Source organism: Phyllostomus hastatus, unplaced genomic scaffold (genome assembly GCF_019186645.2).
Source record: "Phyllostomus hastatus isolate PE091 unplaced genomic scaffold, TTU_PhHast_1.1 phas_contig_152, whole genome shotgun sequence".
NCBI classification, from domain to species: domain Eukaryota; kingdom Metazoa; phylum Chordata; class Mammalia; order Chiroptera; family Phyllostomidae; genus Phyllostomus; species Phyllostomus hastatus.
In genome coordinates this window covers 8,548,522-8,620,610 of record NW_025333622.1, presented here as the reverse complement: position 1 = coordinate 8,620,610, position 72,089 = coordinate 8,548,522, and the positions used below count along the sequence as shown (strand labels likewise).

The window sequence follows — 72,089 nt, the reverse complement described above, 5'->3', positions numbered from 1 at the left end:
GAAAACATGCAAATGGGTAGAAATATTGTAAACTCTTTAAAAAGCATCTGAACTCAACTGAGGAACACAGATTTTTTTTAAAAAACACTTTTAACCTGAACTTTCTGGGTGATCTAATGATAAATTAGAAAGGCCAGAAATTGAGAATAACTTGCTTTTTATGCAGAGTTCTCTCTCTTTCTCTGCTATATACTCACTGATATAATTTATGCCTGTTTCTAAAATTCTCAAAATTATTTAAAAGAAGCAATTAGTACAACGAATTAAAAATGTCATGAAAATGAAAACAGAGGCAACAATCAGATGAAACAATCCAATTAGTAAATATTTAAAAAATAACAACAATTTGTACTCAAAGCTAAAAGAATCACAATGGCAAAAGTAATATCAGAACAACTAAAGGTATTTCTTCAAGGGCAAGTAATTATAAATATGTATAGTAAATATCTGTCCATCTGTGTCTTAAACTCAAGAGTTTGTTAAGAAACTAAACAATGAACAGAGGTGAAATACAGTTTTTTTTTTCCCCTCATAGTCACCAGAAGTCCACTGGTTAAGAGGTATAAATACAGAGCATGTTGTAATGTGTGGAATTTCCTTAGCAAAGAGTTGTCAATTTAGGTTGTACGGGCAACCTTTTCTGTCTTGGAGTTACTGTTGAACTTGGTGAAGATGTTTAAGAATTACTCTACATTTTTTTGAAAATTCTGTTTATTTTTAGAAAGAGGCAGAGGGGACAAGGAAGAGGAAGAGAAACATCAATCAGTTGCCTCTCGAGGGCACTGGACCAGGGACCCACAACCCAGGAATGTGCCTTCACTGGCAACCTTTCACTTTGGGGAATGACACCCAACCGAGTCACATAGGTCAGGATGAATTACTTTATATTTTCTGTCCAGTGATAGAATATTTCTAAGACAAAAATTGAAGACACACATACACACAAAATCTAAGGCAAAATCTCTAACACTGTAAGACAAAATAACACCTATACATGTATGATAAAAATGTATCATTCCAAATATTAAAAACAAAACTATATCTTAGAGTTTAACTGTGCATCATCAGGTAACATTAGCCGTAAACTCTAGTTGGGGATGAAGTGTGCTGAGCTGGTGCTGCTGTGTTTGGCTCACTATTCACCTGAAGTAGAGATTGATAAGTACTGTCACCATTGGATGTAAACATCACATCAGATAGATTAATACTAGATTTTTCTATGAGGTATTTTCCAGAGGGGGGGAGAATAAATAAGAGCCCACAACATGAAATTGAGAAGACATCTGTCACAGTGGCCAGACCTCTAGTAGGCTGGATAATGATTATGAATCTATTACTGTTGATATATTACATAAAGCAGTGGGAATAGAAAGCTTTTCAAATTACACAGAGAGTAATCAACAGCCAAAACAATAGCCCCATGCTCTCACACCTGCTGTGTACTTCCCATGGGAATATGTGCATCTCCAAGCCTGGAACTATTGGCAAGACAAAGGCATTTTCTTTCACCTTTAGTTTGGCTTTCAAATTATAAAATGAACCATTGGTTAATCAATTCTGCGATAAGGATGATAGGAACCACACTGTTAATACAGGCATCCTCTGCCTCTGGTCCTCAACATCTCAAGGCCAATTATTAAAGCTTGCCCTTTTGTGATCTCTTTCTCTCTTTGGTCTCTAGTACATAAATCATATATTTTAAGAAAATTCAAAGAAATTCTAAAGTCTCACAATTTACCTCAAGGAAAGGGAGAGACAAAGGCAGAGAGAGAGAGGGAGAGAGGAAGGTGAAGAGAGAGAATGAAAGAAATGCGGAGGTTTCTTTAGAATTTCGAAAAAAATCTAATATATAAACTTTTTTTATTATGGGACTAGAAATTTAGCTTTTGTGAATCAGTCTGTAGGTTTAAAATCTACTTATCCTAAGTCATAAGCTACCAAGTGCTGGTTTCTATAGCCACACATATAAGTTGGTGGTCTGCATCAATTGTAGACAAAAGATGAAATGTCCAATTTCATGCCCACAGGTATATGGTTCATTCTGGAAAAAGTATAGTTATTAACATTGATTGGAGTTTAAGGTAATTGGTTTTCCTGTATCACCTTTAATCTCATTTGTATCCTACCTACACAAAAATGATATCTGGCATCACGTTAGCCTATAGAGCTACTTGATGTGAATTTTAAAAAGGCACCCCTTTCTCAAGATATGTCATTATTTGCTATAAATTTGTAATAAACATACAAATATATTCTAACTAACATATGAAGCAGCCCATAGACCTATCTGGTATACCACTTATAACATCAAATATAATTATTTTGATACATTCTGCATGATTACTTCCCCACAATTCCAATTGATTAGTTCTTGGCCATCCTACACTCTGCTGTATTCACCTGCATACTTCTTGACCTTGTGTTTTTGTCTGTCCTGAACATGTCTGACACACCAGTTTGCACATTACATGATGACAGCTTACATGCCAGCAGCGTAGGGGCAGACATCCTGGGCCCTACTTACTTGCACTTTGGTTCTGACCCCATCCACTTCCTGACTCTTGACTACATCTCTTATTTAATCCTCGTTTACAGCATGTTCTCCATAGCGATCAAGCTGCATTTCACGTCATACATACACACACCTCCTCCACAGACACACATACAAAAAAGGCAGTTTTTGATGTAAAACCAGAATGCAAAACTAAGAAGATCCCTCTGAAAAATTATATCTGTCAAGAGATGTTTGCAGATATTTTATTGAGAAGCCTAGGACATGCTTGAGTAAGATCACAATCTTATCCTTAAGTCTGAAATACAACCTAAGCGACTGCTACAGACAAAGCAGGCTGCACACAAAGGACAAGGATGTTCAGTTTTTATCCTATACTACCTGATGGGACTACTCCCCTGTCACAGAGGTCTGCCCTACTTATTTAGACAGAAATGTCCTTTCTTTAGAGAAAGGACAATGCATCTACCCATGATTATCTGATGTGATTGAGCCTGTTCTTATCAAGAAGCTGATAAGGTCTTTCACTCGGGATCAGTCCTGATTCCTGATTCAGGCCTGTTTGCACTGTTTTAAATTGGGGCTAAGAGGTTTTTGCTGCTTTTGTTGCTGCTGTTGTTTTTTTAGCTGTCTTCCATGTGTTAGTTTTAGGTTAGTTCTCTAGAAACTTTAGAAACAATCCCATTGTGTTGTTCAATTTGGAATTTTAATTAATAAAATGCTATCTCTTGAGTTACTTCTTATCTGTATTAATTATCCTTTGGCTTTAGAGGAAAAAACTCACAAAAAAGATGTGCTTTGAATATAATTCTATAGTATACAGCTAGGTGTCAATATTTGCTTAGTAAGTAAAAGGGATACAAAGATGAGTATATTTGAAGCATTATTACTCAGGTGGTTGGATTATTAAGGGGACTGACAGAATCCCAGTGGGGATGGTTACATAAGCCTTCACTTTCTGTTCCCTAAAAAGATGGTTCTTTGATGCCCACAGACATTTGTTGCAACTAATACCACTGAGTATTTGAAGCTTATTCAAAAAGTCACGTTTTGGGGCAAGACTTCAGTCATAAAGCCCAGATGGATGAAATACAAAGGATTGTAAATACTTCAAACTTTGAGTTCAGAAATTCAAGGATTTCTGGACTGATTTTCTTAAATGTTGCTTTAACTTTAGAAAGTTCCCATTTAGAGTTGGACTTGTCATAGATAACCCTCCAGAGGCGCTAAAGTGGACAGGAAGGCACTACCACCACCAACAACACACAGGAAAATCCTGACATAGACAAGTGTCAATGGAAAACTTTTTCCTGGACAGTTTAAAATGGTACTCCTACAAACTATTAAAAATACCACTGAAAAATACCACTTGCCTTCTTGGTTCACTAACAGAGCTGAGAAGGTCAAACTATTAAATCAAACCTGGGTATTACAATGTGATATCAGTGGATTTTATCCCTCATAAATTGCCATTATTGCACTTTTTTGGACATTTTTTAGTTTAGCAGTTTCTAAGATTTTAATCTTATGTTTTACTTACCCTAATGTCTTCTTCATTTCTTACCCATAGATCTCAGCTCTATTGGATAAAAAATGTTTGCATAACAAATATTTTGTAGTATACATTTTAATTTTCTAAAATGAAATTAATGTGACAAAACTACCAACCACGTAATTTTAAAAATCAATGTAATGTTCTAGCTTTAATAATTTTAAGAAATAAAAGGAAAATTATTTTATTAAAATAATATGTACAAGTAGCCCTGGACAAGTGGCTCAATTGTTTGGAGGATCATGCTATACACCAAAATTGTTACAGGTTTGATCCATGTAACAGTCAGGGCACATACCTAGGTTGTGGTTTCGATCCTTGGTAGACGCCAGTGTAGAAGGTAACCTATTATTGTTTCTCTCTCACATCAGTGTCTCTCTCCCTCTCTCTCTCTCTCTCTCTCTCTCTCTCTCTCTCTCTCTCTTTCCCCCCTTCCTTTTTCAAATTAATGAACATATCCTTGAGTGAGGATTAAAATAAATAAATAGATAAATAAATAAATAAAATGTAAAACTGAAATAGAAAATATATTATTTCATCTTATGTCTGAACTTGAATGTCTGGTAAGATATTTAAAGGTCAAATACCACAACTCTGCATTTGCAGAGCATTGTTCCCACTGACCAATGCCCTAGCATTCTCGTCATTAATATCACCAACAAATGCACTCAATAACATTCTAAAAATCCTCCTAGTTACCAGAACTAGGTAACTAGTTACCTAGTTACTACTTTTACTGCTAACCATTACCTTACCATTTCTAGAAGGAAATAAAACCACAATTCCCCAAAACAATTTAGTTCATAATAAAACAATTCATTTATCAAAATTTGCTATATGTATTTAATAGATTACTAATGTTGTATCACTATCTTTTAAAATTCTATTAATAATTCCCAGCTCTCCAAAATACACAGAAAATTGTTAGCTTTTTAAAATTATATTTTTGATTATACTATTCAGTTATTCCCATTTTTTCCCTTTGCCCTCATGGACCCAGCACCCCCTACTCCCTTGCAATCCCATCACCATTGTTTATGTCTATGGATCATGTGTGTAAGTTCTTGGCTACTCCATTTCCTATATGTACTTTACAGCCACATGGTACTTTTTAATTCCCTCTCTTATTTACCCATTCCTCTATACCCCCCTCCTATCTGGTAACCATCAAACATTCTTCATATCCATGATTCTATATCTGTTCTTCTTGTTTGCTTAGTTGGTTTTTAAGATTGATTTTTTGATAGAGATGTATTTATTGCCATTTTATTGTTCATAGTTTTTTTTTATTTCATTTATTTTTAGGGTTTTTTTATAGAGAGGGTAAGGGAAGGAGAGAGGGTGAAAAACATCAATGTGTGGCTGTGTCTCACACATCCCCTACTGGGGACCTGGCCCACAACCCGGGCATGTGCCCTGACTGGGAATTGAACCAGCAACCTTTTGGTTCGCAGGCCTGCGCTCAATCCACTGAGCTACACCAGCCAGGGCTATTGTTCATAATTTTGATCTTCTTCTTTTTCTTAAATAAGTTCCATTAACATTTCATAAAGCAGTGGTTTGATAATATAGAACCCCTTTAGGTTTTAGATAATATAGATAATATAGAAAATTTATAGATAATTTAGATAATATAGAAAACCTTTAGGTTTTTCTTGTCTGGGAAGCTCTTTATCTGCCCTTCAATTCTAAATGAGAGCTTGGCTGAGTAGAGCAATCTTGGCTGTAGGTCCCTGCTTTTCATGACTTCGAATATTTCTTGCCAGTCCCTTCTTGCCTGCAAAGTTTCTTTCGAGAAATCAGCTGACAGCCTTATGGGAACTCCTTTGTAGGTAACTAACTGCTTTTAAGATTCTCTCTTTATCTTTAACCTTTGGCATTTTAATTATGATGTGTCTTGGAGTGGGCCTGTTTGCATTCATCTTGTCTGGGACTCTGTGTGCTTCCTGGACTTGCATGTCTATTTCCTTCACCAAATTAGGGAAGTTTTCTTTCATCATTTTAATATAAACAGCAATGGTAGTGTAGAGTGGTGGTAACATTACTGATAAAGCATTGATTTTGGACCTAGATTCCCTACTTTCTAGCTGTGCTAATATGGGTAAACTATACATGTAGTTTGAGTTTCAGTTTCTTTTTGTAAAATGGTACAATAATACTATCTCCCTCATAAATGATATCAACCTGTAAGGAGATCACATGTAAAGTGCCTTAGAGAGTGCCTAAGACAAAATGAATGTTCAGTAAATATTAATTAAGTTCTGCCAATTTTTATTTTTAGAAAAAGTCTTGGAAGGAAAAAGGGATAAGATCTTAATGTGGTGCCCTTTAGGCCCATCTGGGACCACTCTGGTTAGGGTACCTACCATATGATTGTATAACCTATGGTTTTGTCTATTTAAGATTTTGCATCTACATGGCATGTGAGTGTAAAATAGGGTGAAGTGGGTGTGAAGGGTGGTCTCTCTGTTGGTACATCTCTTTTCAGAAAGATTCAGTGGTCCCTCTGCTAATTTGTGATAGGACTAAAGTCTGAAAGGGACTATTGCTGAGAAAGGGGCAGAGACCAAATCTCTGGTCTAATAGAGAATGCTAATCTTTGATATGATGTGGTAAAAATAGCTCTCCTATCCAAGATTTTTTCACCAAAAGGCTAGGTTTCATGATTCCTAATCTTATGTTTCATGTAGCTATTTAGAAAACAGCTGCCATCTGAAAAATCTGTGCCTTCAAATAAATTATTCTGAAACAAGACAAAGATCAATAGACCAGTTCACATAGGTTCACATAATAAAAGATGAACAACTTTTGGTTCCAGCTAAATTAAAGCATGCATTTTTAAAAATTTCTGCATACCTTAATGTGATAACTTTTATAGACTTTATTTGGAAAAATTAGTTATTTATCAGTGGACATGGAATTACTTGATGTTGATATAAAATAAGTAGCAAAAATATTTTACATTTAAACTTCAACCAAATGAGTTTAATTTGCATGCAACCAAAGTACCAAAGACTGTGCACTGAATGTACCAGCTTTGCCTGACATCAAAGACACTCTAGAGATCAAAACAGAATCAAGTTCTGAGGAAGCAATTCTCTTATTCTCCTTGTTAATATGCATGTTTTTGTTTTCTCTGTTGGTGTGGGTCAATTCAAGGCAATATCAAAGTCTGTGGACACCATCGACATTAGAATGACTCCATCTTAACCTCAGAGGTAAAAACAGTTAATGGAAATGTGGCAAGGCTGACATCTGAGGGAGAGTTTGCAACTGGATTCTGCAAACCTGAAGCTGTGCTGAGAATGAAAGACCTTTGTACTCTTTCAGGCTACCTCTTGCACATGAGTGCAATTGCTGCCACAAGTTTGGCTTTATGTTGCTACATTTCCTCTTTTCTTCCATTTTTGTCTGCGATCAACATGAAGATCATTGATTGTCCTTGTTAAGCCTGCCTATGCGAAAGGACGTTGGCTTTTTCCATGTTCTGTCATCTGTAGGGTTGCTTTGTCTTGGTGTTCTTTCTTTTTTTTTCCCATGGAATTAAAAATTGGAACCAATCAAACTGTAGGTCCTGATGGGTTAAATCAGGCCAGGGTCGGTTAAGCAGTGCTAACGCTTTTATAGATCACTTCTGTGACAAAGATTGAAAGGAGTATGGAAAATAGCACAACGGGGTTGAATTCACATGACAAAAGGAAATTGTACAAAGTTTAATCCATTCCCATTAGTCTCAAGATTGTAATCTCCTTGATGCAGAGCCTAGGAAAGGTTTTTTTCCCCCTACAATATGCATCATCAAGTTGCTTTAGAAGTGGTGCTGTGGGCTGGAGGGAGGCGGCACAAGTTATATAACATGCAATTTAAGATAATGGCCTTTGAAAAGGAGAAATTAATATAAACAGACAGGGCCAACAAAGCTTCAGTTGTCTAGAAGGTAGTTTCAATCACCACTGACATTAAACAATATTACCCCCACTGAGTCTACACTATGTTTATTATCATTTAATTTCTCACCCAAATCGGCTCTTTCTTATCATGATGTCTCAGAGACTGCAAGCTCTGTTATGACTACAAGTGGTAGAAAAATGCATTCATCTTAATGAGTTACAAGATAAAGAAATTGAGCTCTCTATCTTAACCTTTGTGGCTTTAAATATTCTACAAAAACATTAGCAAAAATGGAAGCTATAGCATTTCCATAATTATCACAGCTCTGTCTTTCTTCTTATAATGATAGAATCCATACTTTCAACTTGGAGTGCTTAATAATAGCAGCTGTCTTGTCTGTTCAACTGTGTGGTGTTAGGCCTTCCATAATTATTCATTTTTACTTGATAGTGAGTGTTTCCTTGAAATATCTCAGGCACATCAGAAGATAGAATTTTAAAATCCTTTTAAGTGTTCTGCTATACATAACAATATTGAATTATGCATTAATAAACCAAATTTAATTGACTTAGAGGTGCATAAGCCCTAATTAACACTAAGCCTCAATACTAAAAACTGATTGCCACAAATCATCAGACGCACACAAATGCAGGCATAATGACTGTGCCATTAATGTATGAAGGTCTGCCGTCTGTTGGTCCCTAAAACCACACACTTCGCTTTGTTCCCCTTGCTCTTTTTTCTCCTATTCCCTCTCTGGTTTTCCTTTTTCTTATCCCTTATTTTTTTAAAAACAATTTACTTTGGAATGATTTTATATTTACAGAAGTGTTGCGTGGGGAATACAGGGATTCTGCCTTTCACGTGGGCCTCTTATTTTTTTTTCCCTAAAGCTTATTAATGGGTAGCTGAAAGATATAGAGAAAACAGAAACCTATCCATAGAAAATGCAAATGGTACTCCATCTTTCTGGTACACATCAAGCTAATTACAATAATAAATAAAATATGAATATTGGGAATAAACAGGATAAATCATTTTCCATTATTAAGTCTGAATGAACAGGCTGTTTCATAGTGAGAGATTGTAATGTCTCTACAAAAATGTATGGCCAACATAGCAGTGAGCTTTTTTATGATGGGTGAAAATTATGTTTCTGAGTGTGTTTACGTGTGCCAAGAGAGTGGTTCAAGAGATGAGAAAGGTAGTTTTATAGGCAAGGGTTTGGAGATGCTAGAGAGGATAATTGAGAGAGGGAGGTTTTTACGATACAGCAGAGTGCAGACAGAAGGTGTGTGTGTGCATGTGTGTGTGTAGTGGGGGCAGGGACAGCATGAGTGAAGATGGGTAAGCAGTTATAGGATGCTTCAGAGTATTTATGCTAGAATTTGTAGACTTTTTAATGTTCTTTTATGTAAAAGGACATGTTCCAAGGATAATGCAGAGCTTAGGCCTCATATTGTACATTATATACTAAATTTAGTCTATAAAATTGATCCTAATTTTTTAAAAAAGTATTTTTTGTGAAATTATAAAAATAATGCACACTTTTATTTTATAATTGAAAAATAAAATAAAATTTATTAAATTGTATAAATGTTTGCCATTAGATAACTTTTTAAAGAATTTATTTATTTATTTTTAGAGACAGGAAAAGGGAAGGAGAAAGAAAGGGAGAGAAACATCAATGTGTGGTTGCCTTTCACACGCCCCTCATTGGGGACCTGGCTCACAACCCAGGCATGTGCCCTGACTGGGAATTAAACCGGTGACCCTTTGGTTCACAGGCCAGCACTCAATCCACCGAGCCACACCAGCCAGGGAGCCATTATATAACATTTAAAAAATTCATAATGGCAGCGAGAAGAAATAATCTATTCTAGAGGGCCATTGTGAATGATTTTATTGTCAATTTATTTTGTTCAGTTTTTTTCTAAATTATACTATAAAATTGTTCTGAATTCTGTTTGGCTGTTACTGTTTATTTTTCTTTTAAGTCAATTTTATTTTCACATAAAATTAGGGCTCCAGATAGCCCACACAGAATACCATATATTTCTCTAAACCATATAAAAATATTCTAGAAAATGTCTCTCACTATGCAGAGACAAACACCTGGACATAACCACTAGAAAGCATTAATGAGGCAGTTCCTAAGATATAAGGTTTCTACTGACTCCCAAATACATGTTCTTCTTTATCCTTCACTAAAGGACAGGAACTATTTTATAATTGCAATCTAAGAGCTCTCGATGCCAACTATAACTCTTTTCTCACCCTACCATTTTCACTCTTAGCCATAGCTTTTCTTTTTTTCACAATATCTATATCCATACTTCTTAGAAATTACCAACCTTAACTCTATAAGTGCAGCACCTCACACCATTATAGTCAAAATATTTATCGACTAAAAAATTAGTTTCTCTTGTCAGGAGGGTGTATTAGTCAGTGTTCTCCAGAGAAACAGAACCAATAGGTTGTAACAGGTATTTAGAAGAAGAAGATATTATGAGGGACTGGACCATGTGATTATTGAGGAGGGAAAATCCCATGATATGCCCCTGGCAAGCTGTAGGCCCAGGATAGCCAGCGGTACAGCCCCCTTCAAGCCCAAAGGTTTGTGAACCAGAGGAGCCAATGGTGTGAGCCCCAGTCTGAGTCTGAGGACCCAAACCAGAAGTGCCAGTGTCCAAGGACAGGAGCAGATGTTTTTCCCAGCTTAAGTAGAGAGAGCAAATTCACCTTTTCTCCACCTGCATATTCTATTCAGGCCCTCAACAGATAGGATGATGCCCACCTACCTTGGTCTGTGTGATCTTCTTTACTCAGTCTACCAAGTCAAATGCAAAACTATTCTGTAAACACCCTTACGGTCACATCCAGAAATAATGAGTTACCAGCATTCTGGCTATCTCTTAGCCCAGTCAAAGTGATATAAAATTAACCAGTGCCAGAACTTCAGTGTTAAGCATTGTCCAGAGAAACTGAACCATTATGACAGACTGTTCAAGGTTGCCAGAGTTGCCAAACTATTCCAAGAAGAAAGACTGGTTAGAACATCAGCCATGATCCCACTTGTAGCTATGTCTACAAAACACTTAAGAAATAGCAGTTACGTGCTTCTTACATCTAAGTCCTCAGAGAGACACCTAGGTAGGCTATAACAAAACCTACTTTTCTGGATTTTAGGAAGCAGCCTCAAGTCTACCAGATGCTTGGAAGGACACATCACAGTGGCCATCTCAGTAGTTTGGTAGTAGCTACAGTGCATAACATGTCCATGTAAACTCACTTATATGCATATGTGAAATAAATATTACATGGCATTTTTAGGGACAGAAGAGCATATCATGAAATCACATCAGCTAGAACAGAATATTGCAACTCCCAAAGTCTGGAAACCTCTGGCTTTAGCTGGTTAAACTATATTGTGACTTCAAGATAGGAACAGATTAAAATTAAATTAAATTAAATAAGATAAAGTAAAACAAAAAGATAAAAGTAAATAAAATGAAGCAAAATAAAATAAAATAAAATAAGGCAATTTATATGACCTAATGTAACTCAGGTCAAAAACACAACAATTTACTGAGAATCTGTGACTCTCTTAGTCTACAAGACCCAGAAACATTTTAGAAAAATATTCAACCAGCGATTCAAGATACTTATTTAAATTTAATAAATGTCTATTTAGTGCTTATGATGTGCCAAGGACCATATGAGATGCTGGAGCTAAAATATTGGGTAAGACAACAAATTTATGGAGCTTATCATCCCATAGGAAAGCAAGATCATTAAACATAAATTATAAAGAAAGGTGATTTTAGTTATGACAGAAATACTAGATTAGGTGGAAAAACATCACAGGTTTGTACATTTGGGGTGTTAGGGAAAATCTCCCAAGCAAAGTGAATGCTAAGCTGTGACCTAGACTATAGGTAAGGTCTAGTAAAGCTGTGACAGCAGTATGATAGAGGAGAGAGAAAAAATCTAGGTAAAAAAACAGCATGTGTAAAAACTGTAGAGGCTGAGAGATGTGTATCTTTGACCTACATTTTTAGATACATAATGGCAACAGATGAGACTGGAGAGCTTAATCGGGCCTTATTTTCCATGTATTCTGTGGGAACTTAATAGGTGGTATAAAAAATAGTCAAATAAATTTAGCAAATGTGGGTCATCCCTCAGGACTTCTCAGAGCCTTTGCTATGTTAGTGAAAAAATCAAATAGGATTTAGGGAGCAGTATATGATTTTTTGGTACATGTCCACTGAATTGCACCTATAGTGACCTTTTTTTTAAGTAAGTTATTGGTATGCATGTTCAACTCTGTGCAAAGTTCACAGTAGACAGGAACCATCTACCTTCCATAATGATTTTTATTTCATTTTTAAAGGAGTGTTTTCCTATATTGGATGCACATTTTAAAGGCTTTGATGTATTCTACTACTCCAGATGCTTATTTTATTTGGCAGCAAAAGCTACCCCACCACAAAATGAATGCATGAGTAAATAAATATATAAATAAATGAGAACAGAGGCAGCATAATCCAAGAGCTGTACATCATCTTGACAGAAAAATCAATTTACAGTGGGTCTGGAAATTTTTGTTTACTTCCAGATAATTCCAGTTTCTGTTGTCATCGGGATGGTGAAAAGAGAGCTGTGCCACTTTCTCATCTCAGAAAACCCTTATGGGTCATGACAAGCTATTTGCAATTACATTCATTCAAATTCTAATTCTGCCCAAATACAGTTGACAGGCTGCAGACAGGTAAGTGATAGGAAGTACAAATACATTCAATATATGATTATTTATTGATCTGCAAAGTGCATTCTATTTTGATCAGTAGCAGAACAAAAAGACATGCATGTGTTGTAAGCTCATAATAATCAGGAACAGTAAGTACAAGAACATCTCCCTAGCATGTGTCAGAGTTTAAATTTATTACTAGAGGAGTAATACATTGTTATTTTGATTTCTTTTAAAACATGGATGTTTAAAAGTTGTTGGTTTCTGTTTTATACTCATATACATATTCAAGAAGCTCCTTTAAAAATATTTATTACCACCTCAGCCACTGTACAGCTACTTTATTATTGGTGTTTAAAATGTATGAATTAAAACTGAAAACATGTGCTCACTTAAAAATTAGTGTTCTTAGTTTAAATTAGCAAAATGTCCATGACAATGAAAACCCCTTCAATTCTTCCATTCGTTTTGAAAGTGGAGACCTACATTTTGTTTTAAGCAAAGCTGTCCTTGGATGGTTGTTGAAATAGCACTGCCCATGACACATGGCTGAATGGTGGTGCCATTATGGTCTGGGTTGTTAAGCAGAACTCCAGCAGTGCCTCATAGTTCTCATAGGTAGGTACAGTACCCTACCCACTTACATCTACAAGAACAAATCAAAATAACCTATGTGTTCTTATTTACCATTAGATCAGTTCCAAACATGAAAGTGTTCAACAAGACTTACCTGACAAACTTACTCTGGGTCTCCATGCCTAAATATTCTCTTCTAGTAAGTCTGAATTACGTTGCAAGACTTTTTATTTCTAGGAACATTTTAGGTGGTTCTAAAACAAACGTTTCTTTAGCTTAGAGATTTTTTGTCTAAGTATTCCAGATACCCAACATAGTACCTGGTACATATTGGGTGCTTTTAAACCAAAAAGATTATTTTTTTGCTAAATGCAAAAACAAACAAACAAACAAAACTAAAATGTGATTGGGTATGGATATGGCTATGTTAGTCTAAACAGGCTAGATTACGTACCACGAAGAAACTCCACTGAAGTCTCAGTTGTTAACAGGGCTATTTATCATTTTTATGGTCCTGGCCTTTCTCCAAGGGCAGCTAGTGTCCATGAAGAACACTCCAGAATCCAGGCTGAAAAAAGCATTAGCATTATACAACTTCAGCTTGTAGCTGCATACTCCAGCTGTAGTATGACTTTCAAATTCACCACAAAGGGAAAGGGCATTTGGACAGTTTCCCCTATCAAGTGAAGGAAGGTTCTGCCTTGGAATTAATGCAGTCAGTTTATGCACAGTCCACTGGCCAGAACTAGCATGGTATCCACTGACTGAAAAGTGGTTGGAGTGTGTGACACGCTGGTGCCCTCAGAAGGAGGGGAGAATTGATTGTGATGAGCATCTGGGAATCTGCTATAAAAATCATTACTTTATGTATTTTTTGACTTTTTTAGTAATGCTCAAATACCATTCATGGACTCTTTACTTCAGCATATCTGACATTGTCCCCAAATGTAACACAACATATACATTGTATTTATTGAAGAGTCAATGAATGACAAGATCACAAAATGAGCATATCTTTATAGATGTCCCCACATGATATAAAATATTGAGGCCTGAGTTCTGTAGGGTTAAAAATGTATCCAGAAAATTAAACACATAGCAGAAAAGGTCTCCAAGAGCATGCCATTGGTAGTTAGATACTTATAAAACACTTATAGATTTAACCCAATGACTGTTAATTCTCCCATGGTTGAGGTTCCTACTATGGATTGGAAAACTATCTGATACATCTGCAATATATCCAAAGAAAAAGGAGAAAAGTGTTCCTGTGTAATCACTTCTACATAGGAGTAGAATAGAGATTCATCAGATGGTTAAAAAAATTGTCTTAAATACAAAACAGAAGCAGAATACATGGAGGTATACATAAAATGCTTTGCTTCCTTGCACAACCACAGAAAGAATTACAACTAGACCTCAAAATAAATAACACCCAGAATAGTCAGAAAATCAAGCTGTAACAGAGGTCTGATGACCAAGGATTTAAAGAAGACACATTCATCCAGATGGGTAGGAGGGACAGAGCCATAGAGTTGGGCAGAGATGCAGCGTGGTGCAGAGAGGGGGCAGCAGTGGTGGAATGGGTGGTCACACATTCATGTGTGGTGGATAAAAATAGGGAGGGATACCTTGGGAGTGAGCAATCCCAGCCTCAGGCAAGACTGCATAGCTCAGGGTTCCAACACAAGGAAGATAAATCCCCATAATATCTGGCTGTAAAAAACCAATGGGGGTTGGGGTGGAGAAAGAAATTGTTGGATTTTCAGAAGACTCTGCTTAAATGATCCACACAAACTTCAGACATATGCAGACCTACCACCTCTGGGATTCATCATGACAAAAAGAGCTGGAAGGGCATCATCACAGAGGGCAGGTGCCAGACAAATCTCCATAAGCCAGGCAGCAGCATTGTCCCCTCTCTGAGCCCACCCCTAACACAGAACCACAAAGCCATGAAGTGGGTGGCCCTGACTTGGTGATTACCTAAGGCTCTGCTCCACATAATTACAGGTGCCTTTTCTAGAACAGACCATGTTACTAAGACAGGGAGTCAAAGCAACTCTACATAATACCTAGAAACAAACACAGGGAGGCTGCCAAAATGTGGAGGCAAAGAAATATGGCCCAAGTGAAAGAACAGAACAAAGCTCCAGAAAAAGAGTTAAATGAAATGGAGATAAACAACTTATCAGATGCAGAGTTCGAAACACTGGTGACCAGGATGGTCAAAGAACTCATTGGTCATGGTAACAAAATAAAAAATACCCTGGAAGAAATGTAGGTTACACTAAATGAAATACAGAAAACTTTATAGGGAGACAGCACTGGAGAGAATGAAGCGAGGATTCAAATCAATTATGTGGAACATAAGGAAGAAATAAGCATTTGGTCAGAACAGAAAGAAGAAAAAAGAATTCCAAAAAATGAGGATAGAATAATGAGGCACTGGGACATCTCCAAATGTACCAACATCTGAATCATAAGGGTGCTAGAAGGAGAAGAAGAAGAGCAAAATTGAAACCTTGTTTGAGAAAAATAATGAATGGAAGCTTCCCTAATTTGGTGAAGGAAATAGATATACAAGTCCAGAAAGCACAGAGAATCCCAAATAAGATGGACACAGAGAAGATCACACTGACACACATCATAATCAAAGTGCCAAAGGTTAAAGATAAAGAAAGAATCTTTAAAGCAGCAAGAGGAAATCAGAAAGTTAACTACAAAGGAGTTCCCATAAGACTGTCAGCTGATTTCTCAAAAGAAACCTTGCTGGCAACAAGAGACTGGTAAGAAGTATTTAAAGTGATGAAAAGCAAGGACATACAACCTAGCTTACTCTCTCCATAAAAGCTATTATTTAGAATTGAAGGGCATATAAAGTGCTTCTTAGACAAGGTTAAGGTAAAGGAGTTCATCATCACCAAGCCATTATTATATGAAATGTTAAAAGGATTTATCCAAGAAAAAGAAAAAGATTAAAACTATGAACATTAAGATGGCAACCAATTCACAACTATCATCAACTGAATCTTAAATAACAAACTAAGCAAACAAGCAGAACAGGAGCAGAATCATAGATATGGAGATCATTTGGAGGGTATTCAGCTGGGTCGGGGAAGGGGGACAATGGGGGAAATGGTGCAGGGATTAAGAAGCATAATTGGTAGGTACAAAATAGACAGAGGGATGTTAAGAATAGTACAAGAAATGGAGAAACTGAAGACCTTACTTGCATAATTCATGGACATGAACTAAGTTGGGACAGATTACTGGAGTGAATGGGGGTACTGGGTAAAGGTGGGGCAAAGAGGGAAAAATTGGGACAACTGTAATAGCATAATCAATAAAATACATTAAAAATACAAATTAAAAAATGCAAACCAATAGTTAAACTGGCTGCTAAAGATCAGTCAAAAGATTGAATGTGGGAGGAGGGGGTGGGTAGGACAGGGGGAAATAATGGGGAAAAGTGGGGATACCTGTAATTGAACAACAATAAAAAATGAAAATAAATAGAAACCATTAAAAAATCTAGAAAGGAGATCCACGAGGGTGGCAAAGTAGGTGGATGTTATACTTACCTCATCCCAAGAACAAATAAAATTACAACTAAAATATAGAGCAAGCAACCTGAATAACCAAATGAAGACAAGCTAAAGGGAAGTCTTATAACCAAGGATATATAGAAGAAGCCCCATCAAGAAGGGTAGAGATGTGGAAAGGGCTGGCCCCACTCCCACAGCTGAGTGAGAGTGGGTGGCAGCTGAGATTCTGGAATGTTATCTCAACTGATGGGGTTCCCCCTTAGAAGTGGGGGGTATCAATCCTAAGCCAGACTCTTCAGGCCAAAGCACCAGACATGAGAAGAGGTGCTCAAATAACATTCTGCCAATCATGAGGAGACAGGAGTCTGCTAGAGACACAGATGCCTTCTGAAAGGGCCAGTACACAAATTCTCATTTGCAGCCACTCATCCTGGACTCTGGTAGCAGGAAGTCAGGGCTGACTAGAGTTGAGAAGAGAGATGGGGTTTGTAGCTCTGAGGATAGAGCTAAAGGGACAGCCACTGGGATCCCTTTGCTGAATCACTCTCCCACACTACAGATGCCTTCTTTCCTAGAAGACTCCCTTCCATATGGCATCAGCCTGCAGGAAAGTAATAGCCCCACCCTCAGTCTCCCTATTGACCTACTGTGCAGAACTTGGGTGCGGCTAAAGACTTATCTATCTGGGCTGGGATATAAAGGTCTGGGCAAACTCAGGGGGTATCAGTGACTGAGTTGTGTCACTTTGGGGCAGAAACTATTCCTCTCACTTTACCATGAATCTGAATAGTGACTTACCCTCACAGGGGATCCACTACACCTCTCTCCAGGCTCCCAGCAGCTCCACTCTACCAACTCCTGGTAGTGCCATCCTGATGAGGTCTGTGAAAAATCCAGAACAGATTGAGTTGTGCAGCTCTGGGGCAAATACCACTCCTCTCTCTTTCCCTCAAGCCTTTTGAGCATCTCCCCTTTATAGGAGACCCACTAGTCCCATCTTCCCAACTCCAAGTGTCCCTGCCTTGCTGAGATTGAGCTTCTGTCAGAATATGGGACTGAGATGGTTGGCTCCAGAGTTTAGACCAAGAGTCATTTTTTCATCACATACCTCACTGGTACAGAGCCCACATTTCACACAGTCAAATTTTGGTCTGTTTGGTCCTGATAAATCCTGCTGGCCTCACCCTGATGACTCCCTGCCCCACTACAAAGGTCTGCAAGCACCCAATGTGTGGCAGCTAAACTTGGTATACTCTGGTACTTCGGTAGAGTGGCCTAACACCCAGGACTGGCACTAGGTTTGAACCTGTATCAGTCTGGTGAACACCACTCACCCCTACCTGATCACTCACTGAAGACCTACCTCATACAACTTGTGTACTTCCAGAACCTCTTTCAGTGACTGAGCCTAACAGGCAGCTTGTAGCCTAACAGGCAGGCAGAGGAGGATCTTGGCTGCCTTGGGACTTGTGCTAACCTGCCCCCCAAACCTTATGCTGATAAGAGCTAACCCTGGCACACAACTTTGTCGTTAACAGATGAAACCAAGCTCAGAAAAGGTGGCCACAAAGTACAGGTCACTTTGTAGCTCCAAACAGGTTGTTCAGGGCCAGTCACAGGCAGCGTCTGACATTGGCTTATGACAGAATCCCTCCCAAGAGGCCATAGAACCAACATACCCAGCTACTAACTTCACACAACATTAGAGTAGGATCTGATTAGCTTTACAAGAAGCACATCCAAAGGGAGATCTTAGCAGGCACCAGACCCTGGCAAGGTGAATACCACTTCATGTGGTCAGCACCTGCTCAACAGCTCATGTTGAGGGTTAGTCCTTACAGTCAGCCAGCCTGAAGGCCAATTCCACACATGAGTGAGCTAGTAGAAATTTAAAAATATCAGTTACAACAAGAAGGCCCACGTAACCAACACAAAGTTCAGTCCTGGTGATGAAGGGGACTGCAACACTGGGTCCCACAGGATACCTACCTACATAAGACCACAGTACCAAGACTGGGAATTAGAGAATATTTATCTAATATACAGAAACAAACACAAAGAGGCAGTCAAAATGAGGAGACAAAGAAACATACCCAAATAAAACAATAGAAGGAATCCCCAGAAAAAGACCTAAGTAAAATGGAGACAATCAATTTATCAGATATAGGGTTAAAAAATGGTTATAAGAATGCTCAAGGAAGTTAATGAGAACCACAAAGCAGAAAAAATGGCATAAAAATCACGAAAAAGAACCAGTCAGGAATAAAGAATATAATATCTGAAATGAAGACAATACTAGAAGGAAGAAAGCACTAGTAGGTTAAATGAAAAGAGGATTAAATCGGCAATTGGGAAGACAAGGTAGCAAAAAACACCCAATCAAAGTAGCATAAAAATATTTTAAAAAATGAGGATAGTTTAAGGGACCTTTGGGAAATCATGAAGTTTTTTATTTAAGATTTTATTTATTTATTTTCAGAGAGAAGGGGAGAGAGGGACAGAAACATCAGTGTGTGGCTGCCTCTTGCACATCCCATACTGGGGACCTAGCCCACAAGTCAGGAATGTGCCCTGACTGGGATTTGAACCAGTGTCCTGACTGGGATTGAACTGGCGACCCTTTGGTTCACAGGCCTGCACCCAATCCACTGAGCCACACCAGCCATGGTGGAAAACTTGAAGTTTAACAGCATCTGCATCATAGTGGTATCAGGAGAAGAGAAAGAGCAACAGATTGAGAACCTATTTGAAGGAATAATGACTGAAAACTTCTCTAACCTGGTGAAGGAAAAAGACACACAAGTCCAAGAAGCACTGAGAGTCCCAACAAGATGAATCCAAAGAGGCCCACACTGAGGCATATTATAATTGAATGGCAAAAGTTAAAGACAGAAAAAATCTTCAAAGGACCAAAGAGAGACTGTCAGCTGATTTTTCAACAGAAACATTTCAGGCTAGAAGGGATTAGCATGAAATATTCAAAGTGAGGAAAAGCATGAACCTACAACCAAGACAGGTTTTACCAGCAAAGCTACCATTTAAGATTGAAGGAGAAATAAAGAGTTTTCCAAACAAGAAAACGCTAAAGGAGCTCATTACCTGAAAACCAATATTATACGAAATGTTAAAGTGTTTACTTGAAAAAGACAAGGGAGAAGAAGAAGAAGGAGAAGAAGAAGAAGAAGAAGAAGAAGAAGAAGAAGAAGAAGAAGAAGAAGAAGAAGAAGAAGAAGAAGAAGAACAACAACAACAACAACAACAACAACAACAACAACAACAACAGCAGCAGCAATGTTAAAAAAGTAAAATAACAAAAATACGTATCTATCAATAATCACTTTAAATGTAAATGCCTTATATACTCCAATCAAAAGAAATATGATAGAAAAATGGATAAGAAAACAAGAACCATATATATATGCTGTACAAGAGACCGGTCTCAGAAGAGAAGATACATACATGCTAAAACTAAGGAGATGGGGGGGAAAATTTCATGAAAACCAAATAAAAAAAGAGCTGGGGGATCAATAATTATTTCTGGCAAAATAGACATTAAAACATTCATTATAAGAGGAGACGAAGAAAGACACTACATAATGATAAAGGAAATAATCCAACAAGAAGATATAACTCTTATAAACATTTATGTACCCAACATAGGAGCAACTAATTATATAAGGCAAACCTTAATAGACATAAAGGGAGAGATGGCAGTAGTACAGTCATAGTAGAGGGTTTTAAAATCCCATTGACATCAATGGATATATCTTCCAGACATAAAATCAACAAGGATAAGATCAGATGAACTTAACTGATATCTCTAGAGTATTTCACCTTAAAGCAGCAGAATATACATTCTTTTGAAATGCATGTGAAACATTTTCTAAGATAGACCATATATTAGGACACAAAACAAGTATCGATAATTTTAAAAACATTGAAATCATGTCAAGCATCTTCTCTGACTATAATGGGATGAAACTAGAAATCAATCACAAGAAAAAAAGCCTAAAAATACACAAAGACATGAAGTCTAAATAATATATTACTAAACAACTAGTGAGTTAACTATAAGATCAGGAAAAAATCAAAAGATACTTTGAAACAAATACAAATGAGAATATAATAACCCAAAATCTATGGGACAGAGTGACAGTAGTTCTATGAGGGAAAGCCATAGCATTACACATTGCTATGGCTTTCCCTCTTATCTCAAGAAACAAGAACTCTCTCAAGAAAAAGGAGAAAAGGAGGAAATCTTACCCTCTGTGACAGCACAAATGGACCTGGAGAGTATTGTGCTGAGTGAAATAAGCCAGTCAGAGAAAGACAAATGCCATATGGTTTCACTTGTATATGGAATCTAATGAACAAAATAAACTAACAAACAAAATAGAAATAGACTCATAGATACAGAGAAGAAACTGATGGCTGTCAGAGGGGGTTGAGAGAGTGGGTGAAGAGGTGAAGGAATTAAAACAAAAAACCTCATAGACACAGACGACAGTATGGTAATTACCAGAGGAAAGGGAAGTAGGGGAGGTAAAAGAGGAGAGGGGAGTTAAATGGTGATGGAAGGAGACAGAACTTGGAGTGGTGAACACACAATACAATATATAGATGATATACTATAGAACTGTATACCTTAAACTTATAAAATACTATTAACCAATGTTACCCCAACAAATTGAATAAAAATTACAAAAATAAAAATTAAACAAATAAATATCTAAAAATCCACGAGTTTTTGCTTACTATATGAAGACTGTAACAACTAACTATTCACTCAGTTTAAAGCAATATGTTCCCCACCAACCAGAGTTTTAAGTAAATAATTAAAAATATTTAAGTATTACAAAGTCCACATATGTTCTTAAAATTCAAACAAATTAAAGAGGAGAGTTGAAAATCTCTTCTCATTTCCTCCTTTCCAAATCCCAGATATTGAAATCTTGTTTCTTCATTTATAACCTTCCAACCTTTTCATATATTTATGCAAATATACACCTACAAGCAAGCACCAGCACTTATATTGTTACCTACATATTATGTATAAACACATATTGATCACATCAAATAAAATGAAAATAGTGGAGGGTCAATATTTCCCTACTTTTATCGGTGGTACCAAAGTATCTAAAAACAACATAAACGCTGCCCTGGCTGGTGTGGCTCAGTGGATTGATCACCGGCCTACAAATCAAAGGTTTGCCTGTTTGATTCCCAGTCAGTGCACGTGCTTGGGTAACAGGCCAGGTCCCCAGCAGGGGATGAGCAAGAGGCAGTCACACATTGGTATTTCTCTCTCATTCTCCCTCCCTTTCCTTCTCTCTAGAAGTAAATAAATAAAACATTAACCCCCCTCCAAAAAACAACATAGATATTTATTTGATCACTAAATAAATATAAGCTCTTAAGTTAACAATACATCTTAGATAGTTCCCCATGTAAGTTTCGTTAGTTTTAATGGCAGTAGAGTATTCCATAATACAAATATGCAATAATATTTCAAATTATTTTCTATTGATGGATACTTGAATTTTTTCTATTACAAACAATTGAGAAATAAACATTCTCATACACGAAATTTGTTCACTCAGGTGAATATCTGTATAGGATAGATTCTTGAAAATGGGATGTTTAGCCCACAGCCATGAACATTTTAAATTTTGATAGACACAAGTAAAGTGATTCTTTACCTTTTTGGGAGAAATCACAGAACTATTTAACAATCTGATGAAAGTCAATGTATCAGCTCCCAGTAAATTATACAAATGTCTGAATAATTGCAGAAGTGTCTGGGCATAAGTCCTACATTAAGAACCCCGGCTTTCAAGTGTTACATTAACTACCAAGGTTGATTTTTTTTTGTCATAAATAATCTACAGTTTTAGTTGCAACGTGATCTGCCAACTTTCTTTCAGAAAAACAGATGGTTTTTGAAAGGAGAATTACATCTAATTTCTGTCATGCAAACTTTAAGCTCAGTTTATCCAATTTCAAAAGGAAATATTTCAGTTTCAATATAGTAGTATGACCATAAGAACTCCCACACTCTGTCATATTACAATCCCAAATTAAGCCATAATTTTCTTATTTCTGTCCTTGAATTTCCCTAACTGCTCCAGTCACAATGATATTAGCAATATTTTTAAGAAAAGGAGAAGATAGTCTGTTTTCAGTGAGATTGCATCAGGTTGGATTAAACACTGCCCAGCCCAAACATGAATGTTTCACTGAGTCATAAAGGAGAACTATAAGTGACGACAAGCAAGGAGGATGCCTGGTCAGCAGACAGGCAGAACCCAATCTCCCAGTGACCAGTGGGGAACTCAGAAATTACTGTTTTGTAATTCTGAGTCAAAACAAGAAACAGTGAGGTGCCTGGGACACCAACATCAGTCCATCCCCTCCATATGCAAACCCAGTTTCTTCCGTTCTCTAAGCTAGTTAATTTTTCTTAAAGGAAAAAAAATATAGTTTTATTAGTCCTTTCCCAATTTCAGAGAAAACAAGACTGAGTTAGAATAAGAGTTGTTAAGTTTCAGGGGCCTTTAGGAGGAAAGATGAATTTCATTAAAGGACTGTGACAGATTTACATAAGAAAAAAGTGCTCTTGATTTACTCAGTTATAAGTGACAGAAGCCTTTCTTCATTCACTTCTGAAAGAGGAACATTTGGATATTGCAGAGAACTGACACTGACATCTTTACATAGTGGAATCTCTTGGCTGGGCTCATTTCCTGGCTCCTGTGTTTGCATAGCACAGTTTCAAAGGCAGTGTGAAGCCAACACGCTTAAAAGTCTTGGTCTCTATCAAAACAAATCTGCCATTTCCTGCTTGTCTTTCAGTGAAGATCAATTACAGTCGTGAATTTGAACCTTATTAGAGAATAAAACCTACGCCTGCGTATAGATCATTCCTAAGAACTAATACTCTCTTATTTTATAGTAAATGCTATGGTATAAAACCTTGAAATCCATAATTAATATTATTGAATAAAAATTTTATGAGACTTGAGTTTTTACTAAAGAGAAAATGTGTGTAATTTCTCTCTTTGTTGCTTTTTAAGAAATCAAATTTAAGTTTAGCTCAGGAGAAAATGGGCTAATGCTAATAAAATGTTTAACCTAGACCCTTATGCAAAATATGTTTTTGGCAAAAATAGTAGCATCAGCATCTTGTGAGAGCTGACTAGAAATTCCGAATCTAGAGATCTATTTGAGATCTATCCATTGTTGATATACATTTTTAGAAGATTCCCAGGTAATGTGTACATACATTAAAGTTGAACAAACACTGATCTAGGCCACCATTGTGAAATTACCTAGAAACACATAATGGTTCATCCCTTATAATAAACCATTGTGTGGCTAATGCCAGCTACCAAGGGTATTTATAGCCCACAAAATTATAGCACTCCAAGTTAATTCTCTGAACAGGACAGGCATGGAAGAAATGTCCTTGAGGAAATCTAATCAAAATGTGAAATATACAACCAAGTTCTTCATAGCTGTGTTAAGATACGTGTGCAGAAAATGTTACTGCATAATGTCCAAATAAGGCCAAGAGTAGGATTCAACTAAAACCAGAAGTTTCAGTTGCCAAAAAAAATTAAGGGCTCAAAATAATAAATAAAAACAGGCTCACTTTGTTTTCTTTCAATATATATATGTTGCTAATTTGGTTTAATTACTATTAAAGTTATTAATCTTTGATGACTTTACAAATTTAGTCCCAAAATAATACAATGATTTTGTTGTTGTTTTTCTTTCTAAATAGAAGCTCTAAAGAGTAATAGTAAAACTTTTTTCATATATTAGGTAAATATTATTCAATATCAGTTCACTGCTTTAGGTGTTTGAGATATAAGCAGTGTAAAAAAAAGAAAGTTTACCTTTATGAATCTTACATTCTTGTGTGTAAATATGGCAATAAATATAAAAATAATAGTAAGTTATATAGCGGGTTGGAAGTGGTGAATGCCATAAAGAGCAGGTTTGTGAGTGAATGGAGTGCTGCAATTTTCAATAGGATGATCTGTCGTGAAGGTTCTAGTGGGGCAACGCTTGAAAGAAGAGAGAAAAGCAGGAGAGAGTAAAAAAGGCCCATTTTCTTAGCCAGTGGATGATAAATGCCAATTGCTTCCATGTATTTGCTATTTTTCTACACTTAAGGAAGAGCAGGGGAGGAAAGCATTCTTTTCACAACTTGTAATATGATCGATCATCCTCTGCTTTGGCAATAGAGAACCTTGTTTTATGATTTTATATATCATTCTTCCAGATGACTCATATATTCAGCTGGTGGTGAACTCAGATTTTATTTTACAGTTGCACCTAATACACAAAAGTAAGAATTTTATTTTAAATATAATTACATCTACAAATTGAAAGCATGACAATAACTTTATTATGTGCTTACAATGTATGAAACTTTTTTGATTTAGGAAGGAGATAAGAAGAAAGCTGGGTAGGAGGAGTCGATCCCCGTGGTTCGAGAGCTGTGCTGGTGATGCAGGCAAGAATCGAAGCCAAAGTCACAGCTTTCTACCAAGGTGCTCCCACAATTTGTGCTCAATGCATTATGTTAGATACCTGTCATCTCTAATTTCTGTACAAGTTTATTTATATAATGGACTGTGCTAATTTATTACTACAGACTTCATGTGGTAACAACAAACACAAAATAATATACCACATGGACAGCTAAGTAACCACTTCGTGACAGCTTAATACTTAAACCAAAATGAGACTTTAAGATACTAAAATAATTGTGTTTACAATAAATTTTTATCAGTTTTTTATTTACATCTGCTATCATGTCACATACATGTAATTATTTTCACTGATTGAATTCTTCCTTTGCATTAGAGACAGTACTGTGTATTCCAAATATATAATTGCATTTCATCTTCATTTTAGAGACGAAAACTTAAGCCTGCGGGGGTTAAGTAGGATCTGTGTCCTTAGGTTCCACAAAGAATGGTGTGTCTTAACCCCTTGTTGAGAGCCCTAGAAATTTCTAAGGAATTTCTAAACTCTTTAAGGGACGACTTATGTTACTCAGTGCAGGAAAGTTAAGAAATAGCCATCAGAACATTGTAAATCTAAGGGGTGGGGAAGGAGTGACTATCTTGGACTATGAGAGCTGGGAAGCCAGGACAACACCAATTCTGCCTCTGGAAAGAGGGTTCAGAAACCAGCACATCGTGTGTTAATACAGATCTGCCATTGCTGCTTGCCAAGTCTCCAGCAGAGGACCTGGACTGTCTAGGTGACATCTATATAAATCCATCCTTGCTGGGAGGTGGTGGCAAAAACTTCCTCTCTCAGGGTCTGAAATGAATCTTAATGCCCCTGGCAAACTGAGATGAAAAAGGAGACTAAAAAATCAAACAGTACTGTGTGTAGATCTAAGTACAATAAGCTATTGCTAACAGAGAACCTGAGTCATCAAGAATACATTTAAAGAACTAGAGATGTGTGCAGTGTATGAGAAAGCTTTTCATTTAAATTGTTACACTAAAAGGCTGGGCACTTGATCTGGCATGTTTTGTGAGCCCTTTTGGAGAATGCACTTTATGTGGAATTCTCATTTCCTGACAACCCTGGATAGATCAGGCTTAGCTGTGATAATGTTCATCTCTGTGCATTATAATGAGGCTGCCATGGTAACTCTAAAAGTCAATTTAAAAATGTGCAATTTTAAAAGTTCATTTCTTACAAAAAGATTAGCACAGCTGTAACACTCATGATAATCTAATGAGACTTGAAAAGAACATTGGGCAAAAAATAGAGAGAGACTGCTCGGATTTCACAACTGCCCAGTTCTTCTGAGAATGACGTGGTCTACCCATGACTTCCCTAATCGATGAAACAAGGGGGACATTAGGTCAGAAACTTAATTAAATTTTGATGTGTATAACACAGCAGTAGAACTCATTCAGCTCCTACTTAGCTCAGGATGCTTGCTAAGTAAATCACAGAAGCATAGAAAATTTTATGTACTTGTCATTTTCATAATTTAAAGAGCTAGGTATAATAAATGTCCTAGGATTAGTTTTTTAGGAAAGGTTGACTGTACCTTTTATGACTGGTCACAGAAATTCAGATCAAAAAGGAAACAAATGTGACACATGGGAATTGGGTATATTCCCAAAGTAAAACCCTCCATCCTCAGCCCCACCCACCTCCAGCTTTATGAGGGGAAAAAACATAAATCAATGCTCAAGGCCTCTGTACCTTGTTATGGAAAACATTTATCTTTTTTTTCTAAGGGACATTGTAACTTTGTAAAGTTAATTGTTTTCTGAAGACTAAGTCATGTGTGGCTGATATAGAGAGATGGCATGCTTAAGAAGCTCTTGCTATCGTGAGACCTCATGAGAACCAGAAGCATGCATTCCTGGAGGCATGATCTGATGAATTCTTAAAGTGGCAAGTTTAATTGGAATGTATTTTTCAGCATTTTCCTTGAAGGCTTACAGTTTAGGATCGAGACCCTGGCTACAAATTCAAATAAGTCAAATTTAATAAATCTTTATTAAAGAAGAGTTTTATGGCCATCTGCTAATAAAAAAAGGAAACTTAATCTATGTGTAGCATTTCACATTGCTCAGAAAACAGTCCTACAAAATTTAGGTAGTTATTAAACTCACAATTGATTTTTAAAAAACTAAGCTACATGGTCCAGGAGTCACAGAATTTCATTTCCCCACTTAGCCTTGCTTTGCAAAACACCCAACAGTGATTTGATCATCAGTTTTACCAATTTGGTTAAAGCAAAGGACAACGAAACTCTTAGACTGATATCACACACCATTCACACACACAATTCCTGCCGTAGTCAGTTGAATTAGTTGAACATTTTGTGGAGAAATCAGTAGAAATATTTTAAGTCATCTGTTTTGACTTCATGTCAAACCAGCCTTGCCATCAAAACATTATTTTGGCCCTCTCAACAATTTTGAGAAATGCTGGTAGCAGTGGGATCAATTTCCTTGAAGCTGATTTTGTAGCACATAGTGAAAGTGAACTTGAAAATCAAATTAGATCAGACAGTCTGATAGACTGACAGATATATTTGGTTGTCAAAGGACCAAGAATGCTAGCTCAGGCTTCCACCGTGAGAACATGGGAAAAATGGATTCTACCTCATACGTGTGTGATGAGTCTTTTGAGGGCGTCGTGCTAGTTTCTCGGTGTGCTTTCTGACTCCCACAATGTGAACGCTGACCCTATGGAAAGTTCTATTTAGCAAGTGGAAACAAGGACCAGTGAAGTCAAAGTCATTGCCATTTCTGTGCCTCATTTAATCCATAATTTGATAACGGTGGAGAAACTCCCTCCCAAGATTTTATAATTAATGACAATTATCTGGTTCTAGATTGTGGTTTAAGCACTGGGCCACAGGAGTGAAAGAGACAGACTTCCTACTTTGTGAGAGCTCACTGGTAAGTGTACAGATCACTATTAAAGTGGTAGAAACAGATGCTCTTTTTACTCAACTATTCACATTCATCCATCACCTAGCATCTTGCTGTCCATTAAATCTGAAGCTTTTCCAAATTTTATACTTATTTACCTTCAACAAAACCATTGCCTACTCAATTTTATCAAGAGATCTTAAGCCCTGGCTGGTGTAGCTCAGTGGATTGAGTGCGGGCTGGGAACCAAAGTGTCCCAGGTTCGATTCCCAGCCAGGGTACATGCCTGGGTTGCAGGCCATAACCCCTAGCAACCACACATTGATGTTTCTCTCTCTCTCTCTCTCTCTCCCTCCCTTCCCTCTCTAAAAATAAATAAATAAAATCTTAAAAAAAAAAGAGATCTTACAACTTACTTTATCTACTAAAAAAAATAGACATGCATATCATAGATTTTCTTAACTTCTGCCTCCTCTACCTCAAAATTTATATCTTGGACTAACTTCACTCAGTTCCTTTCCTTTGATGCTATCCTATCTCTTCAAGACTATTCCTCATTTTTAGTGTTCTCCCTCATACCTGTGATCTAGACGACTTGTAATCCATGGACACAGCTGGCTGTTCCATACCTCAGCGCTGCTCTGCACTCTCCCACTAGTCTAGAATAGTCTTTCACATTTCCCCTACAGGAACCCTATTAGTCAAATTTAGAAACCCATCTTCTGCTTCTTCTACATCCTTCCTCCTCTCTTACCTTTTCTTTCATGTATCTTTGATTTCTCTTTCTCCACTGAGTCTTAGCCTTCAAACTGGTGTAAGTCATCCTAATGACAAAAGTGGAAAAAAAAGTTCTTTAATGTCATTCAGTCATCAAATTAGTACAATCTTCTCTTCTCTTTATATCTTTGAAAGATGTATGCTCATTAGCTCCGCTTTCTTTAAAAATATATTACTTAAGTCTTTCAAATTATAAAATGAATTTAGAAATGTTGGGGAAATTCTTAAAAGTTGTAAGAAAAGAAATAAAACCCACTCAATCCAACCACACAGGGAAAAATGCTGAGATGATAGAAAGTGGTATATTATTAGCTTAAATGAGTAGCCACCAGAGTTAGACTCAAGGTTTAAATGCTAGGTTCATCACACATCAGGTGTGCCACATTAGCCAAGTAACTTTACCTCTTTGTGCCTTCATTTCTTTGGGGGCAAAATATACAACCGCACCTTCAGGGGATTGCTGTGAAAATTAATGCAAGTACATATAAGATACATAATAAGTTGCATTAGTAAATAAGCAATAAATGTTAGTATTTTTAATAGTTGATGTGTATATTGCTAGTCTTCTCTTTGCACATATCCTTAACTTGATTTTTATTCGGGAGCTTGCCATCCAAGTCATTTAACAACTTGGTTTTCTCACTGACAGTATTGTGTGTCTCAGCTTCCTAAGTCTTTATTTACCTCATAGGCACCGATGCTACAATTCAGATACTTGGTCAAAGGCAAACAATGATCTCTAACAATGCCATGAGCTTATTCCCAGTTTTCATCCTTGCTGAAGTTTTTAACACTACTTACCTTCCCTTATGGGAATTCCTTTCTTCCCTCCTCTGGCACTATTCTCTTTTTGTACACTTCCACATGTCTTCGTCTCCTATGAGATGTGTGCCTTCTGCTGTGAAACCGCCAAACACTGTCGGTCCTTCTCCAGGGCACCGAAGGCATGGTTCCTACTTCATGCTCTACTTCTTCCCTTACATATATCATATACCCTTCAAACCTGAGATTTTTAAAACTGATCTTGTTTTCTTAAAACAAAAATATTACTCTATTGTTTTTCTAATCAGTTAATGGTATTACAACCTACGCAGCCATCTAAGTCATTTTAAAACTTTTTCATTTCCCTTGAGGATATCCTCACTCAAAGTGCTTTACTTTGTATGAAACTTATCTACGTCCTCCACACTTCAGAACCCGAGTTTCAAATCTGTTCTTACTCACATAGTTCTTATCTCAGCTGATACTGAAATCTGCCTGGCTTCCCCAGCCACAAATATTAGAGTTGTCCTCAGTTCCTAACACTGCTTCTTCTTTCACACCTGCAACCATGACTTCCTGCCACTGTGACCTCCTTCCTGCTGGGTTTTGTCTCACACCCTCCACTCCCCTGCCTGTGTTATTGCAATGGCCTCTGGTCGTAGTTTGAATACTGTTTTACATGAATGCATGTTCACTTGGAACCTCAGGATTTGCCTTTATTTGGAAATAGGGTTTTGGAAAATGTACAAAAGTAAGAATTGACATGAGCTCATACTACTGGATTGGGGTGAAAGTGTCCAATAAGAGACAGAAAAAAGACACATAGAGATACAAACAAGGAAGAAGTCCATGTGAAATGGAGGCAGAGATGGGAGTGAGGCTGCCATGAGCAAAGAAATGCCAGGAGCCACTAGACTCTGAAAGAAGCAGGGAAGGACCCTGTCCTAGAGACTTCAGAGGGAATGTGGGCCCACTGACACCTTGATTCATTTTCTGAAGTGATAAAGCTGATGGTAATTTGTTATGGCACTACTGGGAAACTAATAGATCTCCCACACAGTATTCTTGTAATCCATCCTCTGTGCTTCTGCCGGAACGATCAGGCCCATACCATGTCTCTGATTAATGTTTTTCCATAAAATAAAAACAAGGTTCTTCCCAACCTGGCTTCTCTTCCTTGACTTATACTCTAGACCACCTGTGACCCTGGAATACAAGTTCTGTTCACGTCTGAGTGCCCTCCTAAATTCTGCTTCTCTGCTTGGAATTTCCTTACCAACCTCCCTTCCTCACACTATGGCTCATCCATCATGACCCAGACCATCCTCTGCATGGCCCTTCTTGACTCTCTTCTGTCAAGTTATGTCTTGCATTTTCTTTGGTTTCACTGCAACTGTTTGTTTATATCTTTTTATTCATCTTCATAGTCTCTATTTTTTGGCAGAGGACCAAACATCTAGTAGATCCCTATATATGTTTGTTGAATGAAAGAATTCCCTCTCCCTAATAAATTGTATATAATTAAATATATACCAATTTTAGTACAGAAAAATAAATTTTAGTTTTTCTTCCCACTTTGTTCCCCAATCTTGCTTTTCTGGGGGGGTTCAAAAGTTCAACCTTGTCTCCTGAATGTTCTTCCTGCCTCCATTGGCCTATATTTCTAGTTTATTTCTCCTTTTGCCATTAATGAAACTTGCTAAAGTGCATCAGTGATCATGTCATTTCTTCAGGGGGTTATGTCAACAACTTCCCATCAGCTTCGGGAAAGCCCAAGCATTATACTGGGACTTACAAAGTTGTTATCATTTCTCTCCATCATAAATGCAGTACCACAATTTCAGTAGATTTCCTACAAACCCTTAAACCCTTATCTATGTTTGTGTTTTCATATATTTGTTCTTCAGCTTTCTCCTCCTGGTGGAGTCCTCTTCTCTTCAATGGGACTTAAGCATTATGTCCCCTTTGAGATTCTCCTCAGCCCCTGGAAAGGGCATGAAGTAGAGCCTTAAGCTTTTTCTTGTCTTCTTTCATAACTCTACTCCAACCACATTAAAACTCAGCACAGCGCAGCATAGTTGATTATATATATTTCTATCTCTCTCTCCTGACCTATCTCCACCCAGATTATGAGAACATTGAACCTTGGTACCTTATTCATAGTGCCAATATCTAGCACACTGTCTCACAAGGAGCAACGTGCTCAGTAGTATTGCTTTACAGTTAGCTAACTATTTTTTCTCACTAAAGAGTTTTCTAATTTATTTTCAGCCATCCATATAAATATATAAACCTATAAATAGTATAGGTATAATGGTTAATTTTATGTGTCAATTGAGCAAGGCCACAATACCCAGATATCTGGTCAAAACTAAGATATCTGGTCAAAACTATTATAGATGCCTATGTGAAGGTATTTGCAAAATGAAATTAACATTTAAATTAGTAGACTTTGAGTAAACAGGTTATTCTTTATAATGTAGGTGAGCATCACTCAATCAGTTCAAAGGTTTAGTAGGAAAAAGATTGACTTCCCCTGAGGAAGAGGAGATTCTTCTAGAATAAAGCATTTGGGCATAGACTACAGCCCTTTCCTGAATCCCCAGTGTGCTGGCTTACTCTGAAGACTTTGGATGTGACAGCCTCCACAGACTCATGAACCAATGAATCTTTCTCTATATATGCAGTTCCTATTGGTTCTATTTCTCTGGAGAACCCTGACAAATATAGTAGTCAATATGTACATTTCACCTGAAACATTTCATTGGTTCTCCCCACACAAAAGTTTCTAAAATAGAATAACACAAAAAAAGTTATAGGTAACATGCAGGAGTTTATATCTGGGGATTTTTTTTTGTGTAGGTGTATGTGCGACCAAGCAGCGCTGGAATCGCCCTGACTCTGAGTTTGAATTCTGGCTCTAGCAGCTGGGAGACTATGGTCCAGTTACTCAGTGTTTGGCTTTCTGTGATGTCCTTTTAGAATGAGATTAACCTACCAATCGTGTAAGATTGGTTTTCTGAGGATGATATAAATGAAAACATGTAATGTGTGCAAAACACTGCCTAGTAAGTGCTTGAAGAATGTCAACTGTCATGGTATGAAGGCTTCTGTCAGCCTAGTTTCTTCAGTTCACTCACTTCCCCTTGTTAATTTGCTGCTGAGAAAAAATATGAATTATGTTTTTCTTCAGCTCTTGCAGCCCCCAAACTGATACACAATAATGTATTCACCACTATACAACTCAATTGTTAATTTTGGGGGATGGCTTATGTTACTTGATGTAGTGTTATGATTTATATATTTCCAAGGTAGTATTTATGGCTGCTAATTGTTTAAACAAAACTGTCTGCTTTGATTCTAAGATATAAGAAATGTGGAAATTTCAAAAATACTATTAGAAATAAAATACATTTTTATTTACTAAAGCTATAATCAAGACAGATGCATTAATTATTACTTAAGGGAATAAAAATGTTGTTTTGTGTTTGCTAACTATTCTCCCTGCCTGCCAAAAGAGGTGGTTAGAGTTCTGTGTTGAGGTGTAACATATGCAAATGCATATGCAATTAGAGCCAACTCTGGGTTTTCTTACTCATGAAAGAAAACATTCATTCAATAAAAATCTCAAGTAAATTTTCTTTGGTCTAGAATTGTACCACATGTTTTAGGAGGGATTTGGTGCTTATTTGTAAGTATGTATGTGTGTTTTAACCCTTCATCAAAAACAAGACTAAATTTAATCTTTATTTTTAGCACATTCCTATTTATTATTAAAGAAGGTATTTCAGAATTATGTTAATAAGATAATGTTGTCAATCAGGAAAAGGAATGTGTATGTGTTTCACACAGGAATCCCATAAGACATTGCTTTTGCCTTATTACTTTCTGTTTTCCACCCATCATATTGGATTCCACTTGCCATTTCTTGATAAAGCATCATGTCCCTAAGGCATATACTAGTGTTGAAAGAAAACATTCCTCTTCGCCCCCTTTGAATATGTGAAAGATTGATGATGGAGATACTTTCCATCTTCTGTCATGCAGTTCTCTCTTTAGATCATTACTAATAATCTGGCAATCAAATGCACTTGAAAGATGTAGATGAAACAATCTTCATTCTTTTCATCAGTGGCAAAAGAATTTCTGATTTAAAAGCAGATCAAGAAACATACACACACTTGATTTAAATGTATTAATAACTATATAAAGGACATATAAGTATAAATGATAAAATTAACATAAAGTAATATAAACTAGAAGAAACCATATTCCTGAAGTTATTTAAGTCATCTCCTGTCTTCCAATCAGGCTTCATTAAATCAATACAGATTGATGAGTGTTTATCTCTTTCTTGCAAATTTCCACGAAGGAAGAGGCCTCATTTAAGGGGTAATCATATGTGTGTGTGTATATATATATATATATATATATATATATATATATATATATACACTCATTATATACACACATATATGTATATATATATATATAAAAATTCAAATTAAGTTTTAACTTGATTTGGTCTTCTATTGAATATTTGCTTTTTTTTTATCTCTCATAGCACAACCTCACTATCATTCTGTGAAATCAGAATTGTTATCTACATTTTATAGAAAAAAAATGAGTTGCAGACTTGTCTACATCTCACAGAGATTTAAACTGCCCCCCCAAAAAGTTTTTATTTTTTGTTTTACTTAATGCCAGAGTCAATACAAATTATTTTTTTAAGTATAAATATTTTCTTACAAAACTTTTATGAACAAATGAAAATCCTAATGTGGTATAATTTCTCTCTCACACGTTATCTTTTCCACCAAAACCAACTTTAATTTTTTTTAAACTGCTTATAATCATACTTCCCCTGGTGCAATGTGGTAACCACGGATTAATTTAGGCCTTCATTGTCAGCATTTCTGCACGTTTGCAATTGCTCTTGGTATTAGGCTTGCTAACTAATGTGGATTTACCTGGTGAATTTTCAGAGCTTCCAAAGGACATGAGAAACAAACCCATAAAGGCTTTGAAAGCCTAGCCCTCTCAATCCTGGGGTAGTTGCCTGACATCTGTGGTCAGCTCAGTTTGCATGCCTCCCAGAGCCTGGAATGGGAAACATTCCCTGATAGTTCCATCAAGTCCTTCTTATAAATTACCCATGTCTTACCTTTAACTAGATTCTTCATCCTTCATGTCCCTGCTTTTTATCTCCCACCCCAACTCTCCATCTTTTCTTCTGACCAAATATTAATACCCTGAGGTCTGAAATGGCATAATTTCATTAAACCCATTTCCCCGGCACTGGTAAGCAGAAGCCTACCTTGTCTCTTAATGCCCACTTCTCAACCAGGCCTTTCCTCTAACATTCTTAAGCCCCACTTTCTCCTTCAATGTGAAAGGAGTTTCCCTTAATGTGTTTAACAGATGCTCCTTCTCAATGCCATCTTTTCAGAGGCCCGAAAAGTGCTATCTATTGTGGAGCCTAGCGTACATGCTTGAATATACAAACATAGCAGTACCTCTTCTCTTTATTGACTTGCACTGAAATCTGTGCCTCTATTAAATAAAACACTCCACCATCCCAGTTTTAGGCCGTCCATGTGCTGAGACATTTGTGTCTCCTTTAAATGCATCAGAACTTCCCAAGTTTCCCTCCAACAGTATTTTCACAGATAACATGCTGCCAAAACCCGATCAAATGCTTTCCAAATCTTCTTGACAGCATTATTGATGACAGATGGCTAGCCTCCACATTTCACCAAACTGTAGGGCAGTATTAGAAATAACATTGCCTCTATATGATTATGGAGGAGGACAGCATATGTAATTCCTGTTCAACTCTTGACCCAAACAAGAACATAAACATTTAGAAGAGTTCCAAAATACCAGAAGAGCTATAATTGCACATGGATTTATGTGAACTGTTTACTTACTGGTCCCTTAGCCGAAGGGGAATTATTTATTTGTTTTTCTTTTCAGACGAATCCTAAGTGTCAGTCTACTATATTTATAATGTTCATTCTCAGAGGTTACCAAGAAAGGCAGCTAATTTTCCATGAGTGAAAATGCTCTGAAAATAGATGTACTCAGAGCTTGAAAAAGCAATTTCTCAGAAGTCTGTTGTTGTTTCCAGTTAGGAATTTTTTAACCAGAAATGAAATGATATGTTATGTTTCAAAATTATGGTTTGGTTCCCTGTAAATATTAGTCCTGATCTGTAAGTATTGTAAAGACAATTAATATTACACAAAATGTGTTTTTAGTAAAACTACTTGTGTAAAAAATTTTAAATTTGTATAGACGTTATAAATTGGAATAAGTATCTCAGGCACCAAAATATGCTATCGTGACAAATGGCTTACTATGATGACTGTCTTATTCCTAACTTCCTGAGTGCCTCCAAATAGTACCATACTGGATATGAACTCTCTGAAAGCAAAGCTTATGTTTATCCCATTCACTTCTGAATCCCAAATTGACAAGTGTAGAATCTGCTGCCATAATTCAATAGATGTCAGTAAATGTGTGATGACTCTGGATGAATAAAAAGGTGGATAAACAGATGGATTTATCTAGTGCTAAAGCATATTCCATTGTTTAACTTTTCTTAAAGAATAACAGTGAAAGCACACATTTTGAGTAGAAGTCTGGCTTTAGCTGATTTAAAGCTAGTTATTAGCTTTAAAAAAGTAGAAGGTTTAAAAAATCTAGTACCTCAATTACCTTGTCTTTAAAATGGCAGTAGCAATACTTTGTACAACATAAAAATGTAGAGGCAGTGCTGTGGTGGTGCTAAGTCCTTTGCCTGGGGATAGGTTTTTCAAGGTGGCATCCATGTTCTACATGCCATAGTTATGGGACCTTGCTCAAGTTACAGCTTATTAAGCACTGAAAACAAATGTTAGTTACTTTTATTATGTAATACTACAACCAGAAAAGTCAGCATTCGTGCTGCCTCTCTCTACCAGAACCAATAAGCAGAGCTGAGAATTGAATCTTTATGGGTGCTTCATTCAGATGCTGGCAATCTGAGAAGGTGGTGGGTTACATACCCTCAAAAGCTGTCTTAGAAGTTCATCTCAAGCTGACCTTTTAATAGGGCAGGTAAAGGGTAGGTAAGTGGTTTAGAAAAAGGTTAATCAGATACAAGTTGCAATCCAATGGTGATTTTCCTAGTATTTCTTTATCTGCTGATCAACAATTCTTTTTTTTTATTTTCTGAAATATATTACCTATTTGTTTCAAAGGACCTTCTGAGTTATCACACAGTAGGCAAAATAACAATATTAAAATTATTTTAAACAATTTTTACATTGAGATAAATTAATAAGGGTGGAAAATTCTTTCTCATTCCATTAATATTTATTGTTATCCTTCTATTACATGCTTTTCAAATTTACCATTTCCTAGGTGAACTTAAATGTGAGATGACTGGTCTCTCATTTGTATATAGGACATTCATAAATACGTCTCTTTTATCCTCATTAGCCTCCTTTAGAAAAATAATATCTGTAACTTTTTGATAATCTTGCATATGGTGAAAAAGTCATTGAGAAAGCCAGGATGTGAACCACATTCTAGGCATGATATATTTTTAAATTAAATGATCAACAGTTCTTTATCTGCTCACAGGCATTTGTCCCCTCCCTGGAACGTAATGACTCAGATGCCATCTCCATCACTTGCAGACCCCTGGGGCAACAAGGTGGAATTGCTTGTGGACCTCCTGGAGTCCTGTAGGTCAAGCATTCCACTTCCTGGAATACCAGCTTTCCACATGCATTAATCACCTCAGACTATCAGCTGAAGATAAAATCTTTTATTCTTGAGTTACCCTGTTACATTATCAATGAAACTTTTTATTTCTTGGACCAAATGAGGTCTTTGTTTTGCTGTTGTTTCTCACTGTGATTAGTTTAAAAAATCAGTAATTGTCATTTAAAAGTTGTAAAATATGCATTCATCAATTAAGTTGCAGATAAGAGATAAAGGGCTTTGGGGTTAGGAGAGGTGGTGAAAAAAATAACCTTTCTATGTAATAGGGCTTTACAGGGAAAAAGTTAACTTATTTCTTCTGTCCACCTATTCATCTCTCTCATTCATTCATTCATTAATATTTACTGAGCCCTGGCCCTCTGACAGGCACTACTCTAGGTGCAGCAACTATAGACAGCAGTTAGGAAATCAGTGAAAGTCACAGCCCTCAGCAGTGCTTAGAGCCATGCATGTTTTGTGTATTGCTTGTGTGGGTGTATAAAAAATAATGATAAAAAAGCAAGTATATATGTATATAGTTGATTAAGTTCATTTAGTAGTTTATGTTAAAGAGAAAATAACTGAGAGAGGGGGAATTTCAAATTTGGTGGTATAATTTTCCCAGAGTAGACAGGGGAATCCTCACTTATATGGTGGATTTAGAATAAAGGTGTAACAGAGATGAGGGAGTGAATTATGCTGGTTTCTTTGGGAAGGACAGCCAGAGTTGAGAAGCGATTAGAGAAACCTTGACAAGGAACACTAGCTAGTTAGTACATTCCAGTAGTATCAAGGAGGCCAGTCTTTTTGCAAATGAGCTCCCAAGGAGGAAAGTAGTAGGAGATGACGTCAGAAAAGTAGGTGGAGTGGATTATATTGTGTAGGGCCTTGTAGGCCAATGGAATGATTTTGCTTTCAATTGTAAATCTGAAGGTTTTTAGCAGGAGAACAAAATAATCTGATCAACATTTTAACAATACTATTTTAGTCACTTTTTTGAGAATGTACAACAGGGAGGGCACAGGTAAAAATGAAGTCAGGAGATTTTTGAAGTAATCCAATTAAGAGATGACTGGCTCTTGGACCAAAATATCATAGTGAAGATTGTCAAAAGTGGACAAATCCTGAAGCTATTTTGAAACTAAAGTCCAGGAGATTTATTGACAAATAGATTGAGGAAGGAAAGTTCAGAAAACTGCTTTGAAAAATCTAGAGCCATTGGGGAAGGCTGAAGGAGGTAAGGAAGGGCTAGGTGGCCTGTGTGAGAGCAGTGGGGACCTTGGGGAGTCAGCGAGATCTATGTATCTAAAGTTCAGGGCAGCAGTCTGGACTGCAGTTTCACAACTGGAAGTCATCACTCTACCAAAAACTTGAAAAGCTACCATAAAATTAATTTTAAAAACACCTTTTTGAATAAAGAAACTCAATAAGCAAAATGTAATTATTAATGACAAATTGGAAAAACATCTTCAACTTGTAACACAAGTATATAATGTCTTAAAAATGAGAAAATACTAATAATCAACAACTCAACAGAAATAATGAAAATAGCTCCAAACATAGGAGCAAGATATTTAAATTTACTCACAATGACAAATTTGCAAGTGAAAACCACAGTAAGATAGAATATCAAGGGCTTTGACCATAAACATTTTAGCAAAGCATTAAGGGAATAGGAACTTTTGCTTATTGGTGGAAAAAAATGCAAAATGTGGTTCTAAGGGAATCTGCACAATTAGAAAGTAGTATATGTATATGGATATTAATTCTGACAGTATTTAAAATAGCAAAAATCTAGAAACCACCTATATGTCCATTCATCGTGAATTGGTTCAACAAATTCTAATATGTTTACATAAGAAAGTACCAATCCTTTATAAAGTTTAATGAGGAAGATCTCTGTATACTGACATGAGGTGATTCCAGAGTATTTGGCTAAGTTATAAAAATATGAGGAAAATTCTTCCCCTCTTATAAGCAGGGAGAGAGCAGAAAAGTTTGAGGAATCAGGATAGAAGCAAAATTTGCAATATGCATGTATACTGCATTATGTTTTTATTTTGAAATCACTTAATGTTTTTAAAAATTAAAAAAATAAAAAATACTAAAAATTAAATAAAGATAAAACAAATAATTTTAACTTTATACAGTGTGTAGAATAACCATATAGAAAATAAAATGATTATTTTTTATGTTTTAAAATGGAGTATTTTAAACCTATAACCCTAATAAAATGAATTCTAAAGATAAACACCTATTTTTAAAATATTTGATCAAATTCACTAGACTTGTCCCTGGTTCTGCCATTATTGTTATTTTGAACATACTAATTTTATAAGAATCAATATTTTTATACATGAAAAAATTATAAAGTCAAAGAAATTAATTTAAAACCTGTAATTTGAAATGTGATCTGGCAAACACTATAAAATCATCATTAATTCTAATTTTTCTAATATATTAAATGTATCTATTTTATATTTATTTATATTTTTTATATATGATTGTATGGCTCTGTCCACTAAACAAACCTGGAAGCAACGAGTACAACTACTATGGCCACCCAACACAAGACTGTAGTCTCTAAATACTATTTATTTTTAAAAAAGCATTTTATTAAAAAGATTAACCCCTCTTGGTGATATAAATTGCAAATTACTTCCATTTCATTTACATCTGTCTTTTCACTGATACTTTTGTTATGGGATTTTATAATTCTTACATATTTAAATTTATTATTTCTATGAAGATTTCTGCTTTTTATTCACAATTGAATAGGCTTTTCCCCCTAAATTTATAAAAGAATGTATTTATTCATGTTTTAGTCTAATATGTCTATGGTTTTACTTCTTATATTCCAATTTTACAAATTTAGAGAATATTCTCGTGTAGGATTAGAGGTATGAGTCCAATTGTGCCTTTTTTTTTTCCCAACTGGCTGCCCACGGTATTGCCTCAATACCATGTATTTTTAATCCTTCTATTTGAAAATGCCACCTTTATCATATGCTATATTCCTAATTCTGGACTAGATATTTGGATCTAGTTCTGGAGTTTATATTCTGTTCATATTGTTCTATTAGTGAATCTATTATTTCATTATAAAAGCTTTGCAATATGATTTAATATCTGCTAGGATTAGCACCAATAATTTATCTAACCATTTTTCATGGTTTTCTAAGATATTTCTACTTTTTAAATTTTCTAAAATGTATTTTAGAATTACTTTTTTTTAGCTCCAAAACAAATGGAATAACAGCAATGACAAACAACCTCCCAAATTAAAATACCCTAAAACAGAAAAAAAATGAACTGCCATTCCCTTTGTCAAATATACTTTTGTGTCAAGTATGCTTTTGTTTTAAAATTGTTCTCACAAAGATCTGAGCATTTCTTCTTAAGGATTTCTAGCAGTTATTAGTGCTGCAGGCTGTGGACCACCCGAACTTAGTAGCGTCAAACCACTTTGTTATGCTCATCAATGCTTGATGCAGACCCCAGCTTGTGGGGTCTGACACATTGTGGATGGGAGAGAGACATTCACATGGACTGCCGAGTCCTGTGGAGGAAAAGGGACAGCATGGCTTTTCTCTCAAGGGGAGCAAAAGCCTCAGCCCTTGCTGTGACCAGCCTTTATTGGGCTTCTCAGCACATTACAAGATGTTCCTCATTTACTATGCACAGGTTCAATTTAGATGGTTACCTTTTACAGAAAACAAAGGAGCAAATGCCGCTAATCACATCACAGAAGAGGGGTATTTGCAAATGCAAAGGGAAAAGTAGTTGAACTGGTTACACTTGTCCTTGGAAGGTTTAGCATGGATTTTAGGAAGTTATTTGCAGTAAATGTCCTCAATTCAGGGTGAGGGAGTTTTAGCAAAAAGCAAGACTCAAAGTGGCCTAGGTACCTTGCAGGCCTGATTCCCCACAGGAGAACCTATCCGTGGGTGTGGGTCCTGTGCATCTCCGAGTGGGTGCTGGGCCCATGCCATGCAGAACAGTCTCCTACAGATGCTGTGGTCAGGAATTTAGAGAGGAAAGAATGGCATGGGCCTCTGTCTTTTTTGTGATGTCCCTTGAAAAGACTTGAAGACTAGAGGTGAATCAAAAGCAGGGATATCTTAATGGCCGGGGGCAGGAATTTTCTGGAAGTAATCATCGTTCACACATCTAGCAGTTGATGCTGACTGTTGTCAAGAATCTCAGCTGGGGCTATCACTTAAAAATCCATATGTGGCCTTGCTATGTCACCTGGAGGCCCTGGACATCTTACATGGTACACAGGACATCAAAGACTAGTGTCCCAAAAGAACTAGATAATAGCTGTATCAATTTTGACATCCTAGCTTTATAAGTCACCCAGCATTACTTCCACCATAGTCACAAGCCCATCCAGTTTCAAGAGGAGAAACATGGATCCCACCTCTTTGACAGGTGTGTACAAGTTACATTTTAAGAATATGTGGAGTAGAAGATTAAAATTAATAAAGTCATTTTTAGAAAACACAACATGCCAAAGTATTTTTCTTTGACTTTTTTTATTACCTTTATAAATTGGTCTTTTATTTTATGTCCCAAATGGTTAATATTTAATGAATACTTCTGATTTTTGTATTTTACTTCTACACCATATAACTGCGATATGCTGAGCCCTTTTTAAACTTATAGGCATGCTCTTTAGTTATTATTACTGTTATTTTGAGCCTCTCCTAGATAAATTTAAAGTTTCTCTCAGGCACTCCTCAAAGAGCTCTGCTCTATGCGTGTGCTGGTCATACCAACTCACCATGGGGAACCTGGAAAGCAAAGAAATCTACTCTGCACCTGCATGAAGAACCGGCCCTACAGAAGCCAGACGCAGGCAGGAGGCAGTTCCAGGAGCCAAGTCTTCATTAGTGTGTGCTCTCCTGATGCATCAAGCACTCTCCCTTTTCCCTTTCCCTTCACTTTGTTTTCAATGAACCCTTCTTTTACAATCTGTTTTCTATCTTGAAGAACGGGAAGAGCCCCTTTGCCAGTGATACAACCTTATTGAATTCTGTCACTTTATTTTTTTGATATTTGATTCTCCTCGGTTAGTAATTACACAATCAGACAATCAGCAAAGAAAGAGTTTTACCTCTTTTTTAAAATTTTTGGGGTTTTTTACTCTAACTTCGTATTCTTGCAGAGTTTTGTTGGGTATGAGCCTTAATTTAATGTTAAATGTAATGGGACTGTGCACATCCTTGCCTTTTTCCTGACTAGCAGAAAACCTCTGTGTTTGCATTAATTAAAATTTAGCAATTGAAATGAGAATATATTCTCTGTGGTCTCCCCTTTTTAAAGTTGCACTATGGAATTTGATATATAGTCATAACTATTACATTTTCATTATTTATTGCAATCTTACCTATTATAAAGTGGCTTTCTTTTCTTCCTTCCTTTCTCCATCCCTCCCTCTCTTCCTTCTTTTTTCTTTCTTCCTTCCTGTCTTTTTGTCTTTCTGTTTTTCTTAATACCTTTTAAAATCTAATTTCTAACTAATCAGATATTAAGAGTACCAAATCTTATGTTCTTTTATGGCTTAGACTTTCTTCCCTTTAACTTCATGCAGGTGTTTCTCCATTGTCTTCTGTCATAAAAAGATACTGCAGGAAAAGCCATTACTCTCCCAGCCCATCCAGACTGCTCTGACAAAATACCAGAGACTAGGTAGCTTACAAACAACAGAAATTTATTGTGCACAGTTCTGGAGACTAGAAATCTAGCATCAGGTTGTCAGTATGATACGGTAAAGCCCCCTTGTTTTAGGGCAAAGGAGCTAAGGATTTCTCTGGAGTCACTTTAAAAAAAATTAACTAGTTAATGTTAATCCTCACCTGAGGATATGTTTATTGATTTTAGAGAGAAAGGGAGGGGAGAGACAGAGAGAGAGAAACATTGATTGGTTGCCTCACATATGTGCCCCAACCAGGGATGGAACCCTCAACTTTTTCATGTATGGGATGATGTCTGTTTTATAAAGGCATAAATTCCATTAGTAAGGCCTCCAAATTCATGACCTAATCGTTCTCAAAGTCTCCACCACCAGTACCACCACACTGAATGTTAGAATTTAACATATGAATTTAGGGGGGGACACAAAGTCCCATAGCAGATACTAACTCTCTACTTTTTCCCATAAGAATATTGATGTTTTTGCTTACCCTGTGAATTTTGTCTTTACCTTTAAAATTCAATAATTTTATTGGGATATGAGTTAGGGCAAGTTTGTCTTGGTACACAGATTTAATATATAGATTTACATCTTATAGTTCAAATAATTTTTAATGCTATTTTAAAACATTAATTCTCTTCCATTGTTTCTCTTTCTTGGAACCCTCAGTTTTGCATGTGCTAAGTGTCCTTTACCTGTATCCTATATCCATCACTTACTATGTTTTTGTTTCCATCTCCTTTTTCATTTCTTTTTCTTGTATTTGTCAGAAGTTTTACTATAGTTTCTACACCATCCTTCTCTTTAATTTTTGAAATAATTTTGTCCTTTTCCCCCCTGAATTTTGCCAGTTCCTTTTTATGTTTACTAGTTTTCTAGACATCATCTCTTACTGTCTGATTACATTATCCAGAACTCTTGTATTTCTGCGCTGTGATCTTCCTTCTTTAAAATTGTTTCAGTACCATTTTGCACTTATCTATGTCTATGACATAATGGTTAGACAATCATATAATTTACAAAGTGTTCCCCCCAATAATTCCAGAGCTCACCTGGCACCGTACATAGTTATCGCAATATAATTTACTATATTCCCTTTGCTGTGCTTTATATCCCTGGGACTATTTTGTAACTGCCAGTTTGTACTTCTTAATCCTTTCACCTCTTTCAGCCAGTTCCCCAACCCCCAGTTCACTCTCTGTTTCTGTCTATATTGATTTTGTTTGTTTATTTTGTTCTTTAGGTTCTACATATAAGTGAAATCGTATGGTATTTATCTTTCTCTGTTTATGGTATTTGTCTTTCTTTGTTTGACTCTCTAGGTCCATCCATGTTGTCTCAAATGATACGACTGCATTCCTTTTTATGCCCAAGAAATATACACCTATATCCAAAATAATAATTTGAATGAATATATGCACCCCTATATTTACTGCAACATTATTTATAATAGCCAAGATATGGAAGCAGCCCAGGTGCCCATTGACAGGTGAATGGATAAAAACAAAAAGCTGTGATGCATATATACAATGTGATCGCCCTTTATAGCTGCAAATAATCCACTTATTTTAAAAATTCTTATTGAAATACTTAATTATAATTTTTATCTGGTATATAGTAAGATACTTTTGGTGAGCATTCCTTTTTCTACAATTTTTCACATTTTTTTCTTACACTATTTTTGGTCTTTTCCTTTTTCTTTCTTAGTTCTCATATATAAATGAAAGCAAATTATTCCTGTAAGTAAGTATGTGGTGAAGTAGGATGGGCAGGAATAGCTTCCCTGATCTAGAAGTAGAGCAACACGATAATGTTCATGTTAAGTTCATAACTTTAGCTTATATGGTATGGCCACCGGTTTAGGAATGGACCAGCTCAGAACAGCTATCTCAGTCAACCATTAAATATCTAGAGTTTCTGTTGCCAGTCGAGCCTAGGTTCAAACATCTCCCTGACAGTGTGGCATTATATGTAGGTATTCTACCATCGCCTCTCCAAACCTAACTCAGTTCTGCAGGCCTTTCCCTTCCAGCCCTGGTTTTCCTCTGCTTATTCTGTGGCCACTGCTACCCAGGGACACAAGGCTTGCTTTCCAAAGTGACCCACCTACTATTAAAGAGTGAATCTTCACTGACTTTTCTTTTAATTCTCACCAAAGGATATGCTTTATTAACTTTATTGACTTTATATGCTTTAGAGAGAGGAAGGGAAAAAGTAAGAGATTGGTTGCCTCCTGTACGCACCCCAACTGTGGATTGAACTGGCAACCTAGGCACATGCCCTGACCAGGGATCAAACCCACAACATTTTGGTGTGAGGGACAATGCTCCAACCAGCTGAGCCACCCAGCCATATCTTTATTGATGTTTTAAAAATATATTCTGTTCTGCTCTTGTTTGGGCAATTTTGAAGTCTTCTGTCCCTAGCTCTCATGCCTGATTATCTTTCAATACTGTGCAAAACTGGTGGCCCAGAGTGTGTGACTCTCACTGGTTGGAAGCTAGACACTTACTCTGCTGTTGGTTCCTGGGACCGGTGTCTGCAGTGCCAGCACTGCCCGGTGCCCCTGCCGCTGCAGGGCTGCTCTGGGGCCTGCCCACCGGGCTGTGCTGCTCTTCGTTGTTTTTGGCAGCACATACACACAGTAGTTTGAAGTTTGTGTGGTTTTCTTTGTCTCCTATTTTAAATGCAAATGGAGTTTGTGATTTGTGTTCCTTTTTTCTTTCCATTATCATGTTGCTCTATTTCTAGAAAAAGCAGAAAGATTCAGAATTAAGCTGCTACCATGTTCTTCCAGAATTATAATTAATATAATTATTTTTGTCATAGTGAAAATATGAAGGATATTCCCACTTAAGTCAGGTAAATAAAGAATGGATTTTTCATGTGGAAATATGAGACTCTCTGAAATGAATCCCTGAGCAGAGTATATTTATCTCCCACTGGTGAGTTTTTAAGATGTGCTCTTGAAAAGAGCATAATTGTGAGAGGGCAGCTCAATAAACTTGTTAGACAAGCAAATGTGTTCAGAGAGTCTGTCACTCCCCCATAAATGAAACTGGGTAGAGGGAAAAAAAATCAGATTTACATGTTACAAAAATGATGTTCTTTATTTTAATCGACAGAATTGGATTAGACTCCAGCATCAGCATGCATTTGCCATTGTTTTCTTTTTATATTAACTACAGGAGACTCATTAGAATTTCATGGATGTAATTGTTTCTGGGTTACATCCTCAATTAATGACTATAATTGAAAGAGATCGGATAGGACTGGGATGACGTGACTATAATTTAAGTGTAAGATGTCTGGGCCTCTATTTACAATGCATTTGTTATTTTTTTCTCCTACTGCGGAGGAGTATTTACGAGAGGCAGAAATAAATGCATTTCAAACAGCAATGTCTCAATCAAAACAATGTGCATATTGTGTGTTGGGTGTTGTTTTTCTGGGGGCTGTTTTGTAACTCTGCAGCCCTCAGCAGACTACGTGTATGAAAGAGCTTTTGCTCAGATCTTCTGGGAGGGCTTGGGGGAGGGAGAACATGATTCAACAAAGGGGAAGTGGAAAAGAAGGCTATCTCTGTCCTTCTTTATGTCCTGTGTTATAACAACTTTTCAAAATCCAGCATCCCAGCCAGCATTTGCCAAGGAGTCCCTAATCAGTTTTAGATTATGTCATGGGGAAAGAAAAAAGGACCACCTCAACCCCCTAATTATGGTTTCTCTCTGCTTTCTTCTCATTATATCCCCCCACAAGTAGATATTAACCTTATTAGCTTTTTGAGCAGTGCATCCTTGAAACACACAGGTTTTGACAGCAGCTGTGAGGGGCAGCTCAACAATTATCTGGAGTTTACCAGACATGCTCCAGATTCTGGGAACATCGAAGTCTGTAGACTAGAGCCGGTGGCTTCAGGGATGTCTCCTATTTCTGCATCCAAAGTCAGACATGGGCTGTGTGGCTTGTATGTGTCTGTTTCAGTAGCAATGACCTTTTTCTTGTGGGTCTATTAATCTGGAGGGAATGGCAATGAATGTTCCTCTCTCCATTTTGAAGGTGTGATAGGTGAGCTGGAGAAGCCAAGATGCAAGGCTGGCCAAACCACCATGGAAAGAAAAGAGAAAGTGGAACAACATACATAGGAAGTTGGAAGACAGAGAGGATTCATAGGTGACTTCCCAATAAGAATAACTTGATGAATATGAACCTCTTTTCATAACTCTTGTGCTGAACTGAGGAGTATTTTCTGTGTCACCTCTGCTTCAGAAACATGAGAGTGCTTGCTAGAATAAAGACTGTCCGAGCTCACCAGAGACCTACAAAAATCAAAATTTCTGGGTGTGGTCCCAGAAAGCTGCATTTTCCCAAGATCCAAGATGATTCTGACAGGCAGGGTTTGAGAACAGTAGGGGAGGAGGCAGTGGAAAGTACAAGAAATGAAATGGTTGGGGCAGGCCAGAGAAAGTGCCTGGGAGATAGTATACTGAGGTCAGATTCGACAGGCAGTTATCCAGCACTCACAGGTAAGTGGGCTGTGAACCAAAAGACTTCATTTTCTTTCTGTAAGCTATGTATCTAATTATTGGCAGAGCCATGGTTTTTACTTCAAAGTCTAAGACTCTTTACTTTGTGCCATGCTTAAGTCAAAAGAGTTAGGAAAGTGTTAGCATTTGGATGTCAGATTACAGGTAAAAGGCAACATGTCTTGAGATCCAGATTTGGAATATGTTACATGTTGAAATGAGGACACCTTTCAGGAAAATGGTGTGAAAGCAAAACATGTTCCTTTTTTTTGACCTCAGATTCTGAACTCATCTTCTGTTTGTGTTCTGCATGAATATTTTTGTACATAATTTTGACACAATATTTTTGTGTCAATTTAACAAGAATAGTTGAGCATATAATTTTACACTTTACATGCAACTATGTACAAAAATATAATTGACACATTTTAAAAATTTATAATTGTGATAATATATCACAAAACATCATCTTGATATGCTAAGGCATTCTAGCACACATTAACAAATACTCAACTAATATTTATTAAGATATCTATCTTATCCTACCTAAAAGTAACTCTGCCAATGGCACTACACATCCTGAACTTTGGACATGTGCTTTTAACAATTTTATCTTCTGCTCCAGATCAATGTCTCTTTCCACTGCACCCCTGCAAACTGTTGTCTAGGACCTGGATGCATAACCTTAAATTAAGCCTTCGTGTTTACCAGGCTGGCTTGCTCAGCATTGCTTTCCTAGAAGCATAGACTTGGTCGCCCTCTCTCTTCAGTATCCACTTGTTCCTCTTTCCATCATGCTGCTGAGCTTCTCCTTATTTCTGGCTGAATTTCACCCAAGGAATTCGAAGCTCTGTCTTTAATGGTCCTAATAAACTCCCTTCTCTCTGCACCTACTGAATGTGCACACTGAATGAATAATCTTCAATATCCTAATGCCTCTTATTGACATGGTGTCAGTAAAATATTTGATCGATAAATAAATTAATAAATGATTTTAGACCACTGAGTAATATATTTTAGGTGGCTTTTAAGTGTTAAGATGACAGGCATTGAAAATGAGCAAATAAGTGTGATACTGATACTGATTTCTTCTATGAAGAAAATAAAACAGAATAAAGTATTAGTGAGGGAGAGTCCAGAAGGTTCTTGCTCTCTATGCAGAATAGATAGGGAAGATCTCTTTGAGACAGAAAGAGTTGAATAATGAGAAGGAGCCATCAAGGAGATGATGTAAGAGTGTACAATGGAGAAGTGTGGAAAGACCCAAAATGGGGCTAAGTTCAAAGCCCTAGAGGAAACAGAAAACAAGCCCCAAGGAAGAAAGTGGTAGGAGGAGAAAGGAAAGAGGTTCGCAAAGGAAGTGTGTATTGATCTTACCGACCATGGCAAGCAGTGTGAAGTATGCTTTAACTGCAGATGAACCCCCCAGAGGGGGTGCCAAAGTGAGGACCCTGATTAAGCCTCCCATCCAGGTTCAGAGGAGACTGAACTCACTGCCAATCCCCGTACTTCATGCGCCTCAGCTGCCTTTGGATGTGACCTTCTGCCTGGATTTCTTTCTCTAGCTCCCTCAGTTTTTGTACTTTGTCTTGTGCCTTTTGGACTCTGGACTCCTGTAGTAAAGAAACATGATTAATTTTGCTTAGTTTCATATTTCTCAAACTTAATTGCCCACAAACTTTTTGCATGAAATGTCTATTACCCACTATGAGAAAGTATTCTAGACATTTAAGGTATCCAAGTCCTTCTCTCTACAGCTGTAAAATAGATGTAGTAATTTTCTATTGCTTACCTTTTGAATTGTAGTTATTTCTGGTTTTTATATATGTATATATTATATTATATGTATATATGTATTATACACACAAACCAAAGGTTTGTCCATAAAGTATCCAGCCATGCACTATGAAAAATAGACACCTTTGTTGAAGAAGATATAGGATACAAGAAACCTGTACATAGGACAATGACACCTCAGTCTCCTTCAAACCAGGCACCTTGGACCTCACACAGTTCTCCCATCAGCTGCCCCATTGTATTTTTCTGAATCTCATCGATGGTCTAAAAATCTTTCCTTTCACAGGTGATTTTAGTTTTGAGAAAACCGGAAGTTGCAGGCCTCCAAATCTGGGCTGTAGGGTGGCTGAGTCATCCAGGTGATTTGATGTTTCACCAAAAGCTCTGCCCAGGACGTGATTCATGATCACGTTGTAAAAGGAAGGTCTCTGAAAAAAGGTAAAATGGAGCCAGATTTAAGCAATTACAATTGGGTAGACACAGATTAGTGCATTTACTTGTAACCATATATCTGTCTGGAATGTATCTATCCATGCTTTAAGAAAAAGAGACATTTATTGAAGATACAAGATAGAAGAAACATTGTACGTAGAACAATGACACCTCTGTCCCCTTCAAAGTAGGCACATTGGGACCTCACACAGTTCTCCCAATCACCATCAGCTGCCATTTCATATTCTCCTGAATCTCACTGATGGTTTGAAATCTCTTGGTTTTCAAAGGTTATTTTAGTTTTGGGAAAAGCTAGAAGTCACAGGGCACCAAATGTGAGTTCTGATGGGGCTGAGTCACCTGTGTAATTTTCTCTTTTGCCAAAAAGCTGTGCACGAGACATGGTGCATGAGCAGGGCTGTTGTCATGATGAAGCTGTTAATCGCTAGTTGCCCACAGCTGTGGCCTTCTGAATAATCTGAATGGTTTCTGAGGAGTAATGTTCAAGCTTAACAGAAAATTTGATGCAGATTCATTGCTATACCTGCTCAGTCATTTTGAATGCGATGGCCACACAGTACACATGCTCACTCAATGGGTCTACCACCCCCTACTGATTACTACAGTGAAGTTGTTATTGTTCACACATGCACATTCCAGTCCACTCTTTGACTGCCAGTTTGCATGGATGTCATGCAAACTGTTCCTGTTATATTAACAACGGTTGGACTTTTTCCAGACAGACCCTTGTATATATGCCATTTTACATATATATATATATATTTTATTTTAGAAAATATATATGGCTTAAGCTATTATGGAGGCTCACAAGTATAAAATCTATAGGCTAGAAACCCGGAAAGTAACCAATGTTGTAGTTCAAGTCCAAAGGCCTTTTGTTGTAGAATTCCCTCTTTTCCTGGGGAGATCACTCTTTTCTTCTATTCAGGCCTCCAGCTGATTGACTGAGGCCCACCCACATTAGAGAGGGCAATCTGCTTTACTCAAAGTTCACTGGTTTAAATGTTAATCTCATTCATAACATCCTCACAGACATATTGAAATAACGTTTGACTACATATCTGAGCACTGTGACCTAGATAAGTTGATACATAAAATTAATCATCATAGTTTTCCTGTAAGACATGAGAAAGATAAAGAGTAAATGTTCCATTTTAAGAATGAGTTCTGTATTTATTTCATCACAGGTGAATTTGAAGATACGTACTTTCAGTGCTGACAGTAAAACAACCATGAAATCAACAATATCCTCCTAATAATGGCCAAAGTTATTAAATGCCTTCCTGAAATAAATGTTAAAAGTGTAGTAATCAGACTAGAAGAGTGAAGTGAGCAAGATTAGACCAAGGGTAAGAACAAAGGCTAGGTCAGTATAATAAGAATAGAAAGGAAAAGATTGACAGGAATTTACTGATGAGATTCCTTAGTAAAAAGTAGAGACAGCTAGTAGTAACCTAAGATTTGTTGATGCTGGATAGGATGATGATTTTGCTTTTTTGTTTGATTGTTTGTTCAGAGAAGCTTTAATTGATCAGCACTTCATACAAATGGATATTGTAGGTGAATCTCATTAGCATGCTGCAAGCTTACAATTATTCAAATGCATGAAGTCATAAAATATGTGGAAATCAAAATAACATAGAAAGCCAATAATTCCTATTCTGTTTCCTAGCATTCTAGGGTTTTACCCACATTTGTGATAGAAAGACACTTTCACCTTGAAATTAAATAGAGAACATGGTGTGGTCACACATTCATTGTTCAATTGTTTTAAAGATGATCTAGGCAAATGTACAACATTGAAGCATGTGCATTTTCAGTGTGCAGTCCAATTCCATTTATGTCTTGCATGATGAATTCAGAATTTCAGATAATTCTATTTAATAGAAAATATATTAAAGTCAGTTTAATAGTGGTGTTTTGGAGAATTAAAAATAAAATATTTAATCTGAGTACCACTTTTCCATTCTGAAAATCTAGAGTGCTTGGAAAGTGAATACACTAAGACATGAAATATCTCCTCAATTGGGTTTTTGTATTTCTTGAGTTTGAAACCATCTGTCAATCCACAAAAGACCTTTCCTTTTTCTCTCTCCCAGCCTCCTGCCTCAGCATACACCTATGACATCAACAGCTAAAGACAGTGGCTGCCAACCAGAGTCTTGAAGCATCATTGGGGAGACCAGCCCTTGAGAATATTCAGTCAGAGGAATTCACAGCAGAAGAGACCATCTACTAATTTCCATTGAGCCAAGTCCCAATTATAACGTGGCCACACAGATCACCCCTTACGTGTCTCAGCAATGTCTCATTTAAAGGTGTCAGGAAAATGGCTTAATGGCAAGTTCTGTCACAAAAGAAATACAAGGGTAAGAGCATATGATGGCCTAGAAAATCTATTGCCACTTATAAGCTGTATGATCTAGGGCAAGATATTAATCTTTCTGTGCTTCTATTCTTTCATCAGTAAAATGGATACAACTTTTGTTGTTGAGGTTGTATTATGTATTATATACTTTTCATACTTTACCTCTCTTGATCTTCATAATAACATTATGAAGTAGGCATAACTGTATATCTTCTCATTTCTTAGAAAAGAGATAACTGATGCTCAAAGACTTCATGTCTTACCTGTGTCTCATAAGCATGGAGGCACAATTTGAGAGCCAGGACTCCCTAAAGCTTGACCTTTATTACAGCACTGATTCTCAATATTCTAATTACCAACTATCTCAAAGGTTGTTCCTGGGGTAAATTTATATAATGCCTGCAAAACACATAGCACAAATAACTGAAAATAAATGCTAGCTTTAGCACCTGGGTACATCAGCAGCAACAACAAAGTCTTCTTAAGTTAAACTTTTTATTAATCCCCTTCCATCATTCCTCTCACCCTCCTTGACTACAAGTGAATTCAGTCAGTACCACCTAATGGGTATCTGTCCATGGAGTCCAAACCTCCTCATCATTTCTGTGCATTCCATGAATGAATATGTTGTCTCTACAGTTTCAGCTGTTTTTAAGCAATAGGTTCTTGGGTAGAAGCTCAGAGTCAATTCTTAGCTCTTCCACTGGACTTTGAGCAAAACACCTCAGAAGTTCCATTTTCTCATTTCTGAAATGGAATAATAAAGAATACTTTGAGATTTTAATATAAAAAGTCTACTTGGGAGTATTCTTGGGTTTGACACCTGTGGAGAAGGACAAGAAAGCAGGATTGAGCAGAGGGGACAGATGGCTTTAATCAATCTCAGAGAAGGTCTCAGCTGATCCTGTGAGTAACTGTAAAGGAGAATGATCCTTCAAAGTTGTTTAAAGTCAGAGAAAGGGGACTGAGTCTTTGTAACCTACAACAGCCAATCTTGAATGCAGGCTGCCCCTGGAACAAGACACAGCTTTAGGTGAGCTCTTTTTTAAAAAAAATCCTCACCCAAGGATAAGTTTTTATTGATTTGAGAGAAAAAGAAAGAGAGAGAGAATAAGAGACAAACATTGATCAGTTTTCTCCCATACATGCCCTGAAAGGGGATCACTCCTGAAATCTAGGTATGCACTCTGACAGAGGATCAAACCCTCAACCTTTTGGTGTATAGGACAATGCTCCAACTAACTGAGCCATCCAGCCAGCATGAATTAGCTTTCTTTAGACAAGAACAAGTTCCAGAATGGACTGACAGCCAGAAGCACTTGCAGCCACTGGGGGAATTATGACCCTCAGTCCTTAAAGTGGCCTTGGGCAGTATATTACAGTATCCATTGTAGATAGTGATGGACATGTTTTACCAAATCTATTTATGAATCTTATGTACATTCTCTTGATTAATGATCATGCAGAATCAGACAAGGCATTACATCATGAGTATCTGTCTGCATTAAGACTGAAATAACTCATTATATTGTGTTGAACCTTATATTAAGCTGAAATCTTGCTCCAACTTCCTCAATTCTTGCAAAGAGAAAATTCTGAGGAAACTGCTTAAAGAGCTCAACATGGAATTGGAACAAAATGAGAAGTACAATACTTGGAAATTATAAATGTTTTCTGGAGGAATAAATTGTTGAGTGAAATGCTCAATTTATGTAGCTAATGGCTGTTGACAGCACCAGTCTTTACTCACAGTCCTAGTTTTCAGCCCCTGAGTAAGAATAATGGCAAATACTTACTAAATATTCATGGCATGCTGGACACTGTTCTAAGCATGTCACGTTAAGTTAACTATTTTAATATCATAATAAGTCTATAGAACGGGCTTTATAACCACATTATAAAATACATTTCATAAATAAGGAAACAGGCTCAGAGAGATTAAAATGTACATCTAAAGTCACATGCCTAGCAAATAGTAAAAACTGGAACACTCTCCTACATCTCAGAATGGAAATGATATAACAGAAATTGGCACCTAAAATTTTAATCCTTACTCATCTTCCTAACATTTTCTTTTTCTCTTTGCCATAATTATTAGTTTCCTAGGGCTTTCCTAATAAAATAGCACAAACTGGGTGACTTAAAACAACAGAAATTTATTCTCTTACTGTTCAGGAGCCCAGAAGTCTAAAACCAACTATTAGCAAGGCTGATTGAGTCTTCCTGCAAAGCTCTGTAGGAGAGTGTGTTCCATGCCTTTCTCTTAACTTCTGGTATTGCTAGCAATCCTTGGCTTGTAGACTCATCTTTCCAATCTCTGCTTTTATTGTCACCTGGTGTTTTCCCTGTGTGTCTGTTTCTATGTCTTTTCTCTTCTTATAAGGACACTAGTCAGGATTAAGAGTCACTTTAATAGAGAAGACCTCTTTTTAACTTGATTATATCTGCAGTCCTTATTTCCAAATAAGGTCACATTCATAGGTAAGAGTTAGGATTTCAACATATCCTATTGGAGAATGCATTTCAACCCATGTCACCACATAATCTTCAAGAAGATTAATTCTCAGGGGAAACACTAATTCTATCAATGTATATTTTTATATATCTAAAATATGTCTAGCATTGTACTAACCACTGGAAACAGAGTGGCTAAAAGACATACCCATTAGCAGGTAGATCAAATATTTATTAAGCACCTACTATTTATCAAGCAAGGTCCAAGAACTGAGAATGCAGTAATGAGCAGAATAAAGTGTCTGTTCTCAAGGAGTTTATCTTTAAGTATAATGACATAGACAATAAACACATAACAAATATGATCTTTTCTGATACCAAAATATGTTATGAAATAAACTAGTAAGGAAATATGAGAAAGAGTGACTGGGACAGGATCAGCAACTTTCAAGAGTCAGGCAGGCTCTCCTGGGAGGGTGACATTTGAGATGGCACTTGAGTGACTAGAAGGGAGCAGTTGTACAAAGGTCTTGGAGCAAAGAATTTAAGCAGAAGGGCAGCCAGGGGCACACACCTTGAGTGGGAATACCTATAGAATGTTTAGGAAAGAGAACAAAAGTCATTTTCTTTATAGCACATGAATTAAGAGAAAAATAAAAAAGAAACATGTTAGAGAAGTAAGTGGATAAGGAGTTTGGCTTTTATCTTTTGTTCTTATTGGAAGTTACTTACGGGTTTTTTTTTAAGGGCAATGATTTGAATATGAGTTTTAGAAACATCTTTTTGGCTGCATTCTCTAAGATAGACTATAGAGGGGTAGAACCAAATCAGGAAGACCACTTACGCAGCTACTTACTGTATGAATTCAAACAAAAGACGATGAGAACTTGGAGCAGGGTGGTAGTGGTGAAGTTCGTGAAAAGGAGTTGGAACAGAGATACAGTTTAGAAGCAGAGAGGATGGGACTTTCTCATGAATGGGAAAAAGAAGTCAAGTATGCTATTTCTCGAACAAAGAACTCACAGTGTAATGGGAGGGCTCATAGAAAGAGATAGTTCTAATTTATTGTAATAGGTGGTAATATAAGTCCAGATGGATCTCCAGAACTATTTGGGGAAACTTGAAGGGAACTTAGAGTTCTCTCAAGACTGATGAGCTTGTATCTTTCATAGCTGATAGTTTGTCCTATTCTCATTTCAAAGACTGGCATGACTATGAGAAACAGGTTATACATGGCGTTTTGCACACTGAGCACCCACATCAAAACACCATAAGCTTTGATGAAAACTCCTGTTTCACATTTTTTGAAATACGATTAGCATGTGTTAGAGTATTGGGAAACCATTTAATGAATGGAGGGTGGGTTAGAATCAGAACGTGAGCTTGACCCTGATATTCTCTCTCTGATTCTAGAGGAATAAAACTTGAGGCAGTAGGCTGTTGGTCTTGAAAGAAACCTCATGTGAGGACATAAATAGGCAGACACAGTTCACCTGGGGCCAGTCTCTCAAGATACTGTGTGCTCAAGCACTCCGGGTCTCCACTGTGCCAACAAAAGTTCTCCCAAATGTGACATATGCTCCCTTGGAGACAGAAAAACTCTGAATGGAACTGCATGACTTCCTAAGCCCCTAAGTCCCATTTCCTTAGACAGAATCATTTGTATCAGTATAAAACAAACTATCACTAGCATAACCTTTACAATTATAATTGCTCTGTATTAATCATTATTAAGGGAGACACACTATTGCCAAATCGGCCACAAAGCTTCCTATAATACCTAAACAGAGTGTAACTTTATATATATTCTGTCTTGTGCCTAGCTCATTTCATCTCTCCAATATTAAAGATTTTACATTGACCCAGAATATTAGCTTACTTTGTTGCTCTTTTGGGCTTCTGATCACTCATTCATGGGTTGTTTCTCTTGAGGAACTTTCCCTTTTATAATTTCTTTCCTAGCATTGGTGTGCTGCCAGGACAGTATTATTTCATTAAATGTATAAACTAGGTTAACATACATTTTGTAGGTATCTGTTTTAGGGGTTACTTTCTGTGATATAACTTTATGAAAATATATTAAGTCTTTCAAACAAGCCATGGCCTCTTGGAACTCTGCCTGAAATACAAGTTGTTATTATCACTTGGGAGAGTGCAGTAACTTCACTATTCATCTGCCTAGTCAGAGATTAAGAAGTAAGACACAGATCAGTGTTTTCATAATCGAGGATGCTTTTCTATAAAATAAAACTTTGAAATAAAATATTCAGTATAAATACCAATGAGATTAAGTTGTAAAAGGAAGCTCTCTGAAAAAAGGTAAAATGGAGCCAGATTTAAGCAATTACAATTGGGTAGACACAGATTAGTGCATTTACTCGTAACCATCTATCTGTCTGGAATGTATCTATCCATGCTTTAAGAAAAAGAGACATTTATTGAAGATGATACAAGATAGAAGAAACATTGTACGTAGAACAATGACACCTCTGTCCCCTTCAAAGTAGGCACATTGGGACCTCACACAGTTCTCCCAATCACCATCAGCTGCCATTTCATATTCTCCTGAATCTCACTGATGGTTTGAAATCTCTTGGTTTTCAAAGGTTATTTTAGTTTTGGGAAAAGCTAGAAGTCACAGGGCACCAAATGTGAGTTCTGATGAGGCTGAGTCACCTGAGTAATTTTCTCTTTTGCCAAAAAGCTGTGCACAAGACATGGTGCATGAGCAGGGCTGTTGTCATAATGAAGCTGCCAATCACCAGTTGCGCATAGCTGCAAACTTCTTATTCATCCAAAGAGTTTCCATAAGACAAATGTTCATTTTGAATACGACAGCCACCGAGTACACATGCTTACTGAACAATATCTACTGCTCCCACTGACTAGCACAGTGAACTCATCATTGTTCACACGTGCGCATTCCAGTTCACTCTCTTTGGCTGCCAGGGTATATGCATGTCATGCAAACCATTCTCGTATTAACAATAGTTGGGCTTTTTCTGTACAGACATTTTATGTATATAGTGTATACATGTATACAACATGGGTCAAAAGCAGGTTCACAGTTGTTTATATGGAAAATAATACAATAGTTAATAAATAATAATACAAGAATAAACTCTGTGTTTTGCTTACTCATGACTCTAAACCTACTTTTGCTGCACCCTACATATATAAACATATTTAAACACACAGCCATGTATATGATCATATATGTATATGTAGGTATATAAAATTTAACTTCTGGTATTATCTCAGAATTAATTTCCATATCGTGACTTTTACTCTTGAAGTTCATAAATCTTTCAGTGTTGTGCTCAGAATCTAGTAGTATTGGAAAGCTTAATGTATATCTAGTTTGGGCTGACTTTTATATGGTTACTCAACCCTAATTATGTAAAAAGTAGTCAGCAATTTTACGATCTCAGTTCTCCCATTGAGCCATCAAATACCTGCCTACAGCTATCATATTTTCATTTGATAAGGGTAACAGAAACAAATCTCTTTGTGTCATTTTCTCCTAATGTGTCTGGAGAAAAGGAAGTTGATGTGTGTCAATTATCCTTCTTTAGACTGATTTAAGAAAACTTTGTGAGTTCCTGGTATTTTCCCACTTTGTTGATTTCTGCTTTTACTCTCTATTTCTGAAAAATTGGCATTTATTTTTCTATAACCACTTAAACCAGTGCTTAAAACACTGCCCCTTAATTTTAAAGATATTGAACTCTGCTTCCATGAAAGTTTTAACACATCTTAAGGAAATCTTAGAGTAATTACTATTATTTTTAATGATTTTATTGTTTTTCTTTTTTCCTATTTTTTTTATTTTGATCATTGTTCAAGTACAGTTTTCTCCCTTTTACTCCCATTCCAGCCCACCCACCCATCCCTCCCTACTTCCCTCCCATCACCACCCTCCCCCTAGTTTTTGTCCATGTGTCCTTTAAGTTTGTTCCTGTAAACCCTACCCATTCTCCCCTGAAATTCCCTCTTCTGTCCCCTCTGGTCACTGTCAGATTTTATTGTTTTTCAATTACAGTTGTCTGTATTTTCTCCCCCACTCCTCCCCCACCTCCATATATATATATATATATATATATATATATATATATATATATATATATATATATAATTAATATATTAATAATTAATATATTAATTTTAATTTTATTTACTTTTAGAGAGAGGGGAAGAGAGGGAGAGAATCATTAATGTGTGGTTGCTTCTCACATGCCCCCTAATGGGGATCTGGCCCACACAACTCAGGCATGTGCCCTGACTGGGAATTGAACTGGTGACACTTTGGTTTACACGCCGGCACTCAAACCACTGAGCCACCAGTCAGGGCTAGAGCAATTATTTTAAGTGAAACCATAGGATCTTTGCCCCAAAACAATAACTAGTTTTCCCAATGGACATAATTATTCCTTACAGTACAGTTCAAAATAAAAATTAAGACCATCAGTTTAGAGCATAAATAATAATATATTCTAGATTGTCCTAAGTTTTCGTGACTACAAGGAGAAATACAAGCAAAATCCAGTAAAAAGAAATTATGAGTAATATGCATTTTAAGTGTAACCTGAAAGCCTACTCTGAAACCTTACAATTTCTAAAAGTGGAAGAAATTCCACAAAAGCATGTATAGAAATGAAAAAAATCTGAATGTTCACGATTTACTTCTAGTGAAACAATTAATGACTTAACAGAATGTTGCAGGTGACTGTAGCCAATCAGAACAACCAGGTTTCCCTAGAATATCAGATTGCAACATAATGCATAGTTACATCCAAATGTAGGCATCAGCCTACACACGTCTCCTTAAAAGCAAAAGATATGAGCTAGAAGAATGACAACATGGTAGCATGGGAAGGTCACCTAAACAAATCCTAACTGATTAAGCAACTGTCATTAAAAATAAATTATTCTTGTTTTGTGAATGCACTTCTTTGTTAAATGATCTCCGAGATATTCTATCATTTCTAATCTTTTTCTGCTGGTGCTGGTGCTAGATGTTTTTTGATAGTAAATGAGAGGAAAGAAAGAGAAAATGACCTTGCGTGTTAAGTGATCTGATAAAACCTTGAAGAAGAACACCAAGTGAGAAATGTTTATCTCCACATTGCTGTGCCCTCCTATCCACTGCTGTATATTAACTGCTAAGTAATACTGTGATTTTGTGAATTATAAGAAAAATATATATTTGGTTATTCAGATAACCAAAATGCATTTCTCATGTACATTTATTTGGTCTTAGTCCAAGGTTTCTGTCTCAGCTCACAAATTCTCTGAAGTTTCATAAGTGCTGAGAGTAACAAAGGTGCCTTTTGTTATGTTAATGAGGTGATTTTTGGGTCCTGCCTAGGGATAAGGGCTGGTTGCCAGGAGAACCTACTATGTGAATGGAGGGTTGGAATTTTCAGTCTCCCTGCCCCCAGGGAGGAGCGAGGGGCTGGAGGTTGAATCAATTCCCAGTGGTCAAAGATTTAATCAACCATGCCTGTATAATGAAACCTCCATAAAAATCCAACAGGACTGGGTTCAGTGTGCTCCCAGGTTGGTGAACATGTGGAGATTCAGGTAGAATGGAGCACCTGGAGAGAGCACAGAAGCTCTACACCCTCTTCCCATACATTGCTCTACTCATCTCTTTCCACTGGCAGTTCCTGAATTATATCCTTTATAATAAGCCAGTAATATATATAGTCAGTAAATAGGTTTCCTGAAGTTGGTAAACTGCTCTAGTAAATTAATCTAACCTGAGGAGAGGGTTTTAGTAACCTCAGCCAGAAGTACAGGTATCTATTTGGACTTGGGATCAGCAGCCTGAGTTGGAGGAGTTGTTGAGACCACCAAAGTTGTACCCAGTTGGTCAGAAGCACAGTTAAAAACCCGGACTTGTGACTGGCATCTGAAGAGAAGCATGGTCTTGGGAACTGAGCCCATTACCTGTGGAATGCGATGCTGTCTCCAGGTAGGTCTGTTAGTATTGAGCTGAGTATTTGGACTCTGCTGAGAAATGCTTGTTGGTGTGGGGATGCCTCCACACACAAGTTGAAATTGGGTCCATGGACCCATTTTAAATACATAAAGTAAAACATCAATGCTCTAAATATATTCCATATTCATGGCAAATATTAGGGATTAATATAGTTTTTATATATTGTTTTAAAAATAGGTCTGTATATATTAATGTGTAATTGCATCATTCAGAAATTTTAGAAAAATACAGCAAATTTATAAAAATTAAAATATTTTTTTCTAAAAAAGTCACTTTTAAATAATTCAGTGTTCCTGATTTCTGGGTAACATTATCTTTTCAATAATAATTAGCTAAAAATCCAGGCATTGTAATTGTATCATAGAAAAGTTTGTTGTAGTTTGAATTTAGAATGAGTTCCCTGTTACAAATTTTATCCTTCCTTTGGAATTACTCTGACCTGGACCATTATAAGTAATTGTAAGAGACATAATTAAAATTATATTGTCTTCTGATGTTCTGGGGCATTAAATATTACTACTTGGTTCTTTTGATGTTTTTTGAAATTTGCATTTTCTTCAATGCTTAGGTAGTTTCTTTCATTTGCATGACTAGTAACAGTGTGCATCTTCTTATATGTCATAGAACACTGACAGCAAAGGTGAGAAGTATAACTCCTCATGATGATACTCAAATGTGGAGAAGTGTTAGATAAATTGTACAGTAATTAAGGAAAAGAATTGTGTGTTCTGCTAGTCATATGAACTTAAAAAATAGCTTTACTTTTTAACATTGTAGAAGATAATTTTTCATAACTATCTTTCTTTTGTTTACCTGTGTTATACATCAGTGTATGTGTGCATTTATTGAAATATATATGGGGTTTATTTTGCAAATCAAGAAAACAGAAGCAGTTTTGTTTCAGTAAAGAAGAAAATGAATGGAGGGGAATAGCCTAGCTTTTTTTTCCTTCAAATTTTTGCTTTTATTATTGTTTTGATCATTTAGTATTAGGGAAGCTATTTTTATGGAAGACTTTGGAAATCTATGTATATAACACATTTTGTTTTGGTGCCTAGATGCCAAAAATTAGCAAAAAATTTAAAAGAAAAGAAAAGAAAAGAAAAGGCAGTTCTCACCACCTATGATGAGAAACCAATAATGTTGTATTTTTGATAACAGTGAGAGGCGGCCCTCTTGTTTTCAGGGGTACCAGCAAGGAACAGGCTCTTTACATGAATTGTTGAGCATCATTCTTCAAAAGGGAGATCCAGAGCAGAAGCAGAATGTGACAGGTACCACATGTGTATTGTGGCTGATAATTTGGGTTGCAAACACACTTTAGTATTCCTTGTGGAATGTCTCAAAGAACCTGGGGTTCTGCATGCATAAGTGAGTGCAATTATAGGAATATTGGTTTATTGATTTCATTGTAGGTTTATTTGTAGCCAACAGATGATGTAGCCTGATTTTAGTAGTTGTACATTTTAGCCTATCTTAGCAGGGTTTGTGATTTGTTTTTTATCCTTACCCAAGGACATTTTTTTTCTTTCATTGTGAGAGAGAGGTAATGAGAGAGAGAGAGAGAGAGAGAGAGAGAGAGAGAGAGAGAGAGAGAGAGATACAATGATGTAAGAGAAATGTTGATTGGTTGCCTTCTTGTATGCACCCCAACTGGGACTGAACCTGCAACCTGGGTACTGCCCTGACCAGAAATCTTAACTCATGACCCTTTGCTTCACTGGATGATGCTCCAACCAACCAGAACAGCCTATTTTAGTTTTAACTGAAGGCTCTAAACATAGTCAGAATAAAGCCTAAATCCCAAAATATTGTGTTAGGATACTTGGTGTTAGCTGTCTCAGTGATGTGACATAAAAAGATTTGTTTCCCACTCAGGTGGAGTTTAATGTAGGTCAGATGTCTTCCATTCTGAGTTATGCAACATGGGGCCATGACTTTTCTGTTTATTGCAGCAGCAGCAGAAGAAGAAAGGGATAAAGAAGGGACCCCCTCCTGTATCAAAATCTGTATTAGTCAGGGTTCCCCAGTGTTGGGAACTGTCCTGTTTGGTTTCAGGGGCTGTAACCCTGCTGACAGGTGAAAAGGCCCCACAGATAGGGGACCTTGGGATCATAAGCTACCAGGAGATGAAACTTATCCTCCTGGCAGGGGCACAGCCTCTACCCCCTTTACTTCACCCTGCTTGGCCCCTAGAGTATGGCTGGATAGTCAATGACAGGTAAGATTCCTCAAGGGAGGGATGACCTAAGACAGGCACAGTCACAAAAGGGACATCAGGGAAGGACTTAGGGGATTGTGGAGGATGGACAAAAGACCTCACCACTTGGCTTTATCATAGCCTGAGTCCTCATTCTATCTGTAAAAAGTCTCCTAATCTCTTAACTGCTTTGCTTCCCCCACCTGATTCAGACCTGAAACAATGCTGAAGTGGGGTACAGTTCTGTGCCAGAACCAGAGGTTCCCGGCGGGGGGTGATTAGGCCTAAGAAAGCATGCATAAAGTCCTGTGAAACCTGTTTTGCTAAGAGTGCCCTCAATTTAAATGGTAAGGGTCCAAACACAAAATAAGTTTGTTTCCTAAGGTTTTACAGCTGATTGGCATCACCCTGAGTACCAGACCCTGACTCAAAAGGACCCAGAAATGTTATCTGTAAACCATACCTCCTGTCTTTGCTATGAATCCCTATGCAAGCTAAATTCAATGAAAACCCATTGAGAGAGGAGCTTAAGACCTTTCTCCTCTGAGAGACTAGCCAGCCTTTTCTCTCCAAGCAGATCATGTCTTAGTAGACTTATTCTCATCCACAGTGGCCAGAAGAGCTCTGCTGGACAAAGCTCCCCCATTCTCCAGAGAAACAGAATCAACAGAATCAGTACAATATAGGTAGATCAATGGAGAGACCAATTATCTATCTATCATCTATCCATCTATCTATCTATCTATCTATCTATCATCTATCTATCTATCATCTATCTATTGTATAAAAGAGATTTATTATAAAGAATTGGCTCTTGTGGTTATGGAGGTGAGAAAGCTCACAAATCTGAAAACAGAATCAGCAAGCTGCAGCCCAGGAGAACCAATGGTTTAATTCAAGTCCAAAGGCAGGAGAACATAGATATCCCAGTTTGAAGGTAGTCAGGCAAGAAGACTTCTTCCTTACTCAGGGGAAAGTTAGCCTTCATGTTTCATGTAAACCTTTAACTGATTGGATGAAGCCCACCCACATTAGAAAGAACAATCTGCTTTACTCAGTCTACCTACCAATTTAAATATTAATCTCATCTAAAATATCCTTCCAGAATAAATTTTGCCAAATATCTGGACACCTCGTGGCCTAGTCAAGTTCACCCATAAAATTAACCATCACAAGTGCACCCCTTGTCATTGGGCACCCATACACACCTCCTTAACCCATACTTAAGCATCAAATAAAGACAATACAAAGGCCATCATTCCACCTAACATGACACAGCTCCCCTGCAGAGAAATGCACTAACTACTTTCCCAGAAGAGGAGTTAAAGTCCTTGAATGATGTTTATTCTTCTTCTTGGTATCCTTCAACTTAGTACTATGACATAAAATTGACAATACTTGAATAATATTTTATAAAATCAATCAATGCTATATGTTACATAATAAGGAACTAAGAGGGAACAAAGTAAAAATATTTTCTTAAAATTATACACACACAAACACATTTCCAAGAAAGTTAGAAAATACTTGTGACAATCACAGTCCTAGTTTCTGTCACATACCACAGGGGTCACATACCACAGTACCCCATTTCTGTAGCTAGTACTTATAACTGCCTTCTTTCATTACTTATTCTCTATTCCCTTTGCCTTCAGCAAGCACCTCAGGTGGTCATTGTGGGGTGATCAAATCCTCCTTTCTGAAGGAGTGGCAGGGGATGCTAGGAAATAGGGAAGAGCATTTATTTGGTCCCTAAACATCTCTAAACATCTTCAATATGGTAGCTGAACTTTGAAAAGTGAAAAACATATATGAATGCCCTGGTTGGTGGGGCTCAGTGGATTGAGCACTGGCTTGTGAACTGAAAAGGTCACCAGTTTGATTCCTGGCCAGGGCACATGCCTGGGTTGCAGGCCAGGTCCCCAGTTAGAAGCATGCAAGAGGCAACCTACCTATGTTTCTCTGTCACGTGTTTCTTTCCTTCTCTTTCTCCCTCCTTTCCCCTCTCTCTAAATAAATAAATAAAATTTAAAAAAAGGAAAAACAGATGTTAAAATCAATTTACCAAATCTTGAAAAGAAAACCAACACTTATACATTTGGACCATATTTGGGAATCAATCCTATGTTCTTTATCTAAGTAAAATACAAAAACAAAACAAAAAAGAAAAAGCTATTATTTTTATGCCACAATTTAAATGACTCCTTTTGATTTTTGCCCCTTACATTGATCACCAATACACATGGTTATTTTCTTAGGAATTCTCAGCATTTTCACAATAAAGTCTGTACTAGCTATGAAGTGATCCAGGCTATTTATTAAGCAAGCCAAAAGTCCACAGTAGACTCAGTCATCACGTAGTCATTTTTGAAGGATAGTCAAGCCTCTTTACCAAATAGTCCTCTTCTAGGATAAGCATTGTTTGGAATTAAATAAACAAAAAATGTACTACATGGACTTATTCTATTATTTACCCACAGAGTATGGTGATGCTATGTTTTCTTCCTATCCAAAACAGCTATCATACAGAAATAAAATTGTAGAATATTATAGAAAACAGGTGCATTTCTATCCTTCAAGACTCTTCCTTCTCTAAGTCTTGTGCTCTGTTCAAGACTAAGCCAAATACTAGGTATAGTTGAAGATTTTTTGTTTATCTACCTCCACCACCACCACCATCATCATCATTATCATTATCATCATCATAAAATTTACTAAAAAGTCACAGCTGAGAGGGAATGAGTGGAAACTCCAGAAGAATGGAGAAAAATTAAGAGGCATGCTGACAAAAATACTGCTGCTAAAGTGATAAAAATTAAGGGGAGGCTTTTACTATCAGTCACTTGTGTTGTTTTCTAGGTCTTTCTTTATTTTTCTATTCCCCAGTAGTTTGACCATAACAGTTAACATCCAGATCAGCACTCTCACATGATGTTAAAATTAATAGCTTTAGTGAACTAATGAGAAAATTAAATTTTTGTTTGTCATCATATGACTAAAACAGCAGACAATCTCTGGCTTAACATTTTTTCTACTAAGTTTTCCTAGAATCAAGGGCACCTGGCTTGACCCAATTTAATACACAGAATGAGGTTCTATCCATCACAACTTATTCCAATAGAATGTGTCCAGTGTGTGGTATTAAGTAAATTACCTTGTTCTTAATCATTTCATATTTTCAAATAAGCAAACTCAAGATTATATATTTATTTTAAAGATTTATTTTGTATGTGGGAGGATGTACAGGGTATGGGTATATGTGTATATGTTGGTATGAATGTTTGTATGTATGTATAAAGTCTAATGCAAAACAATATTTAAAATTAATTTGAGATTAGACAAAATCAAATCCCTAATTCAGTTTTTTTTTTAGTTTTCCTGCTTAGTTTGTTTTGTCTTGACTCACAACCTTATCTTTAAGCTTTGTTCTGAAAAAGATGTTGTTGTTATCACTGTTTTGTGACAACACAAATTTTTAGTCCACATGTTTGTTGTATGAACGTTTCATCTCATACTATATTTATCTGCTTTGATGTTTCTGACTCTTAGATAGGATTTCTTGTGTTATTTTCTTCTCTTAGATCAAAGAAATGTCACAGAGCACAGGGGCTTTATATCTTAGTGTACAGAACATTCAAGGTTATGAAGCTTAGGAAAATGTAAAAGAAACATCTGAGTAATGCAATGTTGCATAGCCAGGTGTTTCTTGCAGACTTATGTTATTACATAGGGAAAATGTGAGACTAGGTTCAGAGGTCACAAAACATTTCCTTGGTACAAAATACAGTTTACAAAGAATATTTATACTGGGTGTGGCAAAAGTAAGTTTACAGATGTGAGTACACAAAATATAGAGCTTATTCTTGTATTACTATTTATTAAATATTGTATTATTTTCCCTATGAACAAATGTAAACTTACCTTTCCTCCACTCTGTATATGTCAGTTCATATTAGAGTCATAGCAACTCTAATGGAAGGTGGCACAAATACTATCCTAATTTATCAATCATAAAATCAGGATATAAAGAGTTTAAATAACTAATATTTTAGCAGATTGTATATGATTAGACACCATTTAATCTAGTGTGTTTCAAACAGAGCTAGTCCAGGGTTACATAGCTGGTAATGAGTTCTTGAGTAAGAATTGAGATTCAAAATTAGAGAAATCAGATGTGTTGATGAGATCCAAAAACCTAGAGTATGATCGTGTGTGTGCAATAAAGTGGTGGCCAGAGCGATCTAGTAATAAGATGAGAATGGTTCAGATAGGCAGAAGAATCCTGGGTCTTGGAAACATGTTAGAAATCTATGAATCGGGAGTGTGCAAGGCAAATGAATCACATTGGTATTAAGGTACAGAGTCAAAATAGACAATGTTGTCCATCTATAGATAATCTCTGGACTTTGAAGGAAAGAACTTGGTCACCAGATTGACTTGTCAAATCAATAGTTTGGCCTAGAACTGAGTCCCAGAACTCTAAAAGATAAAAATTAGGAAAAGAGTAATAATCATGACTCAGGGAAGGAATTTGTAGAGAGTCACAGGCACTGCTGAATCATACATGATTTAATACCAAGATGGCAACAGGTACTGGCACCATGCTGGATCAATTATCACTCAGCTATGGCCTTGGGAGGTTGACTTGCATAGGCAGATTCTCAGCTAAATAGAGATTATTGGACTAGGGAGGGCATTAATAAAATACTTGGAGCTATAAAGTCTTTTTTTGAAAGGATGTCACGCATGGTTACTCAGTCTGTAAAAGAGATCAATGTGAATTTGATTTGATTGAAGCTTGGTAGGGGTCCCAGTCTCCTGCCCTCTGCCAGTCACCCTGACAGTTGCCCATGAAGCGCATCTCAGAATCCTGCATGCTCTACAGATCAGTGTTTAAAAATCACTAGATTAGATGATTTTTAACCATACTTCCACTGTTGAAAAATACTAGGAGACCATGGTTCTAGATGTAGGCTTTTGCACTTGCTGATGATGGTAGAAGGGGTATGTCATTGCTCTAGTGTATGATGTTTGTCTATGGCTTCTTATAGAACTTTTACAGGGAAGAAGATCCCAGCCCCCATCTGGCATTTACTGGGCTGCTCTTAAGCTTGGGGATATAACAAAGAAATGAGGGTTAAACAGGCAGAAGCATATGACAGCACTATAATTCTCTGTCAGGGTCAGGGGATTCACTCCCTTCCGGAGAGGCACACTACTGTCCTCCAGGAAGCCCGAGGAACTGGACATTAGCAGCACAAGCTGCATCTGCTGTCACATCACGTATGGTTTTGTGTATGTGGAGAAGCTGAGTAGCGTGTACAGTACAGCTACATTTTGTTCCCGATTTAGCTATTTCCTGACTGCAGGATCTTGACCATATCAAGTGACATAGCAGTTAGCAAGGCATTTAGTATGCCCCCTGAAGAGTCAGGAGACCTAGATTTGTAGCCCCAGTTTGCTAATTCTTAGGTCTTTGACCTTGGGCATGTTAGGGTGGTTGGAGGAGTAAATAGGATAAGTGGCAGCCCTAATCATATTGCCAAGCGATATAAATGGTATCTACAAATGATAGGCACACCATCAGCAACCATAACATAATTTCTTCTCTGCAACTAGTCTTTTTAGAAGCAAAATTACAATAACAAAATGCTTAATCAATCTTTTTCTAGGGGTGAAGCATTCTTTATTTCTATCCAGAAAGCTTTGGTATCTCTCCAGAGGTAGAGACATATTCTGGAGTGGATGTAGCAGTAGAGTCTCAGGGGCTTTCTTAGGCTTAATCTCAAAGGGTTCTGTAGGAGTTACTTTGTCACCTACTTTCGTGTAGGTGGAGTAGAGGGAACGACGGTAGGATTACTTGCTACACGCTTCAGGGGCAGGCATGGAATCACACTCTCTAACATCGTTGAAGACAAAACACTCTTCCCTGAGATAAAGATATTATCAGGAAAGTGTAGTGATTTTTTTCTGCTGATACAGTGGCTGACATCAGGCCACAGAGAGCACACATTTTCATGGTGCATCAACATTCCCTTGATTCTGCTGTTACTGACAGGAAATATATAATTGACCTTTCCTCATCATGAAGCCTTATCATTTGCATGACTTCAGCTTTTATTAATAAGATATTTGGTTGAAATAGGAAAACTAAACTTTGAGGGAACCACATAATGAGCCATCCATACATAGTGTGGAATCTCAGAATACTTTCTAGCAAAATATAATGGGGTCCTTCCAAATAAGTTCCAGTGGAGCCTGGGACACTGAGGTTGATAGGGTTATTTGTTCTGTGATGTTCCCCAGGGTTATATTGTTGAGAGTTTGCCATTAAATGGTCTAATTGTGTCAGTGGATGGGGCCTTTTCGATTTGCATAATTTCCTCAAGGGACTGCAGCTGCTAATTTGGTGATTAATTATCCATATTACACATTGTTTATTTGACCATGCCCAGATTAATTTCTTTTCCCAGCAAATCACATTTAGATATGAATTTGCATATCTTGATTATATTTTAATGCCTTGGCTATCATTGTCTCTTCCCTGGACACCTCATCAGATTACAGAAGAGTGCTCAAGCAGAGAATGATGGAATGTCTTAAATGACATTGCACACCAGTGGACAGATAGTGCACATGACTTCTTCTTAATGCAAAATGTATTCTTTCATAATCAAGTGAGTTATGACATGTCATGTAAAATATATTTTGTATTTTTACCATTTCCATCTTATCAATGAATCTCAAAAATTATTAACTTTCAAATGTTCCTATATTATGTTTATCTCTTTATATGCCAAAATATTTTATTTCTTTTTATCTATAATTTTGTATATTATTGTCAAATACTTTCAAGCTGGCTTAGTATTTAAGGTCTCTACTTAGTTAATCTCTCACCCACTTTTTTCCCAGCCTTGTAAACCACTAGGATTCTAACGGCACTGTACCACAGTTTTGCTATAGTCAGGGACTGAGTCACCATTTGTCTTTATTTAACGTATGCAATGAAGTGGCTTTACTGTCATTACTATTATTGCAAAAGTAGATAACAATGAATATTCATAGCTATATTTTATTGAGCACTAAATAGGGCCCAGATAGTGTTAAGAATTTACTTGCTTCATCTACTTTAGCTGTTAAACTATCTTATAAAAAAAGTATCATTTTCCCTGGTTTTACAGTGAGACAATGAGTTTTAGAGACAGGCAGAAAGAACTTTGTTCAAGGTAAGATAACTAGGAAATAATGTAGACAAAATTAGAAACTGTCTAATAGTAAAACCTATGCTACTAATGAGCTGATAGATATAGAATGCTCAGTGATAAATACTCTTAACCAAAATGAATAAATGTTCTTGATCAATAATGAATGAATGATTTTAATTAACTCAATGGTCACAGAACATGAATGTATTAATGTTCTTAATCAGCAATGAATGAATACTCTTCCCTTACTCTTCCCTAACTGTAAGGACATAGAAAACTGAGTGAAAGAATGAATAAATTATTTAATGAATGATAGAATAGTGTTCACCTATACCAGAGATGCAATTGTATAAAGACATTCAATTTCAACCCTTTGTCCAAACATCAAGGTAGGATCAAACAGGGCCAGGCTACCCAAGGCTTGGCTGGCTGTGGTCAGACTGCTGGGGTGAAGCACAGGTGTTGCTTACCTGTCCCTCAATGCTGCACTTCCCATACCCCACTCCTGGGTGGAACACAGAAACTTGTTACTCAAGAAATCTGCATAAAGGATAGCCTCTAGCCAGTATTTTTATTTGAAAATATTTTTAATTTAAATTATTTGACTCTTGTTCAATTACAGTTGTCTGTATTTTCTCCTCCACTTCCTCCCCCACCCCCTCCAACCCACCTCCCTCCCTTGCTTCCACCCTCTCCCTTGGTTTTGTCCATGTGTCCTTTATAGTACTTCCTGCAAACCCTTCTCCCAATTGTCCCCTTCCTCCTCCCCTCTGGCTATTGTTAGATTGTTCTTAATTTCAATGACTCTGGTTATATTTTGTTTGCTTTTTTCTTTTGTTGATTTATAAGTAAAGAATAGCAACCACTGAAGAGCTCTGCTGGTTCATATGGGAAGGAACTTTTTGATACACTAGTCTACGGGCTCTCTTGTTTTCAGAAGAGGTATCCTTTGGGCACATGAAGGCTGTTTCCCCCATGCTGGTCCCTGACGGAACAGTGGGAGGCCTGCCTGAGCTCACCTCAGAGCCTGTGCACCTAACCACTTCACTGGGGCAGTCTGCACCGTGTCCCAGCTACGCTGGGTGTTGTGGCAAACTATTTAACTTCTCTGTACTTTAGTTTCCCCATTTATAAAATGAGAATAATAATATTGAGTATATTTAACATGTTAATTATATAATTATTATAGTATATATCATCATATAAATTAATATGTGCATAAATTAAAAATAATAAAAATAGTTTAATATATTAATAATTATATCATAGAGTTCTTCTAACAAAAAATGTAACTGCTTAGTAACTATTTTGGCCTTTGTGAAGTACTAAAAATGTTAGGTATTATTATTGTCACCAAAACTCTTACATTTTTGTTGAGTACTTGTGCTAACCTGTAGCTCTCTCATTTTGTACTCTGGTAGCCAGTTTAAAAAATTCAGTTTCACCACCTCTAGTTCCTGCTCTTTGTGGAATTCATTACTCCTTTCCACCAAATAAAAAAAATAATTCTGGAGTTGATCTAGTCATTAATTAAAGCCATCTCTGAAAAGAAACTGGGTTTATTTATCAAACACCTTTTAACCATTCTCAGGCTACATCTGGTTAGCCTCCCAAATACTCCTGTCATTTATCATGACTTCTGTTCAGCCAACAGACTCCAGACACACTCAGCTTCCTTACCTCAGCTGCGCTCATCCTTCTGACCTCCCAGCACCCAGCATTGGCCAGCATAGCTGCAGGTTGTCACAAAATTCTGATGTATCCTCTACATTTTCCTTACTGTGTAGCTTTACTTAAGCCTCATAGCTACTTAGTAATTTCCATATACTCCTTGA

At 36.8% G+C, this 72,089-nt stretch overlaps 1 long non-coding RNA gene across 1 annotated transcript; it reads left to right on the top strand.

Annotated features, from left to right (window-relative positions):
* Positions 1–12,608: 12,608 nt before the first annotated feature.
* LOC123813411 lies at positions 12,609–52,342 on the top strand. The gene is made up of 4 exons (XR_006784753.1): positions 12,609–12,729; positions 25,280–25,387; positions 28,219–28,285; positions 52,123–52,342. It is a non-coding gene; the product is annotated as an uncharacterized LOC123813411 (long non-coding RNA).
* Positions 52,343–72,089: the final 19,747 nt, after the last annotated feature.